Source organism: Haemorhous mexicanus, chromosome 16, assembly GCF_027477595.1.
Source record: "Haemorhous mexicanus isolate bHaeMex1 chromosome 16, bHaeMex1.pri, whole genome shotgun sequence".
Classification (NCBI taxonomy): Eukaryota; Metazoa; Chordata; class Aves; order Passeriformes; family Fringillidae; genus Haemorhous; species Haemorhous mexicanus.
In genome coordinates, this window is record NC_082356.1 from 1,408,022 (window position 1) to 1,470,084 (window position 62,063).

Consider the following 62,063-nt stretch of genomic DNA (forward strand, 5'->3'; position numbering starts at 1 on the left):
CACCATGGTCGCTGTCAGAGGCTGGATGAGATCATTGTCCTCAGACACCTTGGGATGAGCTGTCAATCAGTCACACAGTGGGGACAGCGCTGAGCCAGCCCTGACTGCCTGAGCAATCACAAATCCCTCCTGGGGGGAGCCCTAAAAAGGCCCAGGGGCTTAAAAACACAGAGCACAAGGTCAGCCCCTGGTATGGACCCTGCCTTCTCCTGGGGTTTGGGTCTCACCCACACTGGAACCCCAGGAACTTAGAGCCATATGCGTGTCCTTCTAGAGCTTCTGTCTTTCTGTCTCTCTCTTTCCTCTCCTTCTAATGCTCTTTCTATGGAACATTTTTGGGTACCTCAACAACCTAATTGTTTAAAGGTTTCTAGGTTCGATGGGCCAAGTTAATGAAGTTCCTGCTATGATAAGTGTTTTATGTTGAACTGGATGTGACATTGAATAATTTTCCAAAGTTTCTTGGATTTTTGTACTTTGCCAGTAAAATTTTGTGTCATTTTGACCTCTTGAGAATATCTGGTTGATGTTTCTTCTTGTGAAATACAAAGCTGTGTTTCGTGTCAGGTACATACAGGCAACGTGTGTATTTGTGATTGTGATATGTGTGGAGGCCGACAATGGGACAGTTGCGAATTTTAATAATAACTGAGGAAAGTAAAGCAGGGAAGAAGGCCTTTGAACCTCTCTTTTCTTTGCAATTAACCTTGGTTGATTTAGGAGCATTTGAATTAAAGCGTTAAGTATGTTGCTTTTTGCTTGTAGTCAGGCCTTAAAGAGTGCTGCAAAAATAACCCTTTTGAAGTATAATTTTAGAATATTGCTTGTATCCTTGAAACTAGAGTTTTGGAATCTATATAAAGGAAATATGCTTATCTCACACCTTAACAAAACAGAGAAAAACAGCGTGAGAATGGAAGATGAATATCATCTCAAGGACTTCTAATTTTGACCAAGGGAAGCTGGAAATCACTGTTATGAGATTTATAGTCATTGTAATTAAAAAGGTGGAGCCACATCTGGGGAGCTGGACTTCACCAGATGGGATTCGTCTTCATTCTTGTGGAAACCAGGACCAGTATTTTGGAAACTACTACTACTGTCTGGGGGCTACTCTTTTTTGGGATGCATCCTGAGAAAAACTAAGTCACAATAGTGTATAGAATTGTGATGTAAAAATTGGAAAATAGAAACTGCTGATGAGTAAAAATTGGAATAGAAACTGCTGAGAAAGCTTATGAGTACCCCTATAAATACCTGTGAGCCCCAACTATTGGCGTGCACTTGGAGGGAAACTGCCCCCACTGTACCCAGCGCTGTGTTGCTCCTTCTTTTACCATAATTATTAATAAATTGATTGCTGCTTGAATATTGGCATAGTCAAGCTTCTTATTTATAACAGATTTGGTGCATTGGCTGGGAATTTCCAAATCCACTGAGGGAGACTCCTGATCTCAGGGAGGCGCCCCACCTTGGAGGCTTCTGCCTCAGGTGGCCCTGAGTGACTGGGGAATCTCTCAGGGAAGAGGAAATCCTTAAGGTAATTTATGAGCAAAGAATGTTGAGCTCCTGGAGTAGACTGCAGTAAATTCAACTGTAATAACTCGTGTACGAAGACCCAGGCAAGAAAAGGAGGCTGTAAGTATCGCTTGGTTAGGTGGGATAAGAACGGGTGTAGGTGTGTAAGAGTGTGAGTGGTGTGAGACGTGACCCAGTCACAAAGCGATCGTGGAGTTCTTCTAACCTCGGTTTCGTCTCCCTGTGAGGGGAATGGCAGGTGAAGGAACGAAGCGAGTGAAGTAGGATTTCCTGTATATAAAAGGTTGAGGGTGAAAAGAAATAATAGTTAAGTGGGATTTATTTTTCTTAGGAATTGGAGGCGGGTAGCGGTAATGGTAGAAGGGACTTTTTATCAGAAAAATCCTTGACAAAAAGGGACCAAGGTCTGAACAAGTGTGGTTGAGGCGAGTGAGGGAACACCTGTTAGGATAAAATGGGTAAATGCCAGAGCAAAAACCCAAGAGTTGGTATACACCGGCAAGAAAATAGAGGTACTGAAGGTAGTGGAAAAAGAGGGAGCATTTTACCAGAGATACCCCAGGACAGCCCCCTTGGGGTAATGTTAAAATTGTGGAATAAATGTGAAACCAGGAGAGGAAAAAGCAAAGAGAATATAATACAGTATTGTATGGTAGAATGGACTAAGGAAATGATGTGACCTGATAATTTATATTGGCCAAATGTACGGGTCATCTGAAGGGTGGATCTGTCAGGCCTTGAATGCCTGTGTAAATAAAAAGGACCTTATTAACCAAGAAGAAAGCGATAATGCAGCTTTATGGCACGGGTCCTGGCCTACTCCCCTGTACGCATTAAAAACCAAAAAGGAAAAGAATCAGTGGGACCCCTTAGATAACCTTCAGCCCCCTTCTCTACCACAGCCAGCTGCTCTGCCAGAGGTGCCTCATCCAGTACCCAATCCACTCCTTGCACCTAATCCTGCACCCTTTGCACCTAATCCTGCACCCTTTGCACCTACTTCTGCACCCCTTGCACCTAATCCTGCACCCCTTGCACCTAATCCTGCACCCTTTGAACCTAATCCTGCACCCCTTGCACCACAAGCTCCGATGGCTCCATTCCCGGTACCAGATTCACCACCAGCACACAGAACTAGGAGCCAGGAAAAGGCACGAGCAGAAAGCAGTGGGGATAGCAATAAAGAAGGGAAGGGGGGCACTTGTACCCATTAAGGGAAGTACCATTAGTAGGAAATCAAGGGAGACCAGTCATTGGGTATGTGTCAGCCCCCCTGAACACTGGGGATGTGAGAGCTTTTTAAAAAAAAGGGGAGGGTTACTTGAAGATCTGCTGGGGGTGTCTGAAAGGTTAGATCAGTTCCTAGGACCCAGCATTTACACCTGGAGCTAGACTCCACCAGATGGGATTCGTCTTTATTCTTGTGGAAACCAGGACCAGTATTTTGGAAACTACTACTACCATCTGGGGGTTACTCCTTTTTGGGATGCATCCTGAGAAAAACTAAATCACAATAGTGTATAGAATTGTGATGTAAAAACTGGAAAATAAAAGCTGCTGATGAGTAAAAATTGGAATAGAAACTGCTGAGAAAGCTTATGAGTACCCCTGTAAATACCTGTAAGCCCCAGCTATCGCTGTGCAGTTGGAGGGAAAATTTCCCCTGCTGTACCCAGGACTGTGTTGCTCATAGTTTACCATATTAATTAATAAATTGATTGCTACTTGAATATTGGCATAGTCAAACTTCTTATTTGCAACAAAAGGCTGCCCAGGGAGTGCTGAGAGCAGATCCTTGAGGCCAGGAGTGCAGGGAGCCCAAGGCTCTGGGCAGGGAACTGCAATGCTGAGCAAGGCCTGGCTTGGCTGCAGGAAGCAGAAAGGCCAAGCCCTGAGCCCAGCCTGGGCCAGCAGGGCCTGTCCCTCACGGCTGGCTCGGGGCTCTCTGTGGGGCAGGGGGATGTGAGGGGCAGCAAGGACAAACGCCATCCACCTGCAGCCCCTGCCAGCCTCCCCAGGAGGCCGAGGGAGAACCAAAGTGCAGCCCCTGCCAGGAAAGTTCCTCCTGTGGGGCCTCCGGAGGCGCTGCCCGAGCCCAGGGCACAAAGGCCTGGGTGCCTGTGGCCCTGCCAGCCCTGCCCAGCCCTTGGCCATCTGTCCTGCAGGCTGTGCCCCCTGGGCGTGCTGCTCCTCTGCCCTGGCTGGCTGCACTCGCCCATCTCGCTGTGCCCCAGCATTTCTCACCCAGCGTTTCTGGGCCCTCCCTGGGCTCCCTGCACCCAGCGCTGCCGGCTCCTGGCACACAGAGCCCGGCCATGACCCAGCCTCACGCTGGGACACCTCCAGCACCAACATTCTGCCCTGGGAGGGACTTTTCTTTCTCCTCAGCTCCAGGCTGAGCCTTCCAAGGTGAACTTGGGGGAGGTTTCCTGCAATTCCCACTGCCAAGGAAAGCTCTGTCTCCTGCTGGTCACAAACAGAGAAGGGCTGGAGGGAGATGTGGTGGTCAGAGGCTGTTTGGGGCACAGTGACCATGAAATTATTGAGTTTTTAAACATTCTGTGAAGGGAGGACATCAACAAGTCTTCTGCAATGGACTTCTAAGAGGAGAGTTTGGCCTATTTGCAGATTTGGCAAGTGCCAGATCAGGTAATGATTTATTAAAGGGAATCAGCACCTAAAACAAAGGATACCAGGAAGGATGGATACCCTTCAAGAAAGAAATTCTGAAGAAGCAGCAACAGCCTGTCCCTCTGTGCCCAAAAGAGACCTAGGAAGGAAAACAACTGGTCTGGCAAGGCATGAAGGTTTTTCCAGGAACTCAGGGGAAAAATTAGAGTGCATGACCTTTGGACAGAGGGGCAGGAAACTCAGGACATGTTTAAGAATATTGTTAGGTCATGCAGAAAGAAAATTAGAGAGGTGAAAGCTCAATTAGGATTTAACCTGGCCACTTCTTTGAAGGATAATAAACATGATTTAATAAATAAATTAATGGCAAAAGGAGTGGAAAGGAGAACCTCCATTCCTTATTGGGGGGGATATGGTTCCTCAAAGACAAGAAAAAGGCTGAGGTACTTAAATTCTTCTTGGCTTCACTTTTCAAGAGGAAGTCAAGTTGTCTTGACTTACCTGAGCTGGCAGATGGGCACAGGGAGCAGAACAGCCCCCCTGTAATCCAGGAGGAAGCAGCTGGTGACCTGCTGAGGCACTCCAATGCTCACAGGTGTCTCTGGGATCAGATGGGATCCATCCCAGGGGAATGAGGGAGCTGGTGGACGAGCTCCCCAAGCTGCTCTCCATCATTTACTATCAGTCCTGGCTCAGCAGGGAGGTCCCAGAGGACTGGAGGTGCCAATGTGAGCCCATCCCTAAGAAGGGCTGGAAAGAGGAGCTGGGGAACTCCAGGCCTGTCAGCCTGACCTGGGTGCCTGGCAAGGTTATGGAGCAGATCACCCTGAGTGCCATCCCAGGGCACCCACAGGATGGCCGAGGGATCAGAGCCAGCCAGCGTGGATTTCAATATCTGCATTGATGATCTGCATGAGGGGACTGAGTCCAGCATCAGCAAATCTGCAGATTACACCAAGCTGGGTGTGAGTGTGGATATGCTGGAGGGTAGGAGGGCTCTGCAGAGGGACCTGGACAGGCTGGATCCAGGGGCCAAATCCAACAAGGTGAGGTTGAACAAGACCAAGGGCTGAGTCCTGCACTTTGGCCACAACAATCCCTGCAGTGCCACAGGCTGGGGACAGAGTGGCTGGACAGTGACCAGGCAGAAAGGGACCTGGGGGCACTGATGGACAGCAGGCTGGACATGAGCCAGCAGTGTGCCCAGGTGGGCAAGAAGGCCCGTGGCTCCAGGCCTGGATCAGGAATGGTGTGGCCAGCAGGAGCCAAGCAGCTGTGTCGCCCCTAATTTGCCCCCAGCTCTGCACACAGACATTGCTGCTGCAGCTCCATAGAAGGCAACAAAACAGGGATCTCCAGTGGAAACTCTGCTGGGAGATCCTTTAGTTCATTTAAAGACACTGAGAGCACAGCTCCTCACTGACACAGTCTGTGGCCACAGTAAAGGTGGAGAGAAACAAAATGAGAAATGGCAGAAACAGTGGCATTTCTTTGTGGACAATATTAAGAAACTAAAACAAAGGAATGAAAAGAACAAACCATCAAACCCAAGTACTATCAAAGATGACTTTTATTACAAGTGACTTCCAGAAACTAGCAAGCAGCTTGATGTTTGTGAAACCATCCAGTTATCAGTGTCCGCACTGCAGCCTTGAGCTCCTGGTTCCTCAGGCTGTAGATGAGGGGGTTCAGGGCTGGAGGCACCACCGAGTACAGAACTGACAGGGCCAGATCCAGGGATGGGGAGGAGATGGAGGGGGGCTTCAGGTGAGCAAACATGATAGTGCTCAGGAACAGGGAGACCACGGCCAGGTGAGTGAGGCAGGTGGAAAAGGCTTTGTGCCGTCCCTGCTCAGAGGGGATCCTCAGCACGGCCCTGAAGATCTGCACATAGGAGAAAACAATGAACACAAAACAGCCAAAAGCTATACAGACAGTGAAAATAGAAACCTTAAGTTCTCTGAGGTAGGATTTGGAGCAGGAGAGCTTGAGGATCTGTGGGATTTCACAGAAGAACTGGCCCAGGACATTGCCATGGCACAGGGGCAGGGAAAATGTATTGGCTGTGTGCAGCAGAGCATTGAGAAAGGCACTGGCCCAGGCAGCTGCTGCCATGTGGGCACAAGCTCTGCTGCCCAGGAGGGTCCCGTAGTGCAGGGGTTTGCAGATGGACACATAGCGGTCGTAGCACATGATGGTCAGGAGGGAAAACTCTGCTGACATGAAAAAGGCAAACAAAAACACCTGTGCAGCACATCCTGAGTAGGAGATGGTTCTGGTGTCCCAGAGGGAATTGTGCATGGCTTTGGGGACAGTGGTGCAGATGGAGCCCAGGTCGCTGAGGGCCAGGTTGAGCAGGAAGAAGAACATGGGCGTGTGCAGGTGGTGGCCGCAGGCTACGGCGCTGATGATGAGGCCGTTGCCCAGGAGGGCAGCCAGGGAGATGCCCAGCAAGAGGCAGAAGTGCAGGAGCTGCAGCTGCCGCGTGTCTGCCAGTGCCAGCAGGAGGAAGTGGCTGATGGAGCTGCTGTTGGACATTTCTTCACTCTGGGCATGGTGGACTGTTGAAAGAAGACATTGACAAAGTGCGGCCAATTTCTTTGAGTCAATCCTATGTATTTTATGTGGAATCTCAGCAAAATCACTTCTCTTCCTGTGAGTGAAATTTTGCTAGACTATTTTTGATTTTGAGTTTGTGCTTCTGAGGCCCTGCCTCATCTTTACCAATTCTCACAGCCTGAACACTGGGGAGACCCGAGGGAAAACAGATCTCTCTGTGCCCCAATGCAGTTGATGCTAGTCCCAACACAGGAGCCCTTTGAATATTACAATTCCTCTGTTTCATGTTGCCAGAGCTTAAAAATTTCTTGAAAAATAAAGTAGACATTCTGAACTCTACGGTTTAAAAATAATTTTCTCCAAACCCTTTTCTCTTTCCCTGTGCAGCTGGACAGGAAGGAATACAAAGGGTTGGTCTGGTTCTCTGGAGTTGAGGCTACTGGGCACTCTCTATCCAAGCCTTGCTCCTGCCAGTGCTGCCAGAGCCCAGCCCAGCCCTGGGGACTCAGCTCTGCCCTGCAGACCCCTCCCAGCACAGGGCACTGCCCAGGGCCATCTCCCTGGCAGCAGGGCCTTAAGGGCAGGGAAGGCAAACAGAGATGCTGCAAGCCAAGGTGCTGCTGCTGCTGTCTGTAGGGAGAGGAGTCTGAGGAGGCACTTTCTGAGGGAGATGTGAGGCACATCTGCTGCTGCCCAGGGTGACAGTGCAGGAGTCTCAGTGACACAGCCAAAGCTGACAGCCCCTTTCCCTTCCCATTAAGAGAAAGGAGAGAGCGGCCCTGGCCATTCAGCACCATCTCCACAGCAGGAGGAATCTGACCTGATGGGGGTCGCTCCTTCCACCTCCAACTTCTCCCCTGCACTGTCCATGTGGAGCTGCCAGGCAGGCTGAGAGCTGCCCCTGGCAGGTGGCACATGCCCGGGGCTGGCCAGGAGCCCTGAGGGCTGCAGGACCTGCTCTGCAGGACAGCCCTGGGCAGCCCTGGCTGCAGTCCCAGCTTCACCCCCTGCAGCCATCCCTGGCAGCAGGAGCCGTCCTGCCCTGTCCCTCTGACGGTGCCCAGGGCAGCCCTGCTCTGCAGCACATCCTCCCCCAAAGCAGAAACAGCAGCAGAGCCATCCTTACAGTCACATCAGTCCTGTCCTGGGTCAGCTTCAGGAGATCCCTGTAGCCAGAGACTGACTGTGTCAGAAGTGGTGAAGATGTCTCCAAGAATGAGCTCAGAATTGTCCTTCCAGCTGTTTTGAGCCTCTGTCTGCTTCACTGCTCTCAGGTACCTGCAGGCAGTGCCCTCAGCCCTGCTGGGCTGGGAGAGGAGCTGCTCCTCAGGAGAAATGTCTTTTTGAAGCTCTTCTTGTTTTCCCACGAGCTGTCTCTGTGCCAGGAGCCTGGCCCAGCTCAGCAGCACAGACACAGCACAAGGACTTCAATGACCCTCTCTAGTTATTTGGTGTTGTTTACATCAGACTCAGTCCCTGAGAGAGTCTTCAAAAAACTTCTCAACAACTCAAAGTTAAATTTAAAGTCCAAAGTTTCATTAAGTTTAATAAGTCACTCTGAGAAAGTGTCCCCTGGTTCCAGGTAGAGCAGAACACTGGAGGCAGTGATGCCAGCTGGGGACAAACAAGGCAACGGTGTCTCTGGTGCTGAGCAAAGCTGGATGTGTTTCAGGAATGCAAAGGGCCAAGGCCTGAGCCCCAGCCCCTGGCCAGGCAGATCCTGTCCCTCCCTCCTTGCTCAGGGCTCTTCCCGGGATGGGCACTGGCATGTGGGGATGTGCAGTGCCAAGGGCAGGAGTATGGGGCGGCCCCTGCCAGGCTGCTGAGCAGGGACAAGGAGGCCATGAGGCCCCAGGCCTGCAAGGGTCACTTGTCTCCTGCTCCTGGCTCAGGCCCAGGCCCAGCAGCCATGGCCAAAGTGCTGCCCAAGTTGGCTCTGTCAGGGCCTGGCAGCTGCTGCCCATGCCTGTGCCCTGTGCAGCCCAGGCTGTGCTACGGTGTCCCTGCCCTGCGCCTCTGTCCCTGCAGGCTGTGCTCATCCCCCGGCTGCCCCACCTGGCTGGCCCCTTCCTTTGCTGACAGCTCTGCCTCCTGCCTGCCTCTGCCTGCCCACACAAAGCCTTGGGCTGATACCAAAAGGGTTCATTCCATTATTACCCTGCCTGTGAACTTTCAGCACAAGAAGAAGACATCTGGCTCAAGGGTGCAGTAAAAGAAAAAAGGACTGAATCTGGAACTTGGGGTGGGTTTTATAGAAATGGGTAAATTGTAATTTGCATTTAGCAAATGTGTAAAAGCAACACACTGGTATAATTACGTCCTCATAAGGATAGGACTTGTTTAATGTTGGACCTTAGGCCAGAATAAATTATGCCCTTTTAAACACCAAATTAATGGTATGGTGTCTTATTCTGATATTTTGGACATTTGTTGACAGCAGGGGCTGACAGAACCAAGGACCCAGCTGTGACACTGTGGAATCTCAAGGAACAAAGGGTCCATTGTGACACAGTGGAACCCCATGGAACCAAAAGTCCATTGTACCAGGGCAAGGCCTCATGGAACCAAGGAGACCATTGCTGGCAGTGTGGAAGTTCATGGAGCCATGGGGTCATTGTGACACACTATGGGGCTGCATGGAATCAATGGTCCATTGGGACACTGCAGAACCTTCTGGAATCAAGAGGATCATGGTATGCTCTGGAACCTCATGGAACAGAGGATCCATGGTGACACTGCAGTGCTCAGACCATTGGTGACAGTGTGAGAGCTCCTGGAACCAAAAGTCCATTGTGACACAGCAAGGCCTCCTGGAACCAAGGGTCCGTTGTGGCTCTGCAGGGCTTCCCAGAACCAAGGAGACCATTTGGACACTGTGGGGCCTCATGGAACCACCTGGCACTGTGACACAGTGGGGCCACATGGAGCCAAGGGGCCACTGAGACCCTGAGGAACCTCTTGGAACCAAAGGTCCATTGTTCCACTGTGGGGCCCTGTGGAACCAATGGGACCATGGTGACACCGTGGTGCTCCATGGAACCAAGGGGCCATTCTGGTTCTGCTTTGTCTCGTGGAGCCAAGGGGCCACTAGGACCCTGCAGGGCCTGGTGGAACTAAGGCAGCCTTGTGACACTGCGGGGCCCTTGGAACCAAGGCTCCATTGGGAGATTGCAGGGCCTGATGGAACCATGGAGACCATTATGGCCCTTCAGAACCCACTGGAACCAAGGGGCCACTGTGACACTGCAGGGCCTCCTGGAATCAAGGGGACCCCAGTGACACTGTGGGGCTCCATGAGACAAAGGGGGCATTGTGACACGATGGAACCAAGGAGACCATTGCGCTGCTATGGGACATCATGGAACCAAGGAGGCCATTGTGACACAGCAAGGCCTCATGGAACCATGGAGACCATCATGGACCTTCAGAACCCACTGGAACCAAGGGGCCGTTGTTATACTGCAGGGCCTTGTGGAATCAAGGGGACCCCAGTGACACTGTGGGGTTCCATGGGACAGAGGGGCCATTCTGACACCATGGAACCAAGGAGGCCATTGTGACACATGGGGCCTCGTGGAACCAAAGGAGCATTGTGACACAGCAAAGCCTCATGGAAACAAGGGCACAATAGTGACAATGTGGGGCTCCATGGGACAAAGGGGCCATTGTGACACCGTGGAACCAAGGAGGCCATTGCTCTGCTTTGGGACATCATGGAACCAAGGAGGCCATTGTGACACAGCAAGGCCTCGTGGAACCATGGAGACCATTATGACACATGGGGCCTCGTGGAACCAAAGGACCATTGTGACATTGCAAGTCCTTATGGAACCAAGGGCACCACAGAGACACAGTGGGGCTGTGAGTGACCAAGGAGAGATTCTTATAGTGCAGAATCAATGAGACCATTGTGACACTCTGGGGCATCATGGAACCACAGGTGACATTGTGACACCACACAGCCTCATGAAACCATGGAGGCCATTTTAACACTTTGAGGCCTTGTGAAACCAAAGGGCCATTGTGGCACTTTGTGTCCCCATGGAACCAAGGAGTCCATTGTGACACTATGAGGCCCTGTTGGGCCAAAGGGCAATTGTGGCACTGTGTGGCACCAGGGAACCAAGGGACCATTGTGACACTGCAGGGCCCCATGGAACTAAGGATTCATGGATCAATGTGGGACTCATGGAACCAAAGGTCCATTGTGACATTGCAAGGCCTCATGGAACTAAGGGGGGACAATTGTGACACTGTGGGGCCCCATGGAAGCAAGGGGCTGGTGTGACACAGCTGGGCCTCATGCAGCCAAGGGGCCACTGTGATCCTGAGGAGCCCAAAAGAACCCAGGGGCCATTTTGACACTCTGCAGCTGTGGAGACCCTGAGAGGCATTCCCTGGGTTAGGGAGACACAAGAAGCTTCCCTCAAAAGCTGTTTGACCCCATTGGCTCCTTCCCCTTGTCCTATGTCCCTCAGCCACTCCCTCCATATTCCCCCCTTGGCCCCCATCTTTGTACTGCCCCAATGGCACTGATCAGCCCCCACCTCTGGAGATACAGGAACCTGGACTCCCCCCAGGAGTCCTGCCTTGTGACCCTGAACATCTCACCGCACGGCTGAATTAAACATCTGTGGATGCCATGCAAAGGCCATTTTTGCTTCCCTACCCTGGCCTTTATTAGCAGCTATTTCAGCTGCAACCATGGTCCATTATGGCAGTGTGGACCCAAGGAGACCATGGTGACACTATAGGAAATCATGGATCCAAGGGGCCATTGTGACACTGAAGAACTTCATGGAACCCAGGGTCCATTGTGACACAGCAGGGCATCATTGGAACAAAGGAACCATTGCTGACAGTACAGAAACTCATGGATCCAAGGGGCCGTGGTGACACAGCAGGGCCACAAGGAACCCAGGAGACCAGTGACATTTAGGGACCTCATGGAACCAGGGTCCATTATGACACTGCAGAAACAAGGAGACCATTGTTGGTGCTATGGAAGCTCATGGAACCAAGCAGCCATTGTGACACTCCAGGGCCTCGTTGAACCAGGCAGAGCATTGTGACACCACAGAACCTCATGGCACTAAGGGTTTATTGGGACACAGCAGGGCCCATGGAGCCAATTGTCCATTGTGACAATGTGGATCTGAAGAGACCATGGTGACACCATGGCAGCTCATGGAGCCATGGAGCCATTGTGACACAGCAAGGCCTCATGGAACCAAGGAGACCATTGTGACATCATGGAACCTCGTGGAACCAAGGGTCCATTGTCACAGTCCAGCACCAAGGAGACCATTGGGACAAGTACAGAACCTCACAGGACCAAGATTCCATTGTGATACAGTGGGGTTTAATGGATCCAAGGAACCACTGTGACACAGCAGGGACAGATGGAACCAATGGTCCATAGAGATACTGCAGATCCAAGGAGATCATGGTGATGCTGTGGAACCTCGTGGAACCAAGGGGTCGTTGTGACACTGTGGGGCCCCATGGAACCAAATATTCATGGTGACACAGCAGGGCTGCTTGTGACCAATTGTCCATTGTGACACTGCAGATCCAAGAGACCAGGGTGACACTCTGGCAGTTCATGGAACCAAGGGGCTGTTGTGACACACAAAGGCCTCGTGGAACCAAGGAGAGCATTGTGGCACTGCAGAACCAAGGAGGCCATTTTGACAGTACAGAACCCAAGGGAACCAAGGGTCCATTGTTATACAGCAGGGCCTCATGGAACCAAGGGGCCCCTGTGAAACTGTGGGGCATAATGGAGTCAAGGACACCACTGATACTGAAATCTGCTGGATACAAACTTCTGAACTGAGTTTTGAGTATTTGAAAGCAGGTATTCTTTATTACAGCATGGTGGTCACTTGGGCCATCCTTCCTCCATTCAGGTGCACTGAGCCTCAAATGCCCAGAGTTTTTATCACACACACTGATTATGTATCCATTAGTTATCCCCACTTCATTTAAGTTTCTTTGACATAGTTGCATCCCTTATCACAAATCCTTACATGGTTCTTTGGGTTTTGTCTGCAACATCCAGTGTCCTTTTTAGGTGGCTGTTCTTTGACCCCCCCTTTTGAGTAAGGGCAGTATTATTGTTCTGCATAACTTCTGTTTTGTCAGCCTTGCCGAGCTGAGCTGGCATCCTGCTTGCATTTTGTGTGACTTCTGTTTGCCAGAGGTACATCCTTAATCAGTTTCTCCAAGGCTGTGCTGTTCTGTTCTGCTGTCCTTGACAAGAGTAAATGTTGTTCTCTTCTCCTGTCCTTGTCTCAGTGCTCACCCCGCATGAGGCGTCTGCAACCCCCCAACCCATGGGCCTGGGGTGGGCAGGTGTTCCTGGGGAACAGGGATGGGACAGCTGGGCTGGACTGACCCAAGGGATGTTCCACTCCATATCACACCATGATCAGCAATCCACTGAGAGAAGATGGGGGACAACGAGGGTAGGGGATTCATTTCTTTTTTGAGACATTTTTCTTTCAAAACAGCACCTACACATACAGAATCCTCTCCTGCCACAAGGTGGTCAAACATTTTCTGCTGATAGGAAATTTCCTGTGGATTTGCTTTACTTCTGTTTATGGCCTTTTTATTTTATGGTTTGTTTTTTTGTGGGGTTTTTGTGGTGTTGTGGGTGGGTCTTGCTTTGGTTTTTTTGGTTGGGTTTAGTTGGGTTTTTTTTGGTTGGGTTTGGGTTTTTCTCTATTAAACTGCCTTTCTTCTGATGCATAAGGTTTTTCTGCCCTTTCTTGTGGCTTGCTTGGCACCTGATGGCAAGACAAATTTACCCAACCCAGTCATCTTGCCCAATTATGTTTTGCAGTCACCATTAACCAGATGAGTTCAATCAGAGACTCCCTGCAACTTGGCAGCATCCACAAAGGAATTGAAAGTGCATTTCATGCCATTTTAGAGATAATAGAAATATTCCACAGTGGTGGTCAAGGGCTGGTGGCTGAGGGCTGTCACCAGGGCATGGCTGCCAAGAGGACTCTGTACCATGGATGACATTTGACCCTCATTGTTCAGCCAAATTCCCAGCCACCCCATGTTCCACTCCTTCAGCCCAGCTCTCTCTAGTCTGGCTCTGAGGAGAGCACAGCAGACCCTGTCACAGGCCTGGCTGAAGTCTGGGCACACAACATCCCCTTCTTTTCCCTCCCACGGGGGTTCTGCAGTCCCTGCCCTGTCCTGCCAGTGTCTGGAATGGCTGCAGGAGGATTTGCCACATCCCCTTCCCTGCTGAGCCTGACCAGGCTGTGGCTCTCCCAGTCCCCCTCCCTGCCCTGTTTGCAGACTGGTTCCATGTCTGCCCTTCCCAAGGGCCCAGGACCCTCTGGGATGACTCTGGCCTTTCCAAGGGGTCTGAGAGAGGTCCCACAGTGACACTGCCCAGCCTTCTCAACATTGCTGACACCAGAGGCCTTTTCCACATCCCTCAGTTCCAGGTCAGTGCCCAGAACACAGCAGAGCCCTGTCCAGGTCCTCGGGGTGGTTCAAAAGGGAGGCAGCTCTGATTTCTTCCCACAGACCCTCACTCTATCCAGTGTCTCTTTGTGCAGTCCATGGCTGCCCTGAGCATTTTTCCTGAAGACTCCCTGCTTGGGATATTTCTCTCTATGCAATCTTCACCACAACCCAGCAAAGAATTCAGGTGGTTTCCCACAGGACGTTACTCTCAGAGTGAAGTGGTCTCAAGGCACTGTTTGTGCCACTGGAATTGTGCCACCCCCAGGTGCTGCTGATGGTGTCTGTGCTCACTGGGGTTCATCTCCCCACACACACACGATGCACTGCTGAGATCTCCTCAGTACAGAGCAGACATGGCCAGCTGGCCTGGTCACTTGGTGTCCCTCCGTGCAGGGACAAACAACCTCCTGCAGGTGGGGAGAGGCCAGTGCTGGCAATGGTGGTTGCAGGGGCTGGTGTGGGACAATTGCCCTGGGGCACCTTCCCAAGCTGTCCCCAGAACAAAGACACAGCCCAGGCCCTGCTCTGCTGCTCCCTCAGGTCCATGCCAGGAGCTCTGGCTGTGCCAGGACACTGCTGTCAGTCCCCCTGCACACTCCCCTCTGCCCCAGGCACTGGGCTTTGCTGTGCCAGGGCATTCCTGGGGCACACTGCTGACAGCAGCTCTGGAGGAGAGCAAAGCCTCCCTGCCCTGCCTCAGGAGATGGCCTTGGCTGATGGAGCTGCTGTGCTGGAGCCCAGCTGTGTCCCAGCAGTGCCCATGGCCTGTCCCTGCCTGTGGCCACAGCAGGGACACGCAGCAGGACAGTGACCAAGCTGCCAGAGCACTCCGGCCTTACAGCCACAGCAGGGCTGGGAAGGAGAGGCTGGACCTGGGCAGGGCAGATGTGGGAAGAGCCAGGGCCATTGTCCCTGTCTGTGCTGCTGTGCTGGGAGTCTCTTCCTTCCACCTCTGCTCACAGGCACTGCCCCTGCAGGGACAGAGAAGGGCTCAGGAAGTATCCTGGACACACAGGTCAGGGTAACCACTTTTTTTTATTTAAATGCCAAGGGAAAAAGCCTCTTGCAAGTCTTTGTATTTCAAAAGAAAGATAGCTATTAATGTAGAAATGCTAAGAGAAATACTACAGCATTTTGTAAAAAACACAACAATGGACTTCTCTTGTGGAATTGCAAGGCCCCATGGAATCATGGAGACCATGGTGACACTGTGTGGCCCCATGGAACCAAAGGGCCACTGTGACCCTGCAGGGCCTCATGGAAGCACGGGGCCATTGTGACACTGCAGAAGCAAGGAGAACATTGTGACGCTGCAGGGCCTTGTGGAACCAAGGGGATATGGAACAGATCTGGCTGGTTTGGCCTCCCAGAGCCCACCTGACAGGTCCAGCTGATCCTGGCATGCTGATGGCTGCCTCTCATCAGCCCCTGGAGCACTGGGGCTCTGTGCTTTCCCTCCGATGGAAAAAGAACTATCCGTCTTTTCATTTGCTCACGGCCAAATTTGATACTCCCCCTGAAAAATTCCCTATATGCAAGGGTTTCTCCCAGACAAAAGCTGCCAGGACAGAGAGCTCTGGCTGGCCTTGGCCTCTGGTGGTCACCTCTTATCTCAAGGCAGTCCTGAGGAAAGTATTTGTACAGGTTGGACTACTGGAACATCAATGAGTCTCTCATCCTCTGAAAAACTCAGATGCTCTTCTGATCATATGTGTCTTTTTTCCTCATTGTGTATTATGCTTGAAATAATATTTTCAGCTACATAGCATTTCTTCTCACTCTACCAGTGTTATCTGACACAAAACACCTCCTCTACATATGGATCCAGGTCACCTGTATGAGCAAAAACAAGAAAGAATGCAGCAGGAATGATTTGTCTCGGCTCCCATCTGTCCCATCTTCGCTGGAGCTGGAGGTGCAGCCCCAGCACTTGGCAGGGCTCAAGGGCTCACAAGCTCAGCTCCCACACAGAGAACTTGCAGACCCTGGGCTGCTCTTCTTGGCCCCTGCACGCTCAGCCAGGCTGAGATGGACACTGATGGTTTCTGGGCCAGGCTCTCTGAGCCCAGCCCAGCTCCCTGCAAGCTCTCCCAGCTGCCCTGAGCTCTGGGCAGCACCAAGGGCCTCTCCCCAGCCCAGCCCAGCCAGCTCTGGCCCCACAGCTCTGCTCAGGCCAGGCTGCTCTGGGCACTGCCCCATGGCCTCAGCCCCTGGCAAGGGCATAGCAGCAGCTGCAGCTCCCACAGGACTCAGCCCCACCATGGGGGAACGTGCCTGGCCAAGGCAAAGGAGGCTCCCTGGGTGCCCTGCTCTCCTCTGCAGGAGATCCTGAGAGCTCTGCAGCCCCTGCTGCCATCCCATCTGCCCAGGGCAGCACAAGAGCCCCAGCCTTGGGGCCCTCCAGAGCTGCTCCTGCTCCAGGCCCAGGGCCCATCCCAAAGCTGGGGCAGCTACAAAGCTGTGCCCATTTCTATTCATTCCTGCTCTGATGGGGATGGATCCTCAGTACCTTGGAGGTTGGTGATGAATTTTAGTTTTCCAGAGGCCTGTTCTTCCTTGAGCTCTTCATTTGAGAATTCAGTGCGAAAGGCTCATTCCCATTTGTTCAAAACACCCAAAGAAGACAAGCTCATGGGAAGAATTCAAGTCTTCAATTCTTCTGTGGTTAATTAGAAAGATTTCAGAAGTGTATGCAAATGAACATATTAGATTGAAAACAATAAAGAGAGAATTATTTTGTGCTGTTTAGATCAGTTTAGTTTTCTTTTTTTTATATAGCTATCAGCAACCCCCAGTTGATATTGACCCCTAGCACCTCCTAATGCATTCTGAACAGATATGAAAATCAAGACCCTTCATGGCTGACAATCAATCAGACTTTGTCCCTACCCCCACCCTACCATTTCCCCCATCCAACCCCTGGAACTCCTATGGATCAGGAATGGTGTGGCCAGCAGGAGCAGGGCAGTGATTCTTCCCCTGCACTCGGCACTGGTGAGGCCACACCTCGAGTGCTGTGTCCAGTTCTGGGCCCCCAATTTAGGAAGGCCATGGAGGGGCTGGAGCATGTCCAGAGAAGGGCAACAAGGCTGGGGAGGGATCTAGAATACAAGTCTTGTGAGAAGCAGCTGAGGGAGTGGGGTTGTTTGTCCTGGAGAAGAGGAGGCTCAGGGGAGACCTCATCACTCTCTACAACTCCCTGACAGGAGGGTGCAGCCAGGGGGGATTGGGCTCTTCTCCCAGGGAACAGTGACAGGACAAGAGGACACAGCGTTAAGCTGCACCATGGGAGGTTTAGGCTGGAAATTAGGAACAGGTTCTTCACAGAAAGGGTGACTGGGCAGAAGAATGGGCTGCCCAGGGAGGTGGTGGAGTCACCATCCCTGGAGGTGTTTAAGCAAAGACTGGATGTGGCACTCGGTGCCATGGTTGGGGTGACAAGGAGGTGTTGGGGCACAGGTTGGACGTGGTGATTTCCAAGGTTTTTTTCCAACCTGGTTAATTCTGTGATTCTGTGATGATTGTGACCCTGCAGGGCCCTGGGGAAGCAAGGGGCCATTGTGACACTGCAGGGCCCCATGGAACTAAGAGGACCAGAGTGACACTATGTGCTGAAGGCACCATAGAACCAAGGCCCCATTGTGACACTGTGGGGCTGGATGGAAGCGAGGAGTCCAGTGTGACACTCTGGGTCCTCGTGGAACCATGGAAGTCACTGTGACACTGGAGGGCCTTGCTGAACCAAGGGGCCATTGTGGCACTCCGGAACCGAGGAGAGCCTTGTGAGACCCTGGGGCCCAACAGAACCAAGGGACCATTGTGACACTGCAGGGACTTGTGGAACTAAGGAAACAATTGTGACACTCTGGTGCCCCATGGAACCAAGGGTCCCTTGTGACACTGCAGGAACTTGTGTAAGCGGGGGTCCATTGTGACACTGTGCCACCAGGGAATCCATTGGGGCACTCTGGGGCCTCATGGAACCAAGGGACCACTGAGACACCGTGTGACCTTGTGGAACCATGGAGCCATTGTGACACTGCAGGGCCCCATGGAACCAAGGGACCACTGTGACAATGTGTGACCTTGTGGAACCATGGAGGCCATTGGGACACTGCAGGACCTCGTGTAATGATGGAGCCATTGTGACACTGCAGGGCCCCATGGAACCAAGGGGCCAGTGTTGCTCTGCAGGGACCCATGGAATGAAGGAATCATGTTTGACACCGTGGTGGCCCTTGGGACCAAGAGGCCCCTGTGACACCTTGGAACCAAGGAGAGAATTGCTGCAGTGTGAGACCTCAAGGAACCAAGGATCCATTGTGACACTAAAAGGCCTTGGTGGACCACGGCGCCATTGTGACACTGTGGGGCTCAAGGATGCAAGTAACTTTTTATCACTAATGGGTTCCATGGAAGAAAGGGACCTTGGTGACACTCAAGAGCCTCGTGGAACCATGGTGACCAAGTTGGCTGTGAGTTTGGATCTCCTGGAGGGTAGAAGGGCATTGCAGAGGGACCTGGAGAGGCTGGATCGAGAGCCCAAATCCAACAAGGTGAGGTTAAACAAGACAAAGTGCTGGGCCCTTCACTTTGGCCAAAAACAACCCCTGTGGTGGTACAGACTGGGGACAGAGTGGATGGACAGCAGCCAGGCAGAAAGGGACCTGGGGGATCAGCCCCTGCTTTGCTGCTCCTTCCTCTCTCCCCAGGGCCCTTGCAGAGCACCAGCCATGCTGTTTGCCCCCAGCCTGCCCACGGCCACCCTGGGGCTGCTCACGGGGCTTTTCTGTGCTGAGCATTGGCCTGGGTGTTTTCTTGAGAGAGCCTGGGCAAGGAGCCTGGAGCCCCCAGGGCCTGGCCTGAGGTGTCAGCGCTGCCCCAGCAGTGCCCATGGCCTGTCCCTGCTGCAGCCCTGGCACTGCCACCCCCAGGGCTGTGCCCAGCCCCGAGAGCACTCAGGCCCTACAGCAACACCAGGGCCACCAGGGCAGCGGGGCAGGGCCACGGGAGCAGCACTGGCAACAGCAAGGGCTGCTGCTGCTGGGCACAGCTGCTGGGCCAGCACTGATCTGCCCCCAGCTCTGCACAAAGACATTGCTGCTGCAGCTCCAGAGGAGGCAGAAAAGGGGCATCTCTGGTGAAAACTTGGCTGGGAGTTTTTTTGGTTCCTTTAAAGCCACCAAGAGCACAGCTCCTCATTGTCATAGTTTGGGGCCACAGTGAAGGTGAAGAAAAACAAAATGAAAAATGGTACAAACAATTACAATTGTTTGTGGACAATACTAAAAAATCAAAATAGAAGAATGAAAAAAATAAACCAACCACCAAAGCCAAGAAGATATATCAAAGATGACTTTTATTATACGTATTTTGCAGAAATTGGCCAGAAGATTAATGTTTCTGAAATTGTCCACTCATCAGTCTCCACACTGCAGCCTTGAGCTCCTGGTTCCTCAGGCTGTAGATGAGGGGGTTCAGGGCTGGAGGCACCACCGAGTACAGAACTGACACTGCCAGATCCAGGGATGAGGAGGAGATGGAGGGGGGCTTCAGGTAGGCAAAAATGACAGTGCTGAGGAACAGGGAGACCACGGCCAGGTGAGTGAGGCAGGTGGAAAAGGCTTTGTGCTGTCCCTGCTCAGAGGGGATCCTCAGCACAGCCCTGAAGATTTGCACATAGGAGAAAACAATGAACACAAAACAACCAAATGCTAAAGAGGTAGTGAAAACAGAAACCTTAAGTTCCCTGAGGTAGGATTTGGAGCAGGAGAGCTTGAGGATCTGTGGGATTTCACAGAAGAACTGGCCCAGGGCATTGCCATGGCACAGGGGCAGGGAAAATGTATTGGCCGTGTGCAGCAGAGCATTGAGAAAGGCACTGGCCCAGGCAGCTGCTGCCATGTGGGCACAAGCTCTGCTGCCCAGGAGGGTCCCGTAGTGCAGGGGTTTGCAGATGGACACATAGCGGTCGTAGCACATGATGGTCAGGAGGGAAAACTCTGCTGAAATGAAAAAGGCAAACAAAAACACCTGTGCAGCACATCCTGAGTAGGAGATGGTTCTGGTGTCCCAGAGGGAATTGTGCATGGCTTTGGGGACAGTGGTGCAGATGGAGCCCAGGTCGCTGAGGGCCAGGTTGAGCAGGAAGAAGAACATGGGCGTGTGCAGGTGGTGGCCGCAGGCTACGGTGCTGATGATGAGGCCGTTGCCCAGGAGGGCAGCCAGGGAGATGCCCAGCAAGAGGCAGAAGTGCAGGAGCTGCAGCTGCCGCGTGTCTGCCAGTGCCAGCAGGAGGAAGTGGCTGATGGAGCTGCTGTTGGACATTTGCTGTCTCTGGCCATGGGGAGCTGTTCAAGGAGGAGACAGTGACAAGTCAGGGCAGACTTTCCTGAGCAATGTCCAAGCCCTTTCTCCCAGCCCTGTCCCTGCCTGTCTGTTCTACCCAGTTTTCCTTTTCTCAGAGCCCTTCCCTTCAGCCCTGTGCCGGGAGCTCTGCTGGGATCTGGCCCTGTTGCTGTGACGAGCAGGAGCTCTGTCCATGGACACCGAGGGGTCAGCTCTGCTCTGCAGCAGTGGGGTCATGGGAATGGGGACAGGAGTCAGTCCTGGGGTTGGATTCCATCAGCCCAAACTGCTCGTGAGGCTGAGTGTGGGAATCCACAAAATCAGAGGGTTTTGGGAAAGCTGCAAAAGGCAGGCCTCAGAGACAGCAGAACTGTGATTAGAGCTAAGCAGTAGCCATGAGATAGGGCAGCAGAAAAATTATTTAAAAAGTAGAAAAGCAAGGACGAGTAGAACAATGGTCTGTGTATTAACGCTTGTCTAGGATAACTTCCTAAGCTGCAGAAAAGTTTATCTAGCAAGATATTAGGAAGTTTGAAGCTTAATAATGGAGCTCTGTGCATTGTGTTTTAAGGCTTACAAGCAGGCATTGTATTAGAAATAGGCAAGTATTGTTTTAACTAAAGGCACGTGTGCTTATAGTGGTTGGATGGAACCACTGTCAATATGCCTCTGCTTTGTGTGATTGGTCAAAAAAGTTATAAAGTAATTTGTAACTATAAGTTCTTTGTCTGCTGCCTGGGATGTGAGCTGCTGGCATCTTCCCATTGTCATAACCATGTAATGAGGCTGATGCTGAAAACTAAAACAGCTCAAGGCACGTTCCACAGCAGTCCCGTCCCGTCCGTGCTCTGTACATAGCCCCCGGCCGGCGATAGCTGAGGAGCTTGGCAGCACCTCCTGTCCCAGGGCTAAGGAGCCATGATGGCAAAGGCAGTTTGAGAGGGTTTCCTGCTGTGCCCAGGGACAGCAGAGAAAAATGTGCAATGCAAGAGTCTTGGCTGTAGTGAAGGGTGAGGGGAGCTGCTCTGTCGCTTCATCTGTCCCCAGCTGCCTTTTCTGAGATGGAGGGCAGTCCCTGTGTACCCCTGGAAATCAGCCTGACACAGCTGAGAGCAGAGGGACCCAGAGCAGAGCAAACTGGCTCAGCATTTCTCTGGCAAAGGACTGTCCCCCAGTGTCCCCTGGAGGCAGCTGACAGCTTGGATGACATCCCGAGGACACACCAAAGGCTCCTGTCCAGGGCACTCCTTGAGGAGAGTGGGCCCATTGCCAGCCCCCAGGCTGCCCTGCCCAGAGCTCCCCGGGCACAGGGAGCTGGGACACCCCATTGCTGTGCTCAGCCTGCACAGGAGGAGCCCAAGGGCTGGGCTTGACCCTGCAGCTGGAACTGCCATTCCAGAGAGCCCCTCAGCACTGCCAGGAGCACCTGGGCAAGGCCAGGAGAGGGAGAGAGCCGGGCCTGAGGAAAAGCCTTTCCCTGCCCAGCCCTGCCCAGCCCTGCCAGGCAGCAGCAGGGCAGGACAGTGGCCCTCAGGCCCTGGTCAGCAGGGAATGGGCACATGGCCAGAGAGATGCCCTTCATCTCTGGAGCTGCTCTGCCGGCCCAGGAGAGACTGAGGGCCCCGAGCCCCCGGGCTGAGGGCTGTGCTGGCTGGGAGGGGACACAAGAGCTGTGCTGCTCAGGGCAGTGTCTGCCCTGCAGGGCAGGACCAGCAGGTGCCACATCTGCCCTGCAGCAGGGCTTCCCTCAGCACTGCCTCCCTCCCTCCCTGCCCACGGCTCTGCTGCTGGAGCTGTCCCAGCCCGAGCTGCTCCTGTGGCCCCGGGCTCCTTCCCTGCCAGAGCTGCCAGAGCCCAGCCCAGCCCCTGGGCCAGCCCTGCCCTGCAGCTGCTCGGGGCTGCAGGGATGAAAGAACAGCTCCCCCAGCCTGGGCACCATGGAAAGGTGATGCTGGATGGATCTGGAGGCTGGGCAGGTGCAGGCACTTGCAGAGGTCCCCAGGAATCCTCAGTGTGGTGGTTTAAGAGCCCCAGCCCCTGCTCTGCCCTGCACAGCTGAGTTTTCATTGCCACCAAGCTGAGCCAGGGAAAAGTGAGGGCACAGATTCAGGAGAGCAGACAGGGAAGCAGGAAAACACAGCCCTGACTGAGCTCCTGAAAAGTCCCCTCAAAAATGAGCTGGGCATGAGCTGGAGCTCTGAGCAGCCCTGGCCCACACAGCACACTCTCCACAGCAGCAGGACCTGCCCTGGCAGGAGTCACTCCTTGCACCCACAGCTGCCCTGCACCATCCATGGGGAGCTTTCAGGCAGGCTGAGAGCTGCCCCTGGCAGGTGGCACATGCCCTGGGCTGGCCAGGAGCCCTGAGGGCTGCAGGACCTGCTCTGCAGGACAGCCCTGAGCAGCCCTGGCTTCAGCCCCAGCTTCACCCCCTGCAGCCGTCCCTGGCAGCAGGAGCCGTCCTGCCCTGTCCCTCTGACGGTGCCCAGGGCAGCCCTGCTCTGCAGCACATCCTCCCCCAAAGCAGAAACAGCAGCAGAGCCATCCTTACAGTCACATCAGTCCTGTCCTGGGTCAGCTTCAGGAGATCCCTGCAGCCAGAGACTGACTGTGTCAGAAGTAGTGAAGATTTCTCCATGAATGAGCTCAGAATTGTCCTTCCAGCTGCTTTGAGCCTCTGTCTGCTTCACTGCTGACAGGTACTTGCAGGCAGTGCCCTCAGCCCTGCTGGGCTGGGAGAGGAGCTGCTCCTCAGGAGAAATGTCTCTTTGAGCTCTTCTTGGTTTCCAAGACCTTCTTCTGTGCCAGGAGCCTGGCCCAGCTCAGCAACACAGACCCAGCACAACGACTTCAATGACCCTCTCAGGGATTTCGTGTTGTTTACATCAGACTCAGTCCCTGAAAGTGTCTTCAAAAACTTCTCAAGAATTCAAAGTTAAACTCCAAAGTTTCGTGAAGTTTTAATGGGTCCCACTGAGGGAAACGACTGAGAAAGTGTCTCCAGGTTCCAGGTAGAGCAGAACACTGGAGGCAGTGATGCCAGCTGGGGACAAAAAAGGCAAAAGTGTCTCTGGTGCTGAGCAAAGCTGGATGTGTTCCAGGAATGCAAAGGGCCAAGGCCTGAGCCCCAGCCCCTGGCCAGGCAGATCCTGTCCCTCCCTCCTTGCTCAGGGCTCTTCCCGGGATGGGCACTGGCATGTGGGGATGTGCAGTGCCAAGGGCAGGAGCATGGGGCGGCCCCTGCCAGGCTGCTGAGCAGGGACAAGGAGGCCATGAGGCCCCAGGCCTGCAAGGGTCACTTGTCTCCTGCTCCTGGCTCAGGCCCAGGCCCAGCAGCCATGGCCAAAGTGCTGCCCAAGTTGGCTCTGTCAGGGCCTGGCAGCTGCTGCCCATGCCTGTGCCCTGTGCAGCCCAGGCTGTGCTACGGTGTCCCTGCCCTGCGCCTCTGTCCCTGCAGGCTGTGCTCATCCCCCGGCTGCCCCACCTGGCTGGCCCCTTCCTTTGCTGACAGCTCTGCCTCCTGCCTGCCTCTGCCTGCCCACACAAAGCCTTGGGCTGACCCAGGCTCCTTCTGGGTGATGTGTTGCTCCACAGCCCTGCCCTGGCAGGGAAATTCCTTGCTCTTTTTTCCCGATCTGAGCCTCCCAAGCGGCCCTTTGCATTAACTCTTTCTTTCTCTGGCCGTACTTTACGATGTCAAAAGGATCCACCATCTCTGAATCCACCCTTCAGTCCCTCCCAGGGCTCTCCCCTTCTGTCCTCGGTCTGCACCCCACTGAGCACAGAGTTCCTCTGTCCCTATACAGTGCTCATGTGCTTGAGGACATGGGCGCCTGGACAAGAAGGACAGTTCTTTTCTACAGGAAGGAAACCACAGAGCCCCAGGGTTTTGAAGGCAGATGAGAGGCAGGCACTGGAGGCCAAGGTAAGCCAGACCTGTCTGTCCTTGCAGCTTTTGTCTGAAAGCAACCCTTGGATATTTGGGGAGTTTTGGAGGTGGAATTCCATTTCAGCCATATGTAGCAGTGTATTTCTATAGCCATGGGTGCCTGGACCAGAATGACAGCTCTTCTGCACAGGAAGGAAAGGGCAGAGCCCCAGTGTTTCACAGGCAGATGAGAACTGGTCTTCAGGAATCCAAGGGAACCTAGACAGTCCTGGCAGCTTTTATCTGGGGGCTCTCTTGGGTATAAGGAATTTTGGAGGCAGATTCCCAGTTTTGGCTATGGATGCCTGCACATGAGAGATGTTTCTTTCCATGGAAAGAAAAGCACAGCCCCCCCAGTGTTTTGACGGCAGATGAGAGGTTGCTCCCCCAGATGCCAAGGCCATCTAGAGCTGTCTGTTCTGGCAGATTTCATATAGGAACAATCCTTTGATATAATCAAATATGGAGGTAGAATCCCAATTTCAGCCATGAACCTCTGGAGGAGAAGGAGAGTTCTTTCCCAGAGGAAGGAAAACATGGAGCTCCATGGCTTCAGGGCCGGATGAATAGCAACCCTCAACATGCCAAGGTCAGCCAGACCAGTCAGGCTAAGCCAGCAAGACTTGTTCCATGTTCTTGGATCCTGGGGGCCCTGCAGCAGAACTTTGTTTCCAGAAGGCCCAGCGATACCACAGTGGTCTCCTCGGCTCTGCAGTGGCACAATGGCCCCTTGCTTCCATGAGGCCATGCAGTGCCAAAATGGTTTCCTTGGTTCCATGGGACTGTGCAGAGTGCCACAATGGCCCCTTGGTTCTATTGGGCCCCCCAAGATCACAATGGACCCTTGGTTCCACAGGCATGGCTGTGTCACACTGGCCCCTTGGTGCCATGGGGACCCATAGTGTCACACTGGCCCCTTGCTTCCATGGGGACCCATAGTGTCACACTGGCCCCTTGGTTCCATGAGCACCCAAAGTGTCACAATGGCCCCTTGGTTCCATGGGGACCCATAGTGTCACAATGGCCCCTTGGTGCCATGAGGACTCAGAGTGCCAGAATGGTCTCATTGCTTCCATGAGTCCCTGCAGTGTCGCAAAGAGCTCCTTGGTTCCACAAGGCCCTGCAGAGCCCCTTGATTCAACAAGGCCTCAAAGTGCCAGAATGGTCTCCAGGACTCCATGATGCCCCACAGTGTCACAAGGACACGTTGGCTCCATGAAACCCTGAAATAGGGAATGGCCCCTTGATTCCATTGGGCTCCTCCCTGTCACACGAGTTCTTAGTTCCACCACACCCTGTAGTGTCACAATGGTCTCCTTGGTTCCACAGAGTCAGAATCTCTCGGTGGTCTCACGGAGCCCCACTATGATCCCCTTGATTCCATGAGGCCCTGCCGTGCTACAATGACCCTTAGGTTAAATGGCCCCTTGGTTCCAGTGAGTCCTGAAGTGTCATAATGGTCTCCATGGTTCCATGAGGCCCCAGAATGTCACAATGGACTTTTGGTTCCATGAGCTTTCGTACAGCCAACAGCAGTGTCCTTGGCTCCACAGTGTCACAAGGGACCCTTTGTTCCATGAGGTTCAGTAGAGTGAGATGGACACCTTGATTCCAAGAGGTTCTGTAATGTCCCAATGGACTCCTTGGTTCCATGGCCCTGCTGTCCAGAATTGCCCCTTGGTTCCATGAGGTTCTGAACTGTCAGCAGGAATCACCTTGGTTCTGCAGTGTCATACCCGACCCTTGGTTCCATGAGGTGCCTGGCCTCCCACAGCCTCTCAGAGACCCTTCTCCCCCTCATGGCCTCTCACAGGCTCTCACAGACCCCCACGGCCCCTCACAGCCCCAGGCCTGGGGCTCCTCCCAAAGGAGAAGGGGTCGGGCCCTGCTTGTTCTCCTTTTATTTCAGTCCCTTCACAGCCACGAGTGAAGAAAGGCTGAAATGGAGCCTTTCCCCAGCGTTTCCCTCGGGGTTCATTGCGGGCTGAAGCTCTGTGCTGGCGCTGGCCCGAGCGCCACCATCCCTGCAGCCGCCAGGCCTTTGCTGTCCTCCCGTGTCCGTTCCCTGTCCCCGAGTCTCGCCCGGCTCTGGCAGCAGCAGCAGCCGCAGCGCAGGGGGCGCCGGCCCGGCCCAGCCGGGGCTCCCGGCCAGGAGCAGCAGCAGCGCCGGCCCCTTCCCGCCTGCTCCTGCCTCGGCTCCCGAGGGCTTTTTCCAGCTCAGTTCTGGAGTAGAGCAGCAATCACCCACACCCAGCCCTGACTGTGCAGGGCCTGCCTGTGCTGCCCTGACCCAGCCTGCAGAGAAAGAAAGGATCGGGTTCCAGCGCTGTTTTCAGCACTGCTTTACTCACCCTGAGGTGACAGCAGGAGGCTGCTGCTGCCTTTGCCTTGGCAATTGGAGATCATGGCTGCTCTTGCCACTTGAAATTTATCTGTAAAACTGCAATTGCCTTTTTTGATCAGTGCTACCCAGAGTGCTTTCGTGACGGTGAATGTGGGAATCCTTAAAATCAGAGGGTTTTGGGAAAGCTGCAAAAGGCAGGCCTCAGAGACAGCCGAACTGTGATTAGAGCTGAGCTGTAACCATGAGATAGGGCAGCAGAAAAGTTAAATAAGAAGTGGGAAAGTAAGGACAAATAGAACAATAGTTTGTGCACTAAGGCTTGGCTAGAAAAACTCCCTAAGCTGCAGAAAAGTATATCTAGCCTGATATTAGGAAGTACTGAGCTTAATAAATGAGGTCTGAACATTGTGGCTCACAAGCTGGTATTGTATTCGAAATAATCAGGCATTGTTTTAACCGAAGGTACGTGTGCTTATAATGGTTGGATAGAACTACTGTCAATATGCTTTTGCTTTGCGTGATTGGTCAAAAAACTTTTAAAGTAAGTTGTAACATTGAGTTCTTTGTCTGCGGCCGAGGAGACAAACTGCCGGCATCTTCCCATTGTCCTAACCATGTAATGAGACTGATGCTGGAAAATAAACACCTCAAGACACATTCCTCAGCAGTCCGGTCCTGTTTGTGATTTTGTACATAGACCCCCGGCCGGCAATAGGTGAACTGAGGCTTTTGGTCACAGGCATCACGATTAGCAGATCTTGAAATCCCCTAAAGTCCCTGAGCACTAAGTCAAGGAGAATTAAAGCCACACAGACCACATTTGCAGTGCTCAAACACGGCCCTGTTGCTGCTGCTGAAATAAAATTAACTGACAGAGGCCATCAGAGAAATTGCCTCTCAAGTGTCAAATCAAATGAAAAAATCCACCACGAGAAAGAGAAACCAGAACTTCTTGACTTGCTCCATTTTTCTTCTGAGCAGCAGCAGCAGCTAGTGGAGATGCACAGAGGTATTTCCAACTGCTGCTGATCCCAGCTGGAGCCCAGCCTGCCGCCCAGTCCCAGCGGGAAGCTGAGCCCAGCCCGGGGAGCTCCCGCAGTGTCGGGAGCTCAGCGCACGCGGGGCCAGGCCCAGAGCCCCAGGCACGGCCGCCCATTGCGGGGCAGCGGCGCAGACGGAATGTCCTGCGGCCCAAACCTCCTGCTCCTGCCACACAGCGCCAGCGCTCTCCCCCTCCTCCTCCTCTCCCAGCACGGCACAAATTCCAGCTTGGAGGAGGCTTCCCCAGAGAGGGCTCAGGCTCCTGCTTCAGCCTCAGGGTCCCTGCAGAGGAACAGGGCATCTTTCAGGCACTTCCACAAGCTCAGGGCTGCCATTTCATGGGCAATCTGGGATGAAAATGGACTTGTTAGGAAGCACAAAAGCAGAGGGAATTGATCAGAAATTATTAGGAAAAAATGACCCTTCTTATACACAAAGTTTGCCAACTCATTCCCTGCATTTCTCCTTTTCAGATTCTTCCAGTCATCTCCTGACAGGTCCAGCATGTTCTGGTACTTTTCATGAACTGACTGTACTCTTGATTCATATCAATGCATGAGATGGAGAAGCATCTGAACTGAACACTGAAACAAACTCCCTCTGTCAGCCCATTTTCATCTTCTAGCTCACTTTCCGTATGTCCACGGGCATGTTGGAATGATTATCCCACAGCTCTCCACTTCAGGCTGCAGGCTCTGGAGATTCTTTCTCTGCATTCAGTCAGGTTTGCATTCCCTAACAATTCCTGGTAGCCCATCATGTTTTCTGAAGGTAGAACAGTAACATTGAAAACTTCACCAATGGCATAACTGCCCAGCCCACAAGGAAAAGAAAGAAGAAGCTGTCAAGTTCTTCAAATATTTCTCCTGCTTTGCTGCAAGAGTCGTGCTGCACGCACGGTGTGGAAAGCCAAGAGGAGCTGCAGTTGGTGGCACATCTTGTGACAAAAGCTGCACCTCATTCTCCAGGAAAGATTCTTGGAAAGAGCAAAGATGACTGAGGAGCAGATGATGGGAAAACTGAAAGAGCTTTTAAGAAATTCAAAGAAAACAGAAAGAAACCATCTGAGATGTTTTACTCGATTTATTTTTATGCTCCCCTTTTCCATCTTGCACTACTTCTCCTTCCCATTAATTCCAAATGGATCTCACCTCGAAGATCCATGACTTGGCAAGTTGTCGACACTGTCAAATACCACGAGCTACACACAGTTTGCCTTCCCCTGGTTTTCTTTGGAAAGCAATGCTGGAGAGGTAAGTGCAGTGCCTGGGTCACGTACAAATTCAGCACTCAGGGAATGGGCTCCGATAGTGTTTGACCCTCAGCAGGGACAATGCACAGCAGGGGCTGAGGGGATTCCTGTGCCGCTGTGCAGGAGTGCAGACTCTGGGTCTTGGCTGAACACGGCCAAGTTCCCGTGTTTGGACAGGCTCAGGGGCTGCCCCCGGGGAGCGCGGGGCTCGGCGCGGGGGCCAGTGGGCAACGGGCAAACGGACACGGGGACAAACGGCCCCAGCGCTTCAGTTGCAGCGGCAGCAGCAGCGAAAGCAGCAGCGAAAGTGGCAGCGAAAGCAGCGACTTTGCCGAGCCCCTCTTGCTTGTCCTCTCCCTCTCGCGCAGTCCCGCTTGTCCCGCAGTCCCGCTTGTCTCTCCCTCTCCCGGTCTCCCTTTCCCGGTGTCCCCTCCTCTCCCAGTCTCTCTCCCCATGCCCGGTCGGGCCATGCCCCCGGCACGCCCCCGGCCCCGGGCGGGGCTGCCCCATGCTCGGCCCCGGGCGTCCCGCCGCGTTCTCGCCTCCGGTCGGCTCTGGCCGAACTGGCGGTGGCGCTGCTGGGCGGGCATCAGTGCCTGGGGCTGGGGCGGCATCGCCTCCCTTTGGCTCCGCCTGGCCCGAGCCCGGCTCCGGCCCCGGCCCCGGCCCCGGCCCCGGCCCCGGCCCCTCCCGGTGCCCGCGGAGGACACAGGCGGCTCGGCCGCTCCCGCCGCCTCCGCTGCCGCTTGCCCGGCCCGAGCTCCGCCGCTCGGCAGCGCGGCCGCCGGCCCCGAGCCGCCGCTGTCCCGCTGCAGGGAGCGAACGCCTGGGGATGGCCGGCCCGGGGCGCTTGAGGGGCGCTCGGGGGCCGTTGCCGGCCCCGGGCCGAGCGCTGACAGCCGCGTCCCGCCGGCAGGGAAGGCGCAGCAGGGCCTGAAGGAGCAGTACCGGCTGGGCTCGCTGCTGGGGCGCGGCGGCTTCGGCAGCGTCTTCGCGGCCACGCGGCTCTCGGACGGCACCCCGGTGAGCGGCGGGCGCAGGAGGAGGAGGAGGAGGAGGGGGCGGAGGAGGAGGAGGGCGGAGGATGGGGCTGAGCATGGCGGGCGGCGAACTCAGCCCGCTGCTTCCCTTGGCTTGCAGGTGGCCATCAAAAGGGTGCCACGGGAGCGCGTCCGGCACTGGGGCGAGCTGGTGAGTGAGCGGGGCCAGCGGGAGCAGCCGGGCCGTGGCGGGCGGGGATGAGCCGAGGCCCGGCAGGGTGGAAGCCGCCAGGACGCCTCGAGGGAGAGCGGGCGTGGGGCCAGCACAGGGCACAAAGCATCCCAGGCTGGCTGAGGGCTTCCCGAGCCCCGGAATGGCATCAGCCCCACTGACGGCATCGTGCTCCTCCCGCAGCCCGACGGCACTAGCGCACCCCTGGAGATCGTGCTGCTGGCCAAGGTGTCCACTGGCTTCCCTGGTGTGGTCCAGCTGCTGGAGTGGCTTGAGCTCCCCAACGACGTCTTGATGGTGCTGGAGCGCCCGGAGCGGTGTCAGGACCTGCAGCATTTCATTCGGGCACGGGGCATCCTGCCCGAGGAGGTGGCACGGGAGCTGTTCCGCCAGGTGCTGGAGGCCGTGCAGCACTGCACCAGCTGCGGGGTCCTGCACAGGGACATCAAACCAGAGAACATCCTGGTTGACCTGGCCACCGGGCAGGCCAAATTGATTGACTTTGGCTGTGGCACCTACCTGCAGGACACAGCCTACACTCACTTTGCAGGTGAGCCCACACAGGGTGTGCTCCTGGTCCCAGCATCTCATGGCCCAACATCTCAGAGCCCAAGCTGGGTGTGGCAGTGGGGATTCTCCCTTCTGCAGCCCTTCATGGCGCTGAGACTTCAGCCAAGTTGCTTTTGAGCAGGGCTGGGTGTGGAGCCAGCTTCCAGCCCTGCAGGCAGCCTTTGCCCACCACTCTGCCCAGGACTGGGGCTGGGGCAGCCAGCCCAACAAAAACACCCATGGGTGGGGGTAGCCGAGAGGGGGGGTCGGAACCACTGCCCCAGCCAGTTTGGTGTGCAGGTGAGAAAGGGCTTGGACTGCTCCACTCGCCTGCTTTGTTTTGGGTTCATAATGTTTTTTGGAGCAATGCAGGCAGGGAGGATGCAGGCATGGTTTTTCCCCCAGCACTGAGTGGTTTCTTCCTTGTTATGGTGGGGCTTGCAAGGGATTCCACTGCCCTCTTCCAACCCCAGTGGCTTCTTTTCCAACCCCAAGTCTGTACACAAGTCCGAGGTGCTGGTGAGAGGGCAGTGCGTCACACCCCCTGTGCCACTGGAGCAGGGATGCTGGGGCCAGGCTCTGGGAGCAGCAGCATCCCCCTGATGAACTCCATCTGTATTCCATAGGAACACGGTCATACAGCCCCCCGGAATGGACCCACTTTGGCTGGTACTATGGCAGGCCAGCTACCATCTGGTCCCTGGGCATCCTGCTGCACCAGATGGTCTGTGGAGAGCACCCTTTCAGGAGGGGCCAGAACATCAGCTGGGACCATCAGCTCTCGCTGCCACAAGGGCTCTCTCAAGGTGGATCCTCATCTCTGGGCACGGGGGAATACCAATGCTGGGAGACAGCAGCGGGCTTGTGAGCATCCTGCTCTGGCAGCTGCTGAGGAGGTGGCACGTGTCCTTCTCTCCTCCTCTCCTCCAAACCAGGGAATGGATGGGAAAGCTTAGGCCCAGCTCTGAGCACATCCAGCATGGCCTGGGCACGGGAATAGTGGGGCAAAGCCAACAGGAGCCTTCTCCAGCTGACCAGCGGTTTGTGGTTTCTCTGCCCAGAGTGCCAAGATCTGATCAGGCAGTGTTTATCCATGCTGGACTTGGAAAGGCCTTCATTAGAAGAGCTGCTCTGTCATCCTTGGATGCAGGATATTCATCTGCCCTAGAAGAAGGGAGAGAGCCACAGGCACACTGTGATGCAGGGCCCTGGTAAGTTACAGCTCCACACATGCCTTGGCAATCAGAAGCAAAGGAAGCCAGACTTTTTTGTCCTGCCCGTGTCACTGCCCAGGGCTCATCAGATGGGAACACACAGCCCTTGTGCTGGAGCTGAGCTGCTCTGCCCAGCACTGGTGGCCACCATCCAAGCTGGTTTTGCTTGTCCTGGTTCCCTGACAGCTGGGGCCTTGGGCAGAACCTGAGAGCCTGGTCTCACCCCAGGGAAGGAGAAAGAGACCCTGGAGAAGCTGTACCAGGTGGGACTGCTGCTGCTGGAGACATCAAGGATGACAATCTCTTCCTGGACCTGACCACAGGCCAGCTGAAGATGATGGACTTTGATTGTGGCACCTTCTCCAAAGCCAGGCTCCACAGCAAATTTACAGATGAGTCCACACCCAGGGGGATGCTCCCAGATTTGGCCATTGCACAGCCTGGCTGGGAACCAAAGGTTCCCCCTTTGCTGGGGCAGATGCAGCTGATCCTTCAGTCGGCTGCCCAGCTGGTTTTGGCAGGGCTGGGGGGATGGGCTGGGCTGGGTATGAAATGGGAGTGGGCTCCTGGCCCTGCCAACAGCCCCCAGCCCCCACCGTGCCCCGGGCTGGGGCTGGGGCAGCCAGCCCGACACAAACAAACCCCATGGTGGGAGCAGAGGTGGGACTCCAGAACCTGTGCTGAGGCTGCTTTGCTGTGCAGGCAAGGAAGGGCTTGGGCTGCTCCACTGCCCTTGTTTGCTTTGGGATCAGCGTTATTGTGGGGGGCAGTGCAGTGGGGAAGGGAGAAAGCCTGGGCTTCCCTTCCCCGTGTGTGGGTTTTTCCTTGCATGCAGGGATTGGGCCTTCCTCAAGGCCCTGGCAGAGATAAGATTTTTTTACCTTTTTTCTTGTTTCCCCTTTTTGTCTGTAATCTATTTTCAATAATTTGTTGTTTGTTTTTCTAGATGAAGCCTTATAGTTTGGGTCCAGTCTGGATCAGGAAGTGCTTGGGACCAGCTGCAGTGTGGATGGGTCTGCCCTTGGAGAAGGCTGAGGACATCGTTTGGGACCAGCTTTTCTTCCAGCAGGGGAGGGCGTGAGGTGGGTCCCCGTCTGCCTGGCATGGTGGGATCAGAGCTTCTGGGAGATGGCAGCGAGCACAGGAGCCTCCTGCTCTGGGCAGCTGCTGAGGAGGTGGATGTGCCCTGGCTGGCTGCAGGCTGGGCACACGTCCTGCCCTCCTGCCCTGCTGCCAAAAGCAGCAGTGATGGGCAGCTCTGGGCACCGCTCTGAGCACGGCCAGCATGGCCTGGGCACCGTGGGCGGCTGGGACAAGGGCACAGGAGCCTTCAGCTGACGGGCGGTTTCTGCTTTCTCTCCTTGCAGCCGGGCTCTGCAGGTGCTGAGGCTGCTCTGGGCTCTGCCAGGGCTCTGCTGGAGCTCAGCACCAGGCTGGAATCAGCCAAAGAAGAAATGGTGTGACCTGCAGCACAGACTTGCTTGAGCATTTTGGCAGCACAGCTCAAGTTTGCAGAGTGTACACCTCCAAGGGAAAACTGGACACCCCCCAAAAAATAAATTTGTTCAATAACTTCTGAAATGAAATCAATCTGGGATGCCCCTCAAATGACATTTCTCAGCTTGCTCAAGTTGTAGCTCAGCCCTTCTCTGAACAGTTCTCTCCCCATCTGCCTTTTACTACTGCTCCCTCTTTTCCCTCGGTGAGTTCCCAGCCCATTGCAACCTGTATCACACTGTTGCCTTCCTTGGTGCCCCTCACTACGAGGAAGGCTGAGCCCCAGGCTTAGGGATGCATCCTGTCACTGGATGAGGAGCAGCAATGTCTCAGAGGTCCCATGGGATTTTGGTGTCATTGAGAGCCACTCTCCACTCCTCAGCTCTGCTCACTGCTGAGCTCCCACTCCCTTTCCCTTGTCCTTCCTGCAGGATGAGCTCTCTGAATCCCCTTGAGCCTCTTCACCCTTCCCAGCCCACACACCCACCTCAGTAAGGCCAAAGCTGAAGCTGCTCTGTCTCCTCTGGTGTACAGGGTGATCTTGTCCCCCAGTGAGTTGCAGCTGGACCAGTTGCTGAAGATTGGAGGTAGGCCTGATCTTGACAGGCCACACCTGCAACCCACAATAACTAGTGATATATAAGAGTAAGGAAAGAGGAGTGAGAGGAGTCAGATTATTCCTGCAAGGATCTGGAACAGTCAGTGTGTAGAGGAACTGCCTGTGAGGAACATCAGGAAGGTATGAAGCTCTGACAATACGAAATCCTTGCGCTATGATGACGCTAGAATTTGTGTTATCTAAGACAACACTCTGGCACACCATCCAGTCCCCTGTGCAGGGAGCCCCAGCCCCAGAGCACAGCACACAACAGTGCAGTCCAGGCTGGAACAGCTGCCCGACAGGCCTGGCTTGGCTCTTTGTGGCAAGGGAATGCTCCCTGTTTCCAGCTGTCCCTGCAGGATGGCCCCAGGGCAGAGCCCAGCTGGGCTCCCACTGCAGCCCCTGGAGCTTGGGGCAGACAGTGCTCCCAGAGCTGAGGTTCCTGGGGAGCACCCGGAGCTGTGCCTTGCACTCTGCTGCCATGTGTCACAGTGCAGGCTGGCTAGTGCTGTGTGAATGCACCAGCCCCTGGTTTGACTGACAGGGGCCTTGCCCAGTCACATCTCTGCCAAGGCTGCAGCATTTCACTGGGCAGAACCTGACAAGGCATAGAGAGCAGAGCAATGAAATTATCCAGACTGGGTTTTTCAAAGGCCCTTTAGAAGGAAGTGCTTGAGAATAAATGCTCTCTGTTTGCCACATTGGGGTGAGTTAGTGTCTTTGTCTTCAACCCACTCCCCCTCGAGCCAACGTTACAGCCACTCACTCCCTCACACATCCCCCTCATGCCTTCCCACTGCTGTGTCCTGTAAGGACCTCTGCAGCCCCTCGTCCCTTCATGGCCCAATCCCCTCAGGGTCTCCCCCAGCCCAGCCAACCTTCCCGGCAGCAGCGCCGCAGCCCCACAGCAGCTGCAGAGGAGCCCCATCCAGAGGCACCTCGGAGCCCTCAGCAATCCAGCCAGCAGCACATGGGCAGGAGGACACAGATGGCACTTCCTGCCTGGGACAGGGCTTGTGGCCATCTCCAGGCACCGCTCTCACAGGGATCTCTGCAGCTCCAGCCCCTGCCCACCCGCTCTTTTGGCAGCAAAAAGGCTTCAGCAGTACCACCAAAGGCCAAGGGGCTTCTGGCCATTTTCCCTGCAACACAGCACGCCGGGACAGCTTGCTGAGCCCAAGCACCCTTTTTCCCTTCTTCCCCTATGCCCTGCAGACCCTGGGAAGCAAAAGAAAGCTCCTGGGAGTCTGTGTATTATAACACAATCTATATTCATATACTAAAGAAAAAACAAAAATAAAAGAACAATTTTGAAGAAATAGAATATTCCCGCTGGCTTAGGTGGCCCCAGCAGACAGAGCCTCTGGGCTCAGCTCTCTGCAGATCTCCAGCAGCGCAGCCAGCCGAGCCCCGACAGACGAGGCCGTGTCCTCCATGCCCTGCGGAGCTGATCCTGCAGCCTCTGGAAGACGGAAGATCGCTCACTCTGGAGTGCCTGGAGGACATTCAGTGTATGAAGTGCCATGTGTGACGAGGCACTGCTGGTGTCCTCTGTCAGGTGTTCAAGGGCTGAAAGAGAGAGGAACAGAGCCATGGTCAGAATCTGAGAGAACCCGAGGAGAGTCCCCTGCCAGGGCCATTCCAGCCGGCTCTAGCCATGGCCAGGAGGGAGCAGGGACCAATGGGACCAGCCCGAAGCTCCTGGCCACGAATCCCCCATGTGGCCCTGAAATCTCTGTGTGCTCTGCCCATGCCGCCCCTCGTCCACACAGGGAGCAGAGCCCTCTGCAGCCGAGGCAGGGCTTGCAGATGCCCCCGCCAGGCCCTGCTGCCAGCCCGCTTCCCTCACTCACCACTGCAGATGAGCCGGAGCTCTTCCTTCTTCCCCCTCAGGTGCCGCCCGGCCATCCCTGGGAACACAGAGCCTGTCACAGCCCCAGCGGCACAGCTCCCTGCCAGCGGCGCTGTTGGCACTGTGGCCACACGGCCTGCTGGCCCGGCAGGGCTCAGCCCAGCCCCTGCTGCACGCGGCCGCCCCAGGGCACAGCTGCGAGAGGGCGGCAGCAGCGCCGTGGCCAGGCAGGGCTCGATGGTGCCGGGCCCGGGTGGTGCTGCCGGGGCAGCAGGTGGGGCTGGGGCCGAGCTGTGGCGGTGTGGGGAGGGAGCGCGGGCTCGTGGCTCACCAATGAACCTGATGGCCACCACTTGCAGGGACTCCTGTGGGCTCTGCAGGTAGGGCAGGGCCCGGCGCAGGTGCTCGGCTGCTCTGCTGCCGTGGTCTGCCAGCTGGAGAGAGCGGCAGGAGGGAAGGGTTGGTGAGGGCTCAGCCCCTTGGCCGGGCGCTGCCTGCGTCCAGCCCCAGCCTCCCCTGCCTGCACAGCCCTGAGGCGCGGCCAGCAGCCACTGGTGCCGGGCTCTGGAGGGGCAGAGGGCCGGCTGCTGCCTGGGGAGCCGCGGTGCCGGCCCGCCCCACAGCTCCACTGGGCCAGGGCTCCATCGGAGCCTGGCTCAGGCCCACAGGAGCCTGGAGAAGAGCCCGCACAGCCTCTGGGTGCAGCAGCGGGCAGGGGCACAGCTGCCAGCCCCGCACTCTGAGCACCGCACTCAGGGGCCTTCTCCAGGCTGAGGCTGGGGCTTCCAGGCCAGCCTTACCAGGCACTTGGTGAACTTCCACGGCTTCTGGTTCTTCACCAGTCTTTCAAGATCCCTCCTCTTCAGGAACTTGACCACACAAAGCAGCGTTTCCTGAGAAGCCTGGAGAGCAGCAGAGATGCAGAGATGGCCCCACAGCCCAGGGCGCAGGACTCACGTCCCTGTGCTAAGGCCTGGAGGAGGCTGCAGCCCAGCAGGCGCCAGGGCAGGAGGCAGCCGAGCCCCCTGCCAGGGGGACAGCAGCAGCCCACGAGTCCTCACCTGTGCCACACGCCGATTCTCATCATGGCAGTGGAAGAAGAGTGGCAGCAGGCTCTGGCACAGGGGTGTCTTCAGGGCCTTTTTTTTCTTTTCCAGTGGAAGAGTCACCAAGGTTCTGAAGAGCAGTATGGAGAGCAGCTGCACCTGGCTATTATTCTGTATTGAAGGAAGAAAAGAGGACCTTAGCATTGGCTGCATGGGGCTCAGCTTGGCCCAGGCCTGCAAATCCACAAGGCACAGTGCCTGGGAAGCACCCAGTGGCCGTGGCTGGGGGCAGCGAGCCTTACGTGGTCAAAGAGTGGCAGGAGTGCCTCAAGCAGCTGCAGTGTGATGGGGCTGGGCATCAGCATGTCATTGTCCAAGATGATAAAGCTGAGAAGCATGACTGTCATGCTAACTATCTCTCCATCTGCGTCCCACAGGAGTTCCACAAGACTTTCAGTCAGGCTCCACATTTTTTCGGTCTGTGCAGAACACAAGTTTGTGAAACGCCATCCTGCTGCTGCAGGGCCCAGAGGCCAAAGGCCTGTCCTGAAGCACTCGGGCAGCTGAACTGGGAGGCAGGAGAGCTGGGAGCAACTGCCCCAGCGCCCAAAGCTCAGTCAAGCCCAAGGGACTGCATTCCCCAGCTCAGCCTCAGCTGCTGCCCCTTCTCACCATTGAGGGCTCCTCAATGAGCTCCAGAAGGGCCCTGAGCGCCAGGCGACGCCTCTCCCTGCACTCGCTCTGCAGCTGCCTTGACAAGATTTCCAGGACTCTGTTAGCACCACGTTCACTCAGGTCCAGGAACTCGAGGACCTGAAAGGCACAGGGCAGTGAGAGGGGACCCGGCCGGCAGGAGCCCAGAACCGCACAGGGCTGGGCCCAGGCAGCAGCACAGGGTGCGGGCACCGTCCCAGGCAGCTGTGGCTCCGAGAGGGCAGAGAGCTGGGAGGCAGCTGAGCGAGGCAGTGCTGGCCATCAGGCTCACCTCCACAAGGAACGCCAGGGCAGGCAGATCCCAGTGTGGCTCCCGTGTGCTGAGCAGCCGGAGCAGGTAGCGAGCGATCCGGGAACACAAGGGGATGGAGACACAGCACATCTCCCTGGCAGGAGAAAAAGGAACCAAGACTTTTGGCCAGGGGAACAAACCTCTGCCAGGACTGACTCACAGAGGTCTGGTCTTTCCCCAGCATCCTTCAAGGGGCCCTGGCCTATCTGGGAGGTGGCTCCTTGTCGGCACCCTCCTCTCCCTGCCTATTCCAGTCTGCTTGGCCATCCCTCGTTCAAAAGGCTCTCTGGGCCACAACCACGGGGACTGTGTTGGGAACCCTGGGAACAGAGCACAAATGTCAGAGGCAGTGGGGAGAAGGGGGTCTCACCTGGCCAGCAGACCCACGGCAAAGTGGTGGGTGTCAGCACACAGCAGCGTGTCCCAGCCACCCCTGCGTTCCACTGCCACCACCACATCCTCCTGCTGCATTCGGCAGAGCAGGGACTTCAGGGTCTGCACTGCAAACCTGTGTGCAGAGCAAAGCCCGGGTCACGCTGGCAGCACTGGCTCCTGCCCAAGGATGTGGCAGGGACAGGAGGAGTGGGATGAGCACCTGCTGGGGCTGGTGGCAAGGCCATGTTGCTCCTGGCATCCTTTCCAGAAGGTATCGACCTCCTCTGGCACATCCAGAGTGCTGAAGAACACTTGGAAGAGCAGATGCACAAAGAGGCGGGGGAAATACACCGTCACCATATGTGGGACACAGGGCACCTGGAGGATCTTCCACATCACCACAGCTGCCTGCAAAGGACAAAGCCCCCCAAGACAGCCCTCAGTGCTGAGGTGTCCGTGTGGCAGGGCCCGAGCAGGGGAGGGAGAGGCCAGGAGAGAGGCAGGGGGAGCATGGGGCCTGGTGCCCCTGAAGCTGCTCCTGGGTCAGGTTTCAGCCCAGTCCCTGAGGCAGGGAGATGCAGTGGGGCAAGGAAGATGGAGAGCTGCTGGATAGGCGGCCGTGGGGCCAGCAAAAGCCAGTTGCAGAAACTCACAGCCAGGGCAAAGACACCCGTTTTGTCCCCATCCGAGGTGCACGTGCTGTGCTCTGGCCAGCTCCCCAGCACATCCAGGAGTATCAGCAACACCGGCTCCGCAGTCCTGGGCGAGCACATGATGCTCTTCCACATGGTCAAAGCAGCTCTGTGGGGTTAGAGCTCTGTCTCAGGGGGCTCTCAGACACAGCACCATGGCCTGGGCAGCAGTGGGGATCTGAGCTGGCTTCCAGCTCTGCCTCTGCCCACTGGCCTTCACCAGCAGCACCCAGGCAGCCCAGCCCTATGGGGACAGTCCCCTAAGGGGTGGCAAGGGAGTGTGGCAGCAGGCTCGGGGGCTGACGTGCAAGGGCTGGCAAAGAGAGCAGCCAGAGGGCCCTGGAACTCTCTGTTGGTCAGACACTTTGGCCAGGCTGTACAGGCTGATGGGCTGGGGAGCCCTGAGCCCTCTGGGCAGGTGGGCCCCATACCTGTCACAGCACGGGGACACACGCAGGAGCGTCATGACTACGTCAGCAGGCTGTGCTTCAGTGAGATCCAGCAGGGTCCTGTTCAGCCTGTGCTCAGCAAACTGATTGGCCAGGAGCCACTGGTGGATGTACCTGACCAGGGCGGGCACCTGGAGAAGGCACAGGGAGACTTGGAAAGCTGCCAGAGGGAGGAATGTCCCCAGCTTCCCCAGAGAAGTGCTGCCCTTCCCACCACACTGCCATGTAGCCTCAAAGGTTTCCAGTGACCAGCAGGCGTGGCTTGGGAGGCCAAGCAATTCCTGGGAGGATCAAACCCTGGCCACAGGCTGCTTACTTGCTTTGGATTGGAAAAGCCCTCCTCTACGAGCATATCCAGCAGGGCAGCACTGGTCTTGGTTTGGAAGATGTGCGAATATGCTCTGAGCCCAGTGCCCATGGGGCTGGTCTCTTCTTCCCGAATTCTCTTCAGGAATTTGCAAACCAGCTGTAGGAGAAGGGCAGAAAGCCAGGGATTTTGCATGGAATGCTCCAAGCACGGTGACAGCAGGCCCAGCCCAGGTGGGGATGGCTGCAGGTACCTGCGCTGTTCTGTGGAAGAGGCCACGGGCGGGGTCCTGCTCTTGTGTGCGCTCCAGGGCTGCACCTGGCAAAGAGGGAGCACAGCTAGAGCTGAGGGGCTGCGGGAGAGGCCGGAGAACACAGGCCAGCCCTGTGCTACCCAGGAAGGGACAGCCCTGGGATGCCCCAGGGGATGGAGCACAGCCCTGCGGGGTGTCTGCCTAGCCCCTATTCCTTCATGTCCATGGGCATGGCCCAGGGGATGGGATGGGATGGGATGGGATGGGATGGGATGGGATGGGATGGGATGGGATGGGATGGGATGGGATGGGATGGGATGGCGCAGCGCCAAGCTGGCTGCAAGCACCAACTCTGTGGCCCAGCTCCACCACTCACCACCACTCAACGGCTCCACCTCTTCAGTCTCCTGTGCCGGGGCAGGTCCAGGGCCTTCTTCCTCTTCTTCCCCCCAGGCCAGCCTGGGCACTCTTGTGGCTCTCTGCTCCATGTCTTGCAGGAGAGATGGCTTGGAAAAGCTCCGAGTCAGCAAGTCCTACAGTCGTGCCTGGAAGGCACCTTCGAGAGAGAAGCCACGGGAAGGCTACAGGACAGCAAGTCCTGCACTCTGGTCTCGAGGGCTCCTGCCACAAGGACAGGAGACTCCTGTCAAGGATTGTGGTGTGGCCTCAAGGGCACTGGCAGCAGGGATTGGAGATGCCTCCAGGGCACCAAGTCCCACACTCTGCCCTCAAGGGCACCTGCAGAAGAGGAGCCTCGGGAAGGCCACAGGTCAGCAAGTCCTGTGGTCTGGCCTCGAGGTCAGCTGCAGGAACAATGCCTCGGAAAGGCTCTGGGTCAGACAGGATCGAAGGCGCTGTGCGGGGGCTCCTCACGGCACCGCTCTGTGCTGTCCTGTCCCGTTGCCTGCTCCGAGCACTGTGGCCTGCTCTTGTCACCACCAGCTCCTATGTCACCACGTGTCACAAAGGGCCCTTGGACACCCCTTCTGTGTCATGGTTACCATGCTGCACCGTGTCACAAAGGGCCCCTGCACACACTGCCCCCTGCCCTGGGGCCGCCCCCAGCTGAACCAAAGTGGCCCAGGCTGGAAAGAAATCTCTCACCCCAAGTGTTTAAGGCAGCCCGACAGGGTCTTTAGGGACAGCTCAGACCATCAGCAAACAGTGCCCTGCTCTCTGGGCTCAGGGCAGCAGAAGGAGACCCCAGGGCTGCCGAGGCAGCCGCTCTGGGAAGGGCAGGGGCCTTCCACAGAAGCTGGCACAGCCTCCTTGGGACACGTCCCGGCGGGTGGCCATCCTAAACCTTTGGGTGCCACATGGACAGGGAACGTGTGGGCCAGGGCACGAATGCTGCTCTGACCCCTGGGCCGGGGGAGCGCTGACATCAGCACATGTGGCAGAGTCCCTGCCCAAGCAGACCTGCCACCCCCCCCCCGAGCCCTCGCAGCGCTGGTGTCCATCTCCTGCCCCAGAGACCTGTGCCCCCAGGGGGCTTCTGTGCCAGAGGGAGCCAAAGCCCATGTGCATTGGGGGCTGTGCTCCTTCCTGCAGGGGCTGTTGGCAGGAGCACCTGGAGCAAATGCTGGCAACACTTGGTCTCGGTCAGAAGCTCTCACTCCATGCTGAAATTATTTTCTATTGAAGTAATTTCCTTTAGCACAGAAACACCTTAGTGGTGAAGGCACAGAGGAATCTGGCGTTTCAGACTCCTCACTTCAGGAAAGCTTTACTTCCCATTGCTCAACTCAAGGAGTTCCAAAAAGTTGCAAACTTCCCAAATTCATTGGGATGGCCTGAGAAGGTGAAGAGTTGGAATTTTGCTTCCCATCTCAAAGCAGCAATCATTTACCCTAACATCATCCACTGAGAGTCACTTTACAGAACATAACACTACACAGAGGCAAAAAAAAAGGCCATTCTTTGGTTTGCAAATGGTTTTCTATGAAGGCATGATAATATCCTAATTCTCTTAAGGAATAAAAGCTGTCCAGAAATGAAAGTCCACTCAGTGTTGCAAAAGTAGCCCAAACAAATGAGTAGATGGCAAAAGGGCTAATCCTCCCCCTGGTACAGATATCTAAGTGGCCAGTAAAGTACAGCTCTCCCTTCTTGTTCCCTGCAGGAGAATCAGGACCATGAACAGGAAGAGTCACAGATATTCTTTCTGCTCTCTGTAACCAAAGCTGTGCCAAAGCACAGATGCTGCCTTCAAACTGACTCAAATTCCAGCCTAGACCTCTCACCTTCCAGACAACTGCTTCCCCAACACTTCACCAACACCAACCCTCCCAAACTCCCATCCAGAAGCTCTCAACACCCCACCAGGACCCCCAGCTGTCCCTGTCCCTCCACAGAGCTTTCCCACCCTCCAGCAGACCCCCTGGTTCCCTGCAGGTGCCGTGGGATGGCACTCAGTAGGATCTGCCCCAAGGCCTTCCCCGGTGGCAAGCTCAGGCTGCCAGGCCTGGGGTTCCTGGATCACCCTTCCCAGCGAGCCTTCCTGTGCACGGCTGTTCCATTTGCACCTTTGTGCCCAGCTCGGACTTCTCCACTCAACCAGGGCTGCTGGGAAAGGATCCAGAGCAGCCTGACAAGCTCTTTTCTCCAGCTCCCTCCTAACTCTCTGGGGAGGTAGAACATCCCACAGGAAAGCAACTGGTGCCACAAGGAGCAGGCGGCCTCAGGCACCTTTGGCAATGAAACAAGGATTTGTTTGACATAAGTAAGCACAGGCAATTCACATTAGTCAACAAGTACTTAGCACAGACAGACATAAGTACTTAGCACCAGTTAGCATAAGAAAAACCTAACTTGACATGAGAGTGACTTGACAAAAAGCTTTAGACATAGTCTGCCAGAAGAACTAAGGGCAGGTATGGAATCAGCCCTGTGCAGGGAAGCCATGAGGAAGACTTTGTTCTGCTTTGGGGCATCGAGATTGCTCCTGGCCAGTGCCTGGACATCAGCTTCAAGTCTAGGAATCTGACACAATGTATTTCTAACCCCCTGCCTATCCAATCACCTCAGCAGTGTAAAGATGGATGGTACGTTTGATACAATTCCTACATACTGAAATTTCCACTGAAATTTCTAAGTGGCAGAGAAATATTTTAGTGGGGTGCAGACTCCTGCCCTCCTGCCAGGTCAGTAAAAGGGCTTTTGGCAGACAATGCATTTGTCTGCCGATTTCTCTGAATTAGGGAAAGCCCTCAGGACTGCTATATCCTGAGGGAACACCCTTGGCCTTGACCTGTAGGCACCTGCACAAGATTAAAATCAGCTGTCTCAGCTCCCAGGACTTCTCTTGGCCAGCATCCTGACATGGATGCGGGGCTGCTGCGAGGCACTGCTGGGACCCAGCAGGACAGGACCGGCTGTCTCATGTCCACGTAGCACCCCTGACACAGACAGCGTCATCCCAAAACCCGACAAACGCTCACCTGTCAGCAGAGGGGAGCAAGGAGCACTGGGCTCCTCTCCAGGTATCTCAGCTGGGCTGGCTCCACAACACACCCCCATTTGAAGGCCTGCTGATGCCCAGCTGCCAGAAATGCCTACCTTGTTCTCTCCAAGATGCACAGGGAGAGCCAATGAGCAGGACGCCTGGAGAGGCAAACCTTCCAAGCCTTTTCTGAGGCCAGGGACACACCAAGATCAGCCAAGGCTCTCCACACTGCCTGGCCCACCCAGCCCAGCTCTGTGCTGGCCCTGGGCCACAGCAGCTTCCACCAAGTAGGAGGCAAATGCATATTGCTAAGAGTTGAAACACAGCAGACAGGGAAGATGTGAAAAGTGTGTCTGTAAAGGCCTTTTAATTCCCAGCTCTCAAAGAGAGCTCTGGGGCTCGTGGCTGGACAGAGATGCCCCTGCTCACACCTCTGTCCAAAGTGAGCGAACACACCCTGCTGCAGGTGTTTGGGTTGGTCTCTGCAGGTCCAGGTGGATGCCAAACCTGCTCCTCACAGCCTTCTCCCTTGCCCTGCCCCTCTGCCAAGTGCAACGGGCCTCAAGGACTGCAAGGAGCACAGAGAGCCAAAGTAGGACACTTGCACCTACCTCACTGGGAGCTCCCTGGGAAGCAATTTCCTTGAGAAGCAAGCCCCTTTCCTCCAAAGGCATTTCCCCAAATGTGTAGCTTTTCTGGGGAACACCAACACAGTCTTAAGAAAAGCTGGCAAGGCTGAATGACTTCAGGTCCTTTCAGGACAGGCACTCCACCTCTAGCTCCTATTCCCCCAAGTGTGTTTCCAGGTGGAGGTTCAGAGGTGCAGCCCCAGGCCCTCTACAAACACAAGCTGCCCGCTGCCTCTTCACCTGCCTCAACTCCTGCCTGCGCTCACGGCAGGAAAACCAGGCTGTTCCCAGCCAGAGCCCAGAGCCCTGTCCCCACAGGACGCTCTTGCCAGAACCTTCCAGAACTCTCTGCTGTGCACGCAGCACTTTTCATGTCCGCTCCCAACAGGCTTTGGAATGCAGAGCACACCCTGGCTGGCTCTGCCACCAGCACGCCCCAAACACAGGTGGAGGAAGAAGCAGCAGGGGTTGTTTTGCGGCCATGCCCAAGAGAAACTGGAAGGGTACCCTCGCTCTGGTCTCACTTGGTTGGCTTTCTGACTGGGTCTGAGCCTGGGGCTGCCATTCCTTGGTTGTGGGGACCAGAACCACACCCAGGATCCCAGCACTGCCTGACAGCGCTCCAGGCACTGGCACGGTCATGTGTCTGAGTCTCGGGCACCGTGCTGCTGCTTCATTTGCTCTTAGGCACACCCAAAGCTCTCTGTTGAGCCCACACGGTCTCTGGTTCTGCCCTCTTCCTGATCCTGTGCCAGGATGGAGCAGTGCAGTGCTTTCAGGAAGCTGTTCTTGAAACCTTCCAGCATTCCAAGCTCCTTTGCCCTCTGTGGATGCTTGCCATGGAATGCCTCACAGCTGGGTTCAGAGCATCCTCAGCTTGGCTCTTCCAAAGTCCAGGGGCTCCAGGGTGCTCAGCAAGATCAGTGGTGTGGAAATGGACCTTCAGCACAGGGACCCTTCCAGCCTGATCTGCCCTCGTTCCTCTGTGTCTGTGCACAAAACACGGTGTGGAAGAGAACACCAGGAGGGGCCTGTGTGTCCCAGGGCTCTGGATTTGCATCGCTCCAGCTCCACAGAGATGGGGGTAAAGTGAAGAAGCCAAACAGTTTATTAATGGAAGGTGAAGCAAAGGGATGAGCAGGGAGGGAAGAAAGGGGATGGGCAGGGTCTGAGGGCTGGAGGGAGGGAGCTGTCACCAGGGAGGGAGAAGGTGGGAGCTATGGGAGCTTCCCACAGGCTCAGCTGTGCCAGTCATCAGCTGCGCCTGGAGCTCCAGCTGATCTCCTCTGGTCTCCAGGTGGTCTCACCTTCCAAGGGATCTGGAGGTCTTAAAGAGACACTGGTTCTTCTGAGCCAGAAGATGAAAGTAGTTCTGCAGCTGTTCCCTCAAACATCATCTGTATAAATGTGCTTATATGGGAAGGGATGTTGTCTTCACTCAGGCCTTGTAAGGGCTGGAAGAGAGAGGAACAGAGCCACAGTCAGAACCTGGATGTGCAGGAATCCAAGGAGACCTTCCTGCCAGGGCCATCCCACCCAGCTCTTGCCATGGCCACAAGACAGGACGGGCCAAGGGGATCAGCTGCAAGGTGCTGGCCATGAATCCCCTCACCCATGTCCCTGAAATCTCTGTGTGCTCTGCCCACGCCACCCTCGTCCACAGAAGGAACGAAGCCCACTGCAGCCAGGGCAGGGATTGCAGCTCCCTGCCCAGGCATTGCAGCTCACCCAGCCAGCCCCTGCTGACAGCCCGCTGCCCTCACTCACCCTCATGGAGGGCCTGGAACTCTTCCTTCTGCCCCATCAGGAGCAGCCTGGCCCTCCCTGGGAACACAGGCTACCATACTAAGGCTGCTGTGGCTGTTATCCAGTTTGTTTTATGGCTTAATAAGGTGAGGAATTCATGGATTTTTAACTTCCTCTGGAAGGCGAGCGCATGGATTCAGAGCTATCACACACTAACTGTGTGTTTTTGGGGTATTTTAATAATGGTACTTACTGTGAGGAAATGACATTGGGGGAGACTTTCTCTCAACCCTTCACCCAGCTCTTTGGGTCTGTCCCACCACTTTTCAAAGGGTTCATATCCACTCTAAATGCTAATGATATCATACAGTGGTTATTTTTGCTGATAGGCCTGTTCTATTTAGCATTCAGAGATAAGGGAAGATTAACCTGGATAACCACGCTGACACCTACCCCAGAGACAAGGGATGCTGCTGCCCCAGAGCCTGACCCTGCCCCACAGCCCACCTCAGAAATGAACCATCCAGACTGGATGGGGGTAGTGGTGAAGGAGATGGGCCAGATGCTGAAGGAGTACATTTCCCCAGCTGGTGGAAACCCTCCCCCTGCCTCAAAGAGGGAGAGTCTGATGGTGCAGCAGTGGAACCCACAGATGTTCCAACCATCCAGGTTCCAGCTGAACTGCAGAGGCAGTCACAGCCAGCAGCAGTCGCTCCTGCAGAAACAAGGAGGTCTAAGATGAAATCAGAGCATCCAGGTAAGGATAAGAATGGAGGGCCCTCACAACCCACAGGGGAGCCAGTGGTTGAGATCATCACTGAGTCCCTGATGTATGAAAGTCCCTGTGGATGAACTGCACAAGGACATTGTACGCCGGGGATGTGAGGCTTATACAACCTGGTTACTTCGGGTCGGGGACCTTATGGTCACAGGCGTGCAACTGGATGGTGGTGAGGCAAGGAATTTGGGACCCTTGACCCAGGACTCAGGTATGAATCAGGTATTTGTATCGGATCCAGGGTCCCTTTCCCTCTGGGAGCTGCTTATAATGAGTGTCAGAGAGAGGTTCGTCCAGAGGGAGAGAATGCAGGAGCACTACCATAGAATGTACTGGAAGACCCTCGAGGAAGGGATCCAACAGCTGAGAGAAGTGGCAGTATTGGAGGTACTCTTTGGGAGGGATGGACAGCATGACAATGACCCTGACAAAATCAGGTGCACAGGGCAAATGCTGTGGAGTCTGGCAGATCTGGGGCCATCTCAATACACCACCTTCACTGCAACGATTAATGCTGATACCAACCAAGAGACAGCGGGCTCTGTCACCAACAAGCTTAGAAACTGTGAGAGTGTGATCAATGGCCCAATGCAGGCTCATGTCTCTGCTATTATTAAGAGCCTACAAGAAGAGACGAGGGTGGAGGGAGGAAGAACAGTTCCCACATGGCACCAGTGTGAGTCACAGGCCCCAAAGTCACAGCCCAGCATTCCCCAGCTAGAGAGAGAGGCTACACCCCAAGGGCTGACCTGTGGTTCTTTCTGTGTGACCACGGGGAAGACGTGGGAAGGTGGGATGGGAAACCCACTTCTGTCCTGGCAGCACGGGTGTGTCAGCTCAAGGAGGGAAACACTAACGGAGGGAGTTCCACTAAAGTGAAGGTAGCCTCAACCTCCCATGTCCAAGCTACCGGGTATGATCTGTCAGATCCCCTTGAAGGAACCTCTACCGTGTATGCCCAGGAAAGACATAATAACCAGGGTTAGAGGGGCCCTGCCTCTAGCTGGGAAGAGGCACAGCCAAACCAGATCTTCTGGACGGTGTGCATCTGATGGCCTGGCACATCATAGTGACAAAAATACGATGCCTTGGTTGATACTGGTGTGCAGTGTACCCTGATACCATCGGGACATGTTGGGGCAGAACCTGTTTCCATTGCTGGGGTGATGGGGGAATGGCAGCAATTGACCCTGTTGGGAGCCCAGGTGAGTCTGACTGGGAAGGAGTGGCAGAAACATCCCATTGTGACTGGCCCAGAGGCTCTGTGTATTCTGGGCATAAACTTCCTCCAGAATGGCTATTACAGAGAACCAAAGGGACTCAGGTGGGCTTTTGGCATAGCTGCTGTAGAGGCAGAGAACATTAAGCAGTTGAACACCTTACCTGGACTATCAGAAAACCCATCTACAGTAGGACTCCTGAACGTGGAAGAGCAACAGGTGCCAATTGTGCACCGCCATCAGTGTCAGATGAATCGAGACGCCGTGATCCCCATTCACAAAATGATTTGTGAGCTGGAGAGCCAAGGGGTGGTCAGCAAGACCCACTCACCCTTCAACAGCCCCATCTGGCCTGTGCGTAAATCTGAGGGAGAATGGAGATGGACTGTGGACTGCCGTGCATTGAATGAAGTGACTCCACCACTGAGCGCTGCTCTGCCGGACCTGCTGGAACTCCAGTGTGAGCTGAAGTCCAAGGCATTGAAGTGGTATGCCACGATTGACATTGCCAATGCATTTTTCTCCATTCCTCTGGCAGCAGACTGCAGGCCTCAGTTTGCTTTCACCTGGAGGGGCGTACAGTACACCTGGAACCGATTGCCCCAGGGGTGGAAGCACAGTCCCACCATCTGCCATGGACTGATCCAGGCTGCACTGGAAAAGGGTGAGGCTCCAGAACATCTGCAGTACATCGGTGACATCGCTGTGCGGGGGAACACAGCAATAGAAGTATTTGAGAAAGGAAGGAGGATCATCCAGATTCTGCTGGAAGCTGGCTTTGCTGTCAAGAAGAGCAAAGTCAAGGGACCTGCCTGAGAGATCCAGTTCCTGGGAGTAAAGTGGCAAGATGGACGGTGTCAGATTCCCACTGAGGTCATCAACAAGATCAACGTGGTATCTCCACCAACCAGCAAGAAGGAAACAAGCCTTCCTGGGTGCCACAGGGTTTTGGAGAATGCACATTCCCGAGTACAGCCAGATTGTGAGCCCTCTCTACCTGGTCACCCACAAGAAGAACAATTTCCACTGGGGCCCTGAGCAGCAGGAAGCCTTTGCCCAGATCACGCAGGAGATCACTCATGCAGTAGCACTTGGCCCAGTCAGGACAGGACCAGAGGTGAAGAATGTGCTCTACTCTGCAGCCAGGAACAATGGCTTGTCCTGGAGCCTTTGGCAGAAGGTGCCTTGGGAGACTTGAGGCCAAGCACTGGGATTCTGCAGCCAAAGTTACAGAGGGTCCAAGGCCAACTCCACTCCCACAGAGAAGGAAATCTTGGCCGCCTATGAAGGAGTTCAAGCTGCCTCGGAGGTGATTGGCAGAGAAGCACAACTCCTCCTGGCACCTCGACCACCAGTGCTGGGGTGGATGTTTAAAGGAAAGGTTCCCTCTACCCACCACACCACCAACACTGCATGGAGCAAATGGATTGCTCTTATCACACAGCGAGCTCGTATTGGAAACCTGAATCACCCTGGGATTTTGGAGATAATTACAAACTGGCTGGAAGATGAGAACTTTGTTCTCACTGACGAAGAGGAGCAGGAACAAGTGACACGGGCTGAGGAAGCTCCACCATCCAACCAACTACCACCAGAGGAAACACGCTATGCTCTTTTCACTGAAGGTTCCTGTTGCATTGAAGGGATGAACCAGAAATGGAAAGCAGCCGTATGGAGCCCCACATGACAGGTTTCACATGCTACCAAAGGAGAAGGTGGATCAAGTCAACTTGCTGAACTCAAGGCCATTCAGCTGGCCCTGGACATTACTGAAATGGAAAAGTGGCCAAAGCTCTACCTTTATACTGATTCGTGAATGGTAGCCAATGCTCTGTGGGGCTGGCTGGAAAGGTGGAATATGGCCAACTGGCAACATAGAGCAAAGCCTGTCTGGGCTGCTGATGAGTGGAAAGACATTGCCTCTGGGGTAGAAAATCTGTCTGTGAAAGTCTGTCATTTAGATGCCCATGTCCCCAAGAGTAGAGCCAATGAGGAGTATTGAAACAATGAGCAGGTAGGTCAGGCTGCAGAGATAGAGGTGTCAAAGATAGACTTAGATTGGCAACATAAGAGGGAGTTATTCTCACCTTGATTGACCCATGATGTCTCAGGTCATCAGGGTAGAGATGTCATTTCTAAGTGGGCACGAGACCGAGGGGTGGATCTAACCATGGACAGTGTTTCTCAGGTTATCCATGACTGTGAGATGTGTGCTGCCATCAAGCAGGCCCCGCGAGTGAAGCCCCTGTGGTATGGTGGGCGGTGGTCCAAGTACAGGTATGGGGAGGCCTGGCAGATTGACTACATCCCACTGCCCCAGACACACCAGGGCAAGCGCTACATGCTGACCATGGTAGAAGCCACCACAGGATGGTTGGAGATCCACCCTGTGCCTCATGCCACTGCCCAGAACACCATCCTGGGCCTGGAAAAGCAAATCCTTTGGAGACATGGAACCCCTGAGAGAATTGAGTTTGCCAATGGGACCCATTTCAAGAATGGCCTTATCAACACGTGGGCCAGGGAACATGGTATTGAATGGATATATCATTTCCCCTATCATGCACCAGCTGCAGGGAAAGTTGAACAGTGTAACAGACTACTTCTGACTACCCTGAAGGCACTTGGCAGGGGAACTTTCAGAAATTGGGAAATGAACTTAGGAAAAGCAGCCTGGATGGTAAACACCTGAGGGTTCATCAATCAAGCTGGCCCTGCCCAGTCTGAACTCCTGCACACAGTGGATGGAGATAAAGTCCCTGTGGTACATATGAAAGGTATTTTAGGAAAGACTGTTTGGATTAATCCCACCTCAGGCAAAGGCAAACCCATCCATGGGATTGGTTTTGCCCAAGGACCTGGTTACACTTGGTGGGTAATGCAGAAAGATGGAGAAAGCCATTGTGTACCACAGGGAAACCCAGACTTAAGTGAGAACTGTGTGTAAGGTTTCATTGTGATGGAGATGGAAATAGAATAAGGGCTGGATAATGTCCTGGATTGCAAGGTAATTAATGTCTATATTCTATTTTCCATCTGTTAGATGTGTGGCAGTTATCTTCTGTTAATTGGGCAGTTTTCTTTATCTCTTCCACAAACCAATCCTCCCTCTGGGAAATATCTTCTGTCCATGGGCCATTGAGTGTCACTGCATAAAATTGCTGATAAAATTACATCATTCCATTGGGAGATGCTCCACCCAGGGGGAGGAGCCAAGCATTCCTACCTGGACATAATCTGAGATTTTGGGATACCAGAGCAGCCTTTTCCCACTGGATTCCCACAGGAGCTGCTGTCTTCTCCACTGGATTCCCAGAGGAAGACCAGGCCCATTTACAGCACCCCTGGACCTTCAGAGGAAAACTCCACCCTTCTACAGGATCACTGCTCCAACAGAACCCCATCTGTCACTGCAGCCACCATTTAATGGGACTGCTGTCAACACCCTGACACACAGGGTGTCAGGTTGTGTTCTGACTCTGTCAGTGGTGTTTTTGTTGTCTGTATGATTGCATTTGTATTTTTAGTTTTCCTAGTAAGGAACTGTTATTCCTATTCCTGTATCTTTATCTGAGAGCCTTTTAATTTCAAAATTGTAATCATTTGGTGGGAGGGGGTTTATGTTTTTCATTTCAGGGGAGGTTTCTGCCTTCCTTAGCAGATACCTGTCTCTCCTGGTTTAGGGCAAATTTGGGAGAGAATCCCCAAAAAAGGCTTCTCCAAAAAACAAACCCACACGGCCCCTCCCCCCAACCGGTTCGGGAAGAATTCCTCTGAGAGAAGTGGAAAGAACCTGTTTATTTGACAAGCACAGCACCCCCAACACCCACAATGAACAATACCGGATGACACCGCTCTTTCACCGCTCTGAAAAAGATGACAAATTCAGAAAGTCTCTCCTGGGGGTGGTCGCTGTTATCAGTCCCTCCGGCACTGGGGCAGCTGCTGCAGCCACAAGATGCAAACTCTCTCTCGGTGTTCCCCAGGTCCCAGTCCGGAGCAGGCTGGCAGGTCCAAACAGGAAGGGGAGACAGTCCAGGAAGGAATTTGGACTGTTTAGCTAAATTACCTAATGAGAAGAGGGAAAAAAGCAAGAGCAAGCAAAAGCAAAGAAAAAGCAGAGCAGAAGCAAAAGCAAAAGCAAAAAGCAGGGCAAAAAGCAAAAAACAAGCAGTATGTACTGGTGCTATCTGGATGTCCCGCCGAGTGGCTGATAAGAGGCCCAAAACAAAACTTTCACTCTGCAGAGCCAGTCTTAAAGGCACAGAACATAATATCCAGCATAACACAGATGAGTGGGGATACCAGTCACCCCAGGACACTGTCTTTTCAAACCAAGACAGTTGGATACACAGAATTTTAGAGGCAGAATATCAATTTCAGCCATGGACACCTGGAGGTGAAGGACGGTTCTTTTCCATAGGAAGGAAAGCACAGAACACTGGTGTTTCAGGGCCAGATGAAAGGCTGCAGTCATAGGCCAAGGCCAGGCAGATCTCTCTGTCCTGGCAGCTTTTGTCTGAAAGCAGCCCTTGGATATTGGGAGTTTTGGAGGTGGAATCCCAATTTTGGCCATTTCAGCATAGATATAAAGGATGGTTCTTTTCCACAGGAAGGAGAGCACAGAGCCCAAGTGTTTCTAAGGCAGAAGAGGAGACAGGTGGCTCCTGGGAGGCCAAGCCAGCCAGACCTGTTTGTCCAGGCAGTTTTCATCACCGAGAAATCCTTGGATATACAGAATTTGGGGGGCTGAGTCTCAATTTCAGCCCTGGACATCCTGATGAAAAGGATGGTTCTTTTCCATTGGAAGGAAAGCACCGAGCCCCAGTGTTTCAAAAGCAGGTGAGAGGAAGCCCCCAAGAGGCCAAGGGCAGCCAGAGCTGTCTGTCCTGGCAGCTTTCACCTGGGAGCAATCCTTGGATGGATGGAGTTTTGGAGGTGGAATCCCACTTTGTCCATGAGCACCTGGTCGAGGTGGATGGTTTTTCCATAGAAAAGAAAAGCACAAACTCCAAGGGTTTATGAAGAAGATGAGAGGTGGCCTCCCATGGGCCAAGGCAGCCAGAGCTGTCTCTCCTGGCACCTTTCATCTGTGGGAAGTCTTTGGACATAGGGAATTTTGGAGGTGGAATCTCAGTTTCTGTTGTGGGTGCCTGGAATGGAAGAAGAGTTCTTTTCATGAGGAAAGCTCAGAGCCCCAGTGTTTCAAAGGCAGATGAGAAACAGCCCTCAGGAAACCAAGGCCAGCCAGACTTGTATCTTCTAGCAGGTTTTGTCTGGGAGAAATCCTTGTATATGGAATTCAGGAGGTGGATTCCCAACATTGGCCATGGGGACCTAGACATGAAAAGTGCTTTTATTCCCATAGGAAAGAAAAGCACATGGTCCCAGTGTTTCAAAGGCAGAATAGAGGTGGGCTCAGGGTGGTCAAGCCAGCCAGGTCTGTCTGTCCTGGCAGATTTCATCTGGGAACAATCTGTGCATACAAGGAAATATGGAGAAGGAATCCCAATTTTGGCAATGGACACCTGGAAAGAGGGACAGTTCTTTCCATAGGAAGGAGAGCACAGAGCCCCAGTACTTCAGGGGCTGATGAGAAGCAGGCCTCGACATGCCAAGGTCAGCCAGACCTGTCAGGCGGCCCCGAGAAAGCCAAGCCAGTCAAACAGTCAAGACCTGTTCCATGCTCCCTGGGTTCCATGGGGTCCCACAGTATCACAATGGTCTCCTTGGTTCCATAAATCCCTGTAGTGTGACAATATTCTCCTTGTCACAATGTTCCCCTTGCTTCTGTAGAGTCACAATGGATCTTTGCTTCCATGAGGTCTTGCAATGTCACAATGGCTCCATGGTTCTATGGCCCCACATCATCCTTGACCCTTGGTTCCACAGGGTCCCTGAATTTCACAACTGTCTCCTTGATTCCATGAGGCACCAGAGTGTCACAATGGTCTCTGATTCCATGAGGTTCCATAGTGTCACTATGGTGTCCTTGGATCTACATTGCCTCCATGGCCCCTTGGTTCCATGAGTTCTGTACTGTCAGCAATGGATTCTTTGTTCCAAAGGAGCCTTGATGTGTCCCAAGGGCTCCTTGGTTCTGTGACATTCCAAAGTGTCATGTATGGAAAATCACACAATGGAAAGCCGGTGTCCATAAAGGAGACAGAGGAGTCCTGTAACTTTATTCCAATAAAGGGAAAGAGTCCACCAGGGCAAACACCCACGGGGTTTTCTCTCTCGAGGTTCCAGAGGGTGCAGCCTCCTTTTATCCAAACTCCTGGCCGCATGTTGCCTTCTTCCTGTCCCCACTGGCCGAGGTACTGGGAAGGTTCAGCCTTCACAAACCACCTGTCACATTTTCCCCTCTTGAACCTGTCATTTTACCCCAAAGTTCATAAACTCAAGCTCGTGCAGACCCATGTGTCTGTTTCAGGAGCCAAGCTGTCTGGGCTCTGTAATAAAGTTAATGGAGACATTAAGACCATTTCAAAGATGTTAACACCAAAACCTTCACCCATCGAACTGTCTGTAAAGAATCTTCCCTTTCAGTCACAGTGGACTCCTCATTTCCATGGGGCCCCACTCTGTCACAAGGGCCCCTTGGCTCCATGAGGTTCCCCAGTGTCACCCTGGTGTCCTTGGATCCGCATTGTCACAACTGACCCACAGTTCCATGAGGTTCCCCAGTGTCACCATGGTCGCTGTCTGAGGCTGGATGAGATCAATGTCCTCAGACACCTTGGGATGAGCTGTCAATCAGTCACACAGTGGGGACAGCGCTGAGCCAGCCCTGACTGCCTGAGCAATCACAAATCCCTCCTGGGGGAAGCCCCACAAAGGCCCAGGGGCTTAAAAACACAGAGCACAAGGTCAGCCCCTGGTATGGACCCTGCCTTCTCCTGGGGTTTGGGTCTCACCCACACTGGAACCCCAAGAACTTGGAGCCATATGCGTGTCCTTCTAGAGCTTCTGTCTTTCTGTCTCTCTCTTTCCTCTCCTTCTAATGCTCTTTCTATGGAACATTTTTGGGTACCTCAACAACCTAATTGTTTAAAGGTTTCCAGGTTCAATGGGCCAAGTTAACGAAGTTCCTGCTATGATAAGTGTTTTATGTTGAACTGGATGTGACATTGAACCCTTTTCTAAAGTTTCTTGGATCTTTGTACTTTGCCAGTAAAATTTTGTGTCATTTTGACCTCTTGAGAATATCTGGTTGATGTTTCTTCTTGTGAAATACAAAGCTGTGTTTCGTGTCAGGTACATACAGGCAACGTGTGTATTTGTGATTGTGATATGTGTGGAGGCCGACAATGGGACAGTTGTGAATTCTAATAATAACTGAGGAAAGTAAAGCAGGGAAGAAGGCCTTTGAACCTCTCTTTTCTTTGCAATTAACCTTGGTTGATTTAGGAGCATTTGAATTAAAGCGTTAAGTATGTTGCTTTTTGCTTGTAGTCAGGCCCTAAAGAGTGCTGCAAAAATAACCTTTTTGAAGTATAATTTTAGAATATTGCTTGTATCCTTGAAACTAGAGTTTTGGAATCTATATAAAGGATATATGCTTATCTCACGCCTTAACAAAACAGAGAAACACAGCTTGAGAAAGGAAGATGAACATCATCTCAAGGACTTCTAATTTTGACCAAGGGAAGCTGGACATCACTGTTATGAGATTTATAGTCATTGTAATTAAAAAGGTGGAGCCACATCTGGGGAGCTGGACTTCACCAGATGGGATTCGTCTTCATTCTTGTGGAAACCAGGACCAGTATTTTGGAAACTACTACTGCTGTCTGGGGGCTACTCCTTTTTGGGATGCATCCTGAGAAAAACTAAGTCACAATAGTGTATAGAATTGTGATGTAAAAATTGGAAAATAGAAACTGCTGATGAGTAAAAATTGGAATAGAAACTGCTGAGAAAGCTTATGAGTACCCCTATAAATACCTGTGAGCCCCAACTATTGGCGTGCAGTTGGAGGGAAACTGCCCCCACTGTACCCAGCGCTGTGTTGCTCCTTCTTTTACCATAATTATTAATAAATTGATTGCTGCTTGAATATTGGCATAGTCAAGCTTCTTATTTATAACAGATTTGGTGCATTGGCTGGGAATTTCCAAATCCATTGAGGGAGACTCCTGATCTCAGGGAGGCGCCCCACCTTGGAGGCTTCTGCCTCAGGTGGCCCTGAGTGACTGGGGAATCTCTCAGGGAAGAGGAAATCCTTAAGGTAATTTATGAGCAAAGAATGTTGAGCTCCCGGAGTAGACTGCAGTAAATTCAACTGTAATAACTCGTGTACGAAGACCCAGGCAAGAAAAGGAGGCTGTAAGTATCGCTTGGTTAGGTGGGATAAGAACGGGTGTAGGTGTGTAAGAGTGTGAGTGGTGTGTGTGAGACATGACCCAGTCACAAAGTGATCGTGGAGTTCTTCTAACCTCGGTTTTGTCTCCCTGTGAGGGGAATGGCAGGTGAAGGAACAAAGCAAGTGAAGTAGGATTTCCTGTATATAAAAGGTTGAAGGTGAGAAGAAATAATAGTTAAGTGGGATTTATTTTTCTTAGGAATTGGAGGCGGGTAGCGGTAATGGTAGAAGGGACTTTTTATCAGAAAAATCCTTGACAAAAAGGGACCAAGGTCTGAACAAGTGTGGTTGAGGCGAGTGAGGGAACACCTGTTAGGATAAAATGGGTAAATGCCAGAGCAAAAACCCAAGAGCTGGTATACACCAGCAAGAAAATAGAGGTACTGAAGGTAGTGGAAAAAGAGGGAGCATTTTACCAAAGATACCCCAGGACAGCCCCCTTGGGGTAATGTTAAAATTGTGGAATAAATGTGAAACCAGGAGAGGAAAAAGCAAAGAGAATATAATACAGTATTGTATGGTAGAATGGACTAAGGAAATGATGTGACCTGATAATTTATATTGGCCAAATGTACGGGTCATCTGAAGGGTGGATCTGTCAGGCCTTGAATGCCTGTGTAAATAAAAAGGACTTTATTAACCAAGAAGAAAGCGATAATGCAGCTTTATGGCACGGGTCCTGGCCTACTCCCCTGTATGCTTTAAAAACCAAAAAGGAAAAGAATCAGTGAGACCCCTTAGATAACCTTCAGCCCCCTTCTCTACCACACCCAGCTGCTCTGCCAGAGGTGCCTCATCCAGTACCCAATCCACCCCTTGCACCTAATCCTGCACCCCTTGCACCTAATCCTGCACCCTTTGCACCTAATCCTGCACCCTTTGCACCTAATCCTGCACCCCTTGCACCTAATCCTGTACCCTTTGCACCTAATCCTGCACCCCTTGCACCACAAGCTCCGATGGCTCCACTCCCGGTACCAGATTCACCACCAGCACACAGAACTAGGAGCCAGGAAAAGGCACGAGCAGAAAGCAGTGGGGATAGCAATAAAGAAGGGAAGGGGGGGGGCACTTGTACCCATTAAGGGAAGTACCATTAGTAGGAAATCAAGGGAGACCAGTCATTGGGTATGTGTCAGCCCCCCTGAACACTGGGAATGTGAGAGCTTCTAAAAAAAAAGGGGAGGGTTACTTGAAGATCTGCTGGGGGTGTCTGAAAGGTTAGATCAGTTCCTAGGACCCAGCATTTACACCTAGAGCTAGACTCCACCAGATGGGATTCGTCTTTATTCTTGCAGAAACCAGGACCAGTATTTTGGAAACTATTACTACCATCTGGGGGTTAGTCCTTTTTGGGATGCATCCTGAGAAAAACTAAATCACAATAGTGTATAGAATTGTGATATAAAAACTGGAAAATAAAAGCTGCTGATGAGTAAAAATTGGAATAGAAACTGCTGAGAAAGCTTATGAGTACCCCTATAAATAGCTGTAAGCCCCAACTATCGGTGTGCAGTTGGAAGGAAAACTTCCATTACTGTACCCAGCACTGTGTTGCTCATTCTTTTCCATATTAATTAATAAATTGATTGCTGCTTGAATATTGGCATAGTCAAGCTTCTTATTTGCAACAAAAGGCTGCCCAGGGAGTGCTGAGAGCAGATCCTTGAGGCCAGGAGTGCAGGGAGCCCAAGGCTCTGGGCAGGGAACTGCAATGCTGAGCAAGGCCTGGCTTGGCTGCAGGAAGCAGAAAGGCCAAGCCCTGAGCCCAGCCTGGGCCAGCAGGGCCTGTCCCTCACGGCTGGCTCGGGCTCTCTGTGGGGCAGGGGGATGTGAGGGGCAGCAAGGACAAACGCCATCCACCTGCAGCCCCTGCCAGCCTCCCCAGGAGGCCGAGGGAGAACCAAAGTGCAGCCCCTGCCAGGAAAGTTCCTCCTGTGGGGCCTCCGGAGGCGCTGCCCGAGCCCAGGGCACAAAGGCCTGGGTGCCTGTGGCCCTGCCAGCCCTGCCCAGCCCTTGGCCATCTGTCCTGCAGGCTGTGCCCCCTGGGCGTGCTGCTCCTCTGCCCTGGCCGGCTGCACTCGCCCATCTCGCTGTGCCCCAGCATTTCTCACCCAGCGTTTCTGGGCCCTCCCTGGGCTCCCTGCACCCAGCGCTGCCGGCTCCTGGCACACAGAGCCCGGCCATGGCCCAGCCTCACGCTGGGACACCTCCAGCACCAACATTCTGCCCTGGGAGGGACTTTTCTTTCTCCTCAGCTCCAGGCTGAGCCTTCCAAGCTGCACTTGGGGGAGGTTTCCTGCAATTCCCACTGCCAAGGAAAGCTCTGTCTCCTGCTGCTCACAAAGAGAGAAGGGCTGGAGGGCGATGTGGTGGTCAGAGGCTGTTTGGGGCACAGTGACCATGAAAATATTGAGTTTTAAAATATTCTGTGAAAGAAGGAGGGGCATCCACAGCACATATACACCTGGCTGGATGGCCAGCCCAGATATTGGTGGTGAACACTGCTGCATCCAGCTGGCAGCCAGCCAGCAGTGCTGTCCATCAGGGCTCTGTGCTGGGGCCAGTTCTGTTCAGTATTTTACTGACAACATGGATGAGGGTGTTGAGGCTTTCATTAGTAAATCTGCAGATGACACTGAGCTGGGAGCGTGTGTCCTTCTGCTGGAAGGTAGGAGGGCTCTGCAGAGAGACCTGGAGCAGTTGGATGGATGGGCAGAGTCCAGTAAGATGAAGTTTAACAAGACCAAGTGCTGAGTTCTGCATTTTGGCCACAACAACCCCTGCAGCACTACAGGCTGGGGACAGAGTGGCTGGACAGTGGCCAGGCAGTAAGGGACCTGGGGGCACTGATGGACAGCAGGCTGGACATGAGCCAGCAGTGTGCCCAGGTGGGCAAGAAGGCCAATGGCACCTGGCCTGGATCAGGAATGGTGTGGCCAGCAGGAGCAGAGCAGTGATTCTTCCCCTGTGCTCAGAACTGGTGAGGCCATACCTCAAGTGCTGTGTCCAGTTCTGGGCGCCCAATTTAGGAAGGCCGTGGAGGGGCTGGAGCATGTCCAGAGAAGGGAAACAAGGCTGGGGAGGGGTCTGGAACACAAGTCCTGTGAGGAGTGGTTGAGGGAGCTGGGGTGTTTGAGCCTGGAGAAGAGGAGAGCCAGAGGTGCCCTTATCACTCTCTACAACTTCCTGAAAGGTGGTTGTGGTCGGATGTGGGTTGGTCTCTTTCTCCAGGTAGCAACTGACGGAACGAGAGGTCACAGTATCAAGTTGTGGCAAGGAAAATATAGGTAGGATTCTAGGAAAAAATTTTTCACAGAAAGAGTGATGAAGCACTGGAATGGTCTGCCCAGGGAGGTGGTGGAGTCACCATCCCTGGATGTGTTTAAGAAAAGACTGGATGTGGCACTCAGTGCCATGGTTTAGTTGAGGTGTTAGGGTCAGGAGTGAGTGTCAGGATTGGATTCAATGATCTTGAAGGTCTCTTCCAGCCTTTTGTGATTCTGTGATTCTGTGTAGGTCTTCTGTCAGACCCTGAGAACTCTACAAATCCATTTCCCACAGGGAAGTCTGTACCTCTCAAGTATCTCAGCCAATGGGGAAAGACAGAGGGTTATGTGGATGGGAAAACAGCACTGAAAAGGAGGCTATGTCCTCAAAAAATTGGAGAGACCCCAGGGTAAATGTGTCATGGCCTCTCCCTTTGTTAGAATAAAGTTACAGGACCCTTTTGTCACCTTTTTGGACATAAACCTTTGGCATTGTGTAATTTGCATTGCTCAGTTGGCTTGGAAAAGGGGCGTGTTTCACCAGTCCCAGTGGCACTGACAGTTGTGATGGAATCATCACTTAACTTCCCTTGCAGGGTGTTTAATACAAAATAACCAGCTCCTGCTGCCAAAACTTCCAGCGTTTCCTTTCCCAGTGTAGCTGTTACCACAGGCTCTGCTGGGGATGAAACCTCTGGTCCCCTTCACAAGTACCCAGCTACTGCCATGAGGGAGTTTGGAGAAGTCCTGGGTTTTAGGCGAGGACACTTCTGCTTCCAGTGTCCCTCCATTTTAGAGTATGAGCATTGCTTTGTTCCCAATCTTCCTAATGAAGGTCGAGGAACTGAACTCCTTTCCTGCCACGAGACACAACCCCTTACTCCCTTGGGGCAGCAGTCCTTTGCTGATTCCTTTTTCTTCAGCTGGCATTATTTTCGAGTTAGTCACTTCCAGGTGGATTTCCTTTAATTTGTATGTATTGCCCATGCAATGTCAAGTAGTTCACCCACATCAGATGCATCTGTTTCCTGGATTTCCTGTAATTGTATTCAAATATTTTTAAGGACTATGCTATGTAAATAGGATGCCTTTTACCTTCCTCCTGAACTTTATTTTACCTTTATTGCTTTTTTATCTGTGCCTGCAGCCAGCCTTCTTAGTCCTCTGTTCACTGGGCTTTGCAACTGCATTTAAACCTTCTTTCTCTTGATAATTTAAATGCTTAGAGCAGATGTGTCCCATGCTACAAATACAACAACAACATTTAATAATTTTTTTTATTTTCCTTCTCTAAAGCCTAAACAAAAGTGAGAAACATTTCTGTATACATCACTTAATGTCATTTTGTTCTTGATGCAAGAATAGCATTGGTTGTAGCCGAAGGTTCTTGTCCCACCACCAGTTGCTCACTGCCATCTTCACCAGCCCATTCCATCATTCCATCATTCCAGAGGCTGGGCCATCACAGGGGATATCACAAATCCACTCAGTGCCTGCTTCTTGGCCAGGTGTCTGTTAGGTTGTTTTGGCAATGAGTACCATTGTCTGATTAAGTTAGTGTGCCCATAGCACTCATTTCGAAGCCCAGGACAGTGTCCCAGGCAGTGACAAGGGACACAGGGTCTGTCTGCAGTCGCCCAGCCATTGTTCTCATCACCACAGCACTCGCCGTGGTGGGTTTGGGGTATAGTCAGTCTGCCAGGCCTCCCCATACTTGCATTCCAGCCCTCATGAGCAAACCCCTCCCTAAACCGGTTCTTGAATTGGGAAGCTAAAAACTCTTTAATTTGATATTTCTGAGCCCAAATCCTCCCTAAATGAGTGTTTCTTAGCTCCCTAAATTGGTGTTTCAGACACCAAAATATCCTTAAAAGGGTGTTTCTGAGCCTGGAATCTCTCTAAATTGCTGTTTCTGAGCTCAAAATATCCCAAAATTGCTTTCTTTGAGACTCGGAGCTACATAATTTTATTTTCCCCCAGACAAAATCCACACAAAATCAGTGTTCTGGAGCCCCAGAGCCCTCAGATTGCTCTTTCTCAGCTCCAAAGCTCCTGAAATCACCATTATGGCCTCGAAGCTGCTGAAATAGGGATTCTAAGCCATGAAGTGCCCAAAATCAGTGTTCTAGAGCCCTGATGGCCCAAACTCAAGCCCTGTGCCCAGTCTGTCATCAGCCTGTGGGGTTCACTCCCAGCGCTCCCAGTGCCCTCCCGGGGCATTCCTGGTGCCCCTGGGCGGCTCCCAGGAGCAGGGAGGGGCCGCTGGCTGCGCCCATTTCCCACCCCAGCCAAGGAACCACGCCCTGATGGGAGCACTTTAACTGTTAGTTTTAAGGCATGTAGAAGATATGGGTTTATGACCATAAAAGGAAATGTTGAGGGAGGAGGGAGGAGCCTGTGGGGGTGGGAACGGGGG

At 53.8% G+C, this 62,063-nt stretch overlaps 3 protein-coding genes and 1 long non-coding RNA gene across 5 annotated transcripts; 2 read left to right on the forward strand and 2 right to left on the reverse strand.

Moving 5' to 3' along the window:
* Nucleotides 1–5,722: 5,722 nt before the first annotated feature.
* Nucleotides 5,723–6,726, reverse strand: LOC132334684 (olfactory receptor 14J1-like). The gene has a single exon (XM_059860775.1). It carries the CDS (start codon nucleotides 6,706–6,708, stop codon nucleotides 5,764–5,766), a length of 945 nt encoding a protein of 314 aa, XP_059716758.1. The 5' UTR covers nucleotides 6,709–6,726; the 3' UTR covers nucleotides 5,723–5,763.
* Nucleotides 6,727–19,615: 12,889 nt separating this feature from the next.
* LOC132334933 (olfactory receptor 14J1-like) lies at nucleotides 19,616–23,243 on the reverse strand. Its single transcript, XM_059861058.1, has 2 exons — nucleotides 23,126–23,243; nucleotides 19,616–20,576 (listed from the first exon to the last, which is right to left on the reverse strand). The coding sequence occupies exon 2, from the start codon at nucleotides 20,551–20,553 to the stop codon at nucleotides 19,621–19,623; it is 933 nt and encodes a 310-aa protein (XP_059717041.1). The 5' UTR covers nucleotides 20,554–20,576; nucleotides 23,126–23,243; the 3' UTR covers nucleotides 19,616–19,620.
* A 6,697-nt stretch (nucleotides 23,244–29,940) lies between these two features.
* Nucleotides 29,941–31,768, forward strand: LOC132334531 (serine/threonine-protein kinase pim-1-like). Its single transcript, XM_059860639.1, has 4 exons — nucleotides 29,941–30,162; nucleotides 30,280–30,330; nucleotides 30,535–30,901; nucleotides 31,527–31,768. Exons 3-4 carry the CDS (start codon nucleotides 30,646–30,648, stop codon nucleotides 31,766–31,768), a joined length of 498 nt encoding a protein of 165 aa, XP_059716622.1. The 5' UTR covers nucleotides 29,941–30,162; nucleotides 30,280–30,330; nucleotides 30,535–30,645.
* A 189-nt stretch (nucleotides 31,769–31,957) lies between these two features.
* LOC132334696 (uncharacterized) lies at nucleotides 31,958–33,686 on the forward strand. 2 transcript variants are annotated; one of them, XR_009488436.1, is made up of 3 exons: nucleotides 31,958–32,111; nucleotides 32,301–33,196; nucleotides 33,482–33,686. It is a non-coding gene; the product is annotated as an uncharacterized LOC132334696 (long non-coding RNA). The 2 variants fall into 2 exon arrangements; XR_009488437.1 differs by having other exon boundaries at nucleotides 32,343–33,196.
* The last annotated feature ends 28,377 nt before the right edge of the window (nucleotides 33,687–62,063 follow it).

Bases quoted from the DNA above. Each gene is read 5' to 3' on its own strand.
- LOC132334684 (XM_059860775.1), bottom strand. From the start codon at position 6,708: ATGTCCAACAGCAGCTCCATCAGCCACTTCCTCCTGCTGGCACTGGCA.
- LOC132334531 (XM_059860639.1), top strand. From the start codon at position 30,646: ATGGTGCTGGAGCGCCCGGAGCGGTGTCAGGACCTGCAGCATTTCATT. The intron at 30,902-31,526 runs GTGAGCCCACAC...TGTATTCCATAG, and splicing joins AGCCTACACTCACTTTGCAG to GAACACGGTCATACAGCCCC.
- LOC132334933 (XM_059861058.1), bottom strand. From the start codon at position 20,553: ATGTCCAACAGCAGCTCCATCAGCCACTTCCTCCTGCTGGCACTGGCA.